The sequence below is a fragment of the Scomber japonicus genome, chromosome 3 (assembly GCF_027409825.1).
Source record: "Scomber japonicus isolate fScoJap1 chromosome 3, fScoJap1.pri, whole genome shotgun sequence".
NCBI classification, from domain to species: Eukaryota; Metazoa; Chordata; class Actinopteri; order Scombriformes; family Scombridae; genus Scomber; species Scomber japonicus.
In genome coordinates, this window is record NC_070580.1 from 36611194 (window position 1) to 36675508 (window position 64315).

The 64315-nt window shown below is 38.4% G+C and overlaps 4 protein-coding genes and 2 long non-coding RNA genes across 6 annotated transcripts in view; 3 read left to right on the plus strand and 3 right to left on the minus strand.

Annotated features, from left to right (window-relative positions):
- dynlrb1 (dynein, light chain, roadblock-type 1) overlaps nucleotides 1-3893 on the plus strand; it is a 5861-nt gene extending 1968 nt beyond the window's left edge. The window contains exons 2-4 of the mRNA XM_053315843.1: nucleotides 741-816; nucleotides 1760-1927; nucleotides 3332-3893. Coding sequence (XP_053171818.1) covers nucleotides 741-816; nucleotides 1760-1927; nucleotides 3332-3375 — 288 coding nt within the window. The 3' untranslated portion in view covers nucleotides 3376-3893. The remainder of the gene's footprint in view (nucleotides 1-740; nucleotides 817-1759; nucleotides 1928-3331) is intronic.
- Nucleotides 3894-18173: 14280 nt separating this feature from the next.
- LOC128355552 (uncharacterized) lies at nucleotides 18174-19583 on the minus strand. Its single transcript, XR_008321135.1, has 3 exons — nucleotides 19572-19583; nucleotides 19416-19497; nucleotides 18174-18288 (listed from the first exon to the last, which is right to left on the minus strand). It is a non-coding gene; the product is annotated as an uncharacterized LOC128355552 (long non-coding RNA).
- A 2359-nt stretch (nucleotides 19584-21942) lies between these two features.
- On the plus strand, nucleotides 21943-30036 carry map1lc3a (microtubule-associated protein 1 light chain 3 alpha). Its single transcript, XM_053315842.1, has 4 exons — nucleotides 21943-22127; nucleotides 26141-26196; nucleotides 26290-26396; nucleotides 29022-30036. Exons 1-4 carry the CDS (start codon nucleotides 22088-22090, stop codon nucleotides 29182-29184), a joined length of 366 nt encoding a protein of 121 aa, XP_053171817.1. The 5' UTR covers nucleotides 21943-22087; the 3' UTR covers nucleotides 29185-30036.
- Nucleotides 30037-34269: 4233 nt separating this feature from the next.
- eif6 (eukaryotic translation initiation factor 6) lies at nucleotides 34270-41427 on the minus strand. The gene is made up of 7 exons (XM_053315841.1): nucleotides 41382-41427; nucleotides 38637-38770; nucleotides 37228-37313; nucleotides 36694-36869; nucleotides 36046-36222; nucleotides 35773-35957; nucleotides 34270-35175 (listed from the first exon to the last, which is right to left on the minus strand). Exons 2-7 carry the CDS (start codon nucleotides 38741-38743, stop codon nucleotides 35166-35168), a joined length of 741 nt encoding a protein of 246 aa, XP_053171816.1. The 5' UTR covers nucleotides 38744-38770; nucleotides 41382-41427; the 3' UTR covers nucleotides 34270-35165.
- A 2530-nt stretch (nucleotides 41428-43957) lies between these two features.
- LOC128355551 (uncharacterized) lies at nucleotides 43958-50999 on the plus strand. Its single transcript, XR_008321134.1, has 3 exons — nucleotides 43958-44074; nucleotides 50186-50307; nucleotides 50488-50999. It is a non-coding gene; the product is annotated as an uncharacterized LOC128355551 (long non-coding RNA).
- Nucleotides 51000-64165: 13166 nt separating this feature from the next.
- mmp24 (matrix metallopeptidase 24) overlaps nucleotides 64166-64315 on the minus strand; it is a 69142-nt gene continuing 68992 nt past the window's right edge. The window contains exon 10 of the mRNA XM_053315840.1: nucleotides 64166-64315. This exon is cut by the window's right edge and continues 985 nt beyond it. The gene's annotated coding sequence lies outside the window, so the exon portion shown is untranslated.

Sequence of the window (64315 nt, forward strand, 5' to 3'; positions counted from 1 at the left end):
TCCCTACGGTGAAGCATGGTGGTGGCAGCATCAAGCTGTGTGGATGTTTTTCAGCAGCAGGAACTGGGAGACTAGTCAGGATCGAGGGAAAGATGAACGGAGCAAAGTACAGAGAGATCCTTGATGAAAACCTGCTCCAGAGCGCTCAGGACCTTAAGACTGGGGCTATGGTTTACCTTCCAACAGATCAACGACCCTAAGCACAGAGCCAAGACAACAAAGGAGTGGCTTCGGGACAAGTCTGTGAATGTCCTTGAGTGGCCCAGCCTGAGCCCAGACTTGAACCCGATTGAACATCTCTGGAAAGACCTGAAAATATCTGTGCAGCGACGCTCCTCATCTAACCTGACAGAGCTTGAGAGGATCTACAGAGAAGAATGGGAGAAATACCTCAAATACAGGTGTGCCAAGCTTGTAGCTTCATACCCAAGTAGACTTGAGGCTGTAATCGCTGCCAATGTGCCTCAACAAAGTACTGAGTAAAGGGAGTGAATACTTATGTACATGTGATATGCAAACATTTCTAAAAAACCTTTTTTGCTTTGTCATTATGAGGTATTGTGTGTAGATTGATGAGAAAAAAAGGTATTTAATCCATTTTGGAATAAGACTGTAACATAACCAAATGTGGGGAATGTGAAGGAGTGTGAATACGTTCCGGATGCACTGTAAGTAAAGGATCTGAGTACTTCTTCCATCTGCTAAATGTAATGATGCTCCTCCATGTTTGTGTCTCTCAGGCTGAAGTTGAGGAAACTCTGAAGAGAATCCAGAGTCAGAAGGGAGTTCAGGGAATCATCATTGTCAATTCAGAAGGTAAGACTCCTCAAAGTGATCTACGGACAATAACGAGGCGACCTCAGTGAGCAACTCTAAAGTATTTTAATGTTTTTCTCATCTATGCAGCATCTGGAGTTACAACCACGGTTTGAAAAGTTCTATACAAATAAATAATGATGAAGGCTCGTCACAGTTCCCAGAGTCCAGTTTTCAAATGTCTAATTTTGTGCAACAGTCCAAAACCTGAACATAATAAATTTACTATCATATTAAAAAAACAGAGAAAAGCAGCAACACATTGACAAGACTGAACCAGATAACGTTTGGCGTTTTTGGTTATTTAATTACTTTTTTTGCTTTGTGCGAATGGCAGGAAATATTTTAGTGATTTAAAAAACATAGAAGAAAAACACAGGGATGCCAGAGTTCATTACAGTGACTTTAAAGCTTTACGCTGGACAACTGCAAAACAAAGCCAGCTGTATTATGAAGGATTCATCCCACCTGGACACTGCCTGTTCTCCTCCCTCCCCTCAGGGAAAAGATACAGAGCCATCAAATGCAGAAACAGCTGATTAAGAAAACCCTGTCTGAATTCTATTGCCACATATGCACTACTCGCTTTCTGCTGTCTACCTTTTAAACTCTCATTTGTAGTATTTTAGTGTCCTTTTTCTTGTCTATTTATTGATTGTATGTTTTTGTATTTTTCTTGTATTTTTGTACAATGACAAATAGAAATCTATTCTGTTCTATCTTCTGATGTATTTTTACTCCACTGGACGCCACAGAAACAATATTTATGCACCGTTTACACACAGAAGGAAAACATAGGATGAAATAAAGAGGTTCTAGTGATTAGAAACACTGACGAATAATCCAGGTCTGTCAGTTTAGTTATTTGTTCCCTTGAACTTAATTTAAGTTAAATACGGGTTAGGGTTTATATCAATAACCGTTTCTCTTCGTCATCCCTCAGGAATCCCCATCAAGACGACTCTGGACAACTCCAGCACGGTTCAGTACGCAGGACTGATCCACCAGCTGGTGATGAAGGCCAGGAGCACCGTACGAGACATCGACCCTCAGAACGACCTCACCTTCCTGCGCATCCGCTCCAAGAAGAACGAGATCATGATCGCTCCAGGTGAGACGAGAAAAAAAAAGTCACTGATTCGAGGCTTTTTCTGCTGCTACACTTATAAAACCTGCCATGTAGTTTACAGCCTCTGCAGTCCAGTTTACCAGCATCTGGAAATAGTCGCAGCTCACAGTGAAGCTTTTACTGAACAGCTTAGGTATTAATAATCTGACAATACAGTAAGAATAGGCTGATTAATTAGTTTAGATTTTAATTCATTTATTATCTGTCTGCCCTCATAATGTGTGCTTTGTTAGAAGAAATGAAATTTAAAACATGTCTCCATATTGCTCAATAGTTTGTTCTGATTCTCACTCTTTGATCTTTAAATGTACTGTTTTTAATAAGAAGGCTGATTTTATGATGTTTTTGAGTAGTCTGCTTTGTGTACAGCTCTTTGCAGTTTAATATATTTTACATATTTTTTGTTTTGTCTATAGATGGCTCGTTACATCAACACAATTCTATCTGTATTTATTATTTATTTATTGTTCATACTAGACATTCCTTTTTTTTTTTGCAGTTTATAATGTAGTTTACATATTTTTATTCTAAGTCTGTTTTATATTATTTTTGATTACTTGACTTGTAGTACTTGTATTTTTTGTATTTTAGTTTTTATATTTTATTTGTTAAGCAACAAAACATCAGGGCAAATTCACTGTGTGCAAATCTATTTACACTTGACTAATTAATCTCTTCTTGAATTAACGATTGCAGTACACTTAATAACAATAACATAAATAAGAGAATAAGAGAAAAAACTTTATTAAAAGTTAGAGTAACAACTGGGTTTAAAAAGACAAAAAAAAGAAATAAAATTGATTAGAAGATTTTGAAAAAATATAGAATGATAGTAATAATGAAATAACAAAAAATAAAAGCGAATACAATTTTGAAACATCAAAACTAGAGCCCAACCGATATCTTGGTCAACTGATATTATCTGCTGAAATTGGCCTTTCACAGATATATCAGTATCGGTGTGATATGTACCAATGATTTTTATATTTATGTATATGTGTGTTTGTGTGTGTGTGTGTGTGTGTGTGTGTAAGTAAGCAGTATATTTGATCCTTTTTCTAAATTCAAGTTTAATATACATATATGTTGTTTTTATGTTTTTATTTATAGTTAGTTATGGTTACTATCATTTCATTCACAGAGGAGTTTACTGTTCCAGTGCACTAATGTCACTTTAAATAATAAAGCTCACTGTTAAACTGTAAAATATCACAGCCTTCATTACATCTCTTTGTCACAAGTGTTTGATAATTACATTTGGGGGAAAGACTATAAATCATTCTTATTCAAAAGCCAGGCAAAGATTGTTTATCAGTTGCTCATTGTGTGTGATTTAATATACTGTTTTTATATCTGAATTTAACTGTTTTGCCCTTTTCTTCACAGATAAGGATTATTTCTTGATCGTCATCCAGAACCCTTCAGACTGAACCAGAAGGAGCTGCTCCTCATTACTCTGTCTATTACATTTAAACAGCTGAATGTTTATTTTATGTCTTGTTAAATCATATTCAGGTTGTGTTTGCCAGAAGCTTTTTATGCACTCGCTGTACAAGGTAAAGCAAAAAGCAGAATTTGAAGGTGGATGAAACGTAACAATAAGATACAACAGTCAATCAGTCTGCAGGCAAATTCATTTCCCTCCATGTTGTATCATTCCAGTTGTGTCTCCTCGATGTTTCCTGTATGTTCTGTCACTGTGATTTACTGCAGAGGCTTCGATAACATACACGACACACAGAGAGAAGAGACCACAACATGTTTAAGTTCGAGGATGTTTTTTTTAGCTCCTTCTCATCAATAAAAGACCTGGTTTTGTTATTTATTGTTCAGTATTTGACTGGTGAGCAGAGAATTACACTACAAACATTTCTCTGCTCTGAAGCCACGTTTGAAGTTTCTGATGGTTATTTGTAACAAATTAAGAAATTAAAAAAAGTCAAAATGGTCTTGTTTTTTTTTCTCATTTATCTCAATATTAACAGTTTTCACTTTGGTGTTCTCCAGACTAATATATAGTTTTATCTAATGCAGCTATTAGCCAAAACAAATCCGCAACAATATTCACCACAACACATTGAAATCATTCAAATTCACAAAAAAATACACCAATATTTAACACATTTTATTTATGTTGTATCAGCGGGAGAGACACCTGACCACATGACAAGAAACGGATTTTCATCGTTGTGTGGCAGGATGTACATGCGCAGAATGCATGAAGTGATGACAAAAGTACACAAAAAATATATATATAAATATATATATATATATTTATCTTTTATCTTTATATATATATATATATATATATATATATATATATATATATATATATATATATATATATATATATATATATATATATATATATATATATATATATATGGCTCTGGATTACAAAAGCTTAGAGCTCCTCCTGGTGGCTGAAAGTGAAACTTGTTTTCAGCCACTGCAGTACCTGGATAATGTGACATTAAGCAAAGTGTGATAGAACTGACATTATGTTTGATTAGTAATTGGTTATATTTATTTGAACAGGGACAGAGCGTAATAAAACATTAACCCTGTATAAAACAAGCAGAGATGCACCGAGTTTTAACAAGTTGCTACTTTCCACCTGTAGTGTCTGAGCAGGTAGATGGAACATATCATTAATTAAAATAAACTTTTATAAATATGTCCCCCCATCAAACTCACACACTCACAAATTTTCACAAGTTCACACAAGTTTGCTGTGACAGCATCCAACATTTAGTTTGACATGAAAATGTTTAAAAGTCTGCATGTAATCAACTCTGTTGGAATGATTCTCCATTGATTTGTAGCAACAAAAGAAAAAGATGATTAACCAAATGAAGTCCTGGATTTCTTTTCTTTTTTTTCCCCCCACTCTTGTTATTGATTCACAAAGTCCTGCATTTAGGGATACTGCACTCTCCCTTTTCAAAGGAGGAGCAGCAGCATTTGAATGATTTAAAACAGTAGGCAGACATTTGTGTGCATTATCAACATTTCAAAATTTAAATTACTGTATTTGAGATGTGTGAAAAATATAGTAAACTGCACAAGAAGCCAATCAGGATTCCTCTAAAGTTATTAATTACAGTATGTACACATAAAATAAGCAGCTCTAATCCTAAATATCTGTAATATAACTAAAAATAAGCTTGCATTAGTTCAGACAGAACACAGTAAATTATAAATCAGTGGAGTCACACACCACCTGATATTCAACTGATCTAAACAATCAATCATGATGATGATTCAGTTCAAGCTGCCATCAGCACATTCTTCTCAAAGCTTCTGCTGCATGCTGTTACTGACGGTCTGTGCTGCTCACTTCTACCTGCTACCTACTTCTACCTACAGCCTCTCTCCTCCGTTTCACTGTTTACTTTCTGCTCCCATCAGGTGAGTCCAGCCTCTGGTGCAACTGCATCAGAACAAACATGACATTTAGTTGAGTTACATCTTATAACTTTAATTATGGATCTAATAATGTCCTGTTTTTCCTTTCATGAGGATCCAACCTGACTGGATTTTACTCCAGAGATTAATTAAACCATGTTTAAAACTGAATTATCTAAAATTTTATTCAGCAGAAAATACTTAAAAACATTTACTCAGCAAGTCATATTTTAAATATAAATTCACTTTACGGCTTCATGTTGTCAATATAAATGTGTTTGTTTACATTCATGAGGAGCCAAATGATCATAACTGTATTTTAGGGTAAATTCTCTCTCACCTCTATAACCTCTACAGGTTCATTCAGGTCAGTGGGGAAACACAGCTTCTTCCTGGATTGAATCCAATAAATAAAGAAGTTAATATGTGTGTGTGTATGTGTGTGTGTGTGTGTGTGTGTGTGTGTGTGTGTGTGTGTGTGTGTGTGTGTGTGTGTGTGTGTTTAACTAAAATACATTCATGATTTAAAATCTATGGAAGTGTTTTGACAAAGAATGTCTTTAATATTGTTTTACCATATCCACAGAATCAAGCGACGCAGAAGAATCAGAATCAGGACCTCCAGAATAATCCTCTTGATGAGATTCATTATACTCATGTAAGAAACTGGATCCCCTAAAAATTCAGACCAACAGAAAGGAGATAAACCACTTCAATAAGTGCCTTTTGTGCTGTGTGTGTGTGTGTGTGTGTGTGTGTGTGTGTGTGTAAGGGATGATGAAGGGTTGCATTAATTCAACATGTATTGAAAAAAGAGGCTGACAAGTCCAACAGCTGTATGTTTTCTAAATAATCTGTTTGACTCACATTTCACATGAATAACGATGTATTCAGATGTCTTCTTCCCCAGCTGGTTCTCAGCTGTACAGTAATACTCTCCAGAGTCAGAGGTCTGGATGGAGCTGAAGACAAGCTGTGGTTCTTCACTGAGAGGTTGAAGGTCTGGATTTACATTCTTCTTGTACCAGGTGTATTTAGCTGCTGGGTTAGCATCACTGCTGCAGGTCAGAGTCACTGAACTACCCTTAATGATTTCACCAGAGGGACTCACTGACACAGAGGGAAGCTTTGGACCATCTGGAGGAGATATATTAATATACATTAAAAATAAAATGAGGAACAGTTGCATTAGTTCAACATGTTGTATTGAAGCTGCTCAGTGAACTACATTGCCATGCTGTTTTAAAAACAGTTGACAAGAACAACAGCTTTAAGTTTCACTATAAATCTGTTTGACTCACATTTCACATGAATAACGATGTATTCAGATGTCTTCTTCCCCAGCTGGTTCTCAGCTGTACAGTAATACTCTCCAGAGTCAGAGGACTGGATGGAGCTGAAGACAAGCTGTGGTTCTTCACTGAGAGGTTGAAGGTCTGGATTTACATTCTTCTTGTACCAGGAGTAATTAGCTGCTGGGTTAGCATCACTGCTACAGTTCAGAGTCACTGAATTGCCCTCAATGATTTCACCAGAGGGACTCACTGACACAGAGGGAAGCTTTGGACCATCTGGAGGAGATATATTAATATAAATTAAAAATAAAATGAGGAAGGGTTGCATTAGTTCAACATGTTGTATTGAAGCTGCTCAGTGAACTACATTGTCATGCTGTTTTAAAAACAGTTGACAAGAACAACAGCTTTAAGTTTCACTATAAATCTGTTTGACTCACATTTCACATGAATAACGATGTATTCAGATGTGTTCTTCCCCAGCTGGTTCTCAGCTGTACAGTTATACTCTCCAGAGTCAGAGGACTGGATGGAGCTGAAGACAAGCTGTGGTTCTTCACTGAGAGGTTGAAGGTCTGGATTTACATTCTTCTTGTACCAGGTGTAATTAGCTGCTGGGTTAGCATCACTGCTACAGGTCAGAGTCACTGAACTACCCTCAATGATTTCACCAGAGGGACTCACTGACACAGAGGGAAGCTTTGGACCATCTGGAGGAGAAAACATAGTTGGTCAACAGCTTAATAACTGACTCAATGTAAGAAGCAAATGTTTGACACAAAGTGAGGAGTGAAAGTTGATTGCCTCGCTGCTCATATTAAAATCAACTGTCTGTTACCATGGATACATTTAGACATTGTGTTAGTGACATAGTTAGGTAAACTCACAGACTGAAGGAGAGCGGTAATTCTCATGTCCTGTCAAAGCACAGGAGATGCTGTAATCAGGATTAAACTGCCCTGACGTTTCTTCCTCCATGATTTTCTGTCCATTCTTGAACCAGATGTAAGGAATACGACCTGCTGGACTGCAGCTGCTGAGACATATCAGCTCAATATGAGACTGATGGACTGTTGTTGTGATCACCTGCACCTGGAGACCTGCATATGTGAGGAAGGAACCAAAATGTCATTTGTTGTCAGTAAAATACACAAATGTACAGTCAAAATAACCTTTGTAGATGTGCTGGGTGAAATAATTTGGGATCATCCAATCAAAAGTGTAAATCTAAGAAGATACTCTATAAATCTTTATCTTGTCTTCAGAGAAACAAAAACTTAAAAACATGTACTCCAAATGATAAAAATCCTTCAATCACAGCTGATATTAAATTAAATTCATCTCCATTAGTTCAGACAATCCCCCCATTCATTTGAAATCAGCTTGTTTAAATGTACTGGGTCAGTGTTTGTGTTCATCAGTACCTGTGAGAGTCGGAGTTGTGAGAGTCGGAGTTATGACAGTCAGAGTTGTGACAGTCAGAGTTGTGACGGTCAGAGATGTGACAGTCAGAGTTGTGACAGTCAGAGTTGTTCCAGGTAAACTGCTCCTCCATTCAAAGCTTTGTGTCTTGAATGTGAAGTGATACTGGGCTGAATCGCTCTCTCTCAGGTCAGAGATTCTCAGAGTGGAGCGTCCTCTCTCTGTTTTAAGGACCTGAACACGACCTGCATACTGGGGGTCTTTACTAAGGTCCTCAGGCTGGGAGGGATCCTGCCACTGACGACTACGATCAGGACTGAACCAGAATGATGATGTGATAGATTCATAACTGCTGTAATCGCAGGAAATGTCCACTGATGAGCCTCTGGAGGCACAGATACTTCTGTCAGTGTAAATCACTCTGTTGCAGGATTGACCATGGAAACCTGAAAGATACAATTCATTTTAAATAGAAACAATTACAAGAATAATAATGATAACTAGAAAATTCCAGGGAAATTTTGAGTGCCACGGGGCTACTGCCGGGACGAGTACAAGATTTATTTCCAGTGTTCAAAAGTCACCCTGATCATATAACACTAAGTAACTTTTACTGTGGCAGTATTAAGTACATCTTACTGTACAAACACACAAAGACACACACACCAGCCAGCATTTGAGCAGTAAGACTGTCAATATAATTCATATGTATATATATAGAGAGAGTATCAATACTAGCTCGGCCGCTACCTCAGTTAACTTGCAAAATAGACAGGAAGAATTAGCCAATCACAAAAAGGTAGATCAGATTCTGCCCAGCAACAGGTTGCCAAGGGCAGCTAAGGCCCTGCGGTTGCTACGGCGATTTCAGGATCTGCTTGGAAAAAAAGTCTCAAAGTTCTGAAGAATTTGGCTTCTGATAAGGCCCCGAACAATTGCAAACTGTGAGAAAACCGTAACTCCTGTCCAAAAACCGAAAACACCGTGAGAGACACAGAAGCCGGCAGATTCTGACAGTGTTTATTTTATTCAGATATTCTTTAAAATGAGCGAGTAAGCTCAGCGTGAACACAGAGTGAGATTCTTTTGAAAAAAGAAGACGATTACATTAGAGTCAGTGGGGAGAGAGACAGGTATTGCTGCCGGTCTCGGCCCCCTTGTTTAAATTTTGTGCAGACCCCGTCTGTCAAAGACACATTTTATGAATCCCAACACCTATGTCTACATTTTGACCAAAAATTATTTGTCTCCTTTTTACGGTTTGGCCGTGAGCTCGAGTTAAAAACAAAAATTAAGGTTATTTTTTACTGCTTCTCACACTCTAGCTAACTACCGCTTCCACTCTAACATTGAAGAAAAAGTGATTTCCACTCCTCATTTGACTGCTCATAGTTTGAAAAGTTTACATGTTCTGTAAAAACAGTTTGGTGTTTTTGAGAGAACATAAGTTTTCCTCCATTTTAGAGTTTGAATCACGTTTTTACCTGCACGTATGAGAGAGCTAGGTGACTCTGAAAAAAGGTGAAATTTTGTGGTTTAAAAAAAAAAATTCCCATTCATTTCCAATGGAGAAATCTCCCGGTTTTTTGGGAATAACTTTGGGAAAAATTGGAATTTCAACACCAAAAGTCATAGCACCCCTTTCCCGATCGAGCCGCATGTTTTGATGTATATATTGTCGGGGTTTTCTCAAAGCTGTGGGAGGAGTTACGCGCCGAAAAACGGCGGAAGAAGTTGAAGAATAACTAGAAAATTCCAGGGAAATTTTGAGTGCCACGGGGCTACTGCCGGGACGAGTACACGATTTATTTCCAGTGTTCAAAAGTCACCCTGATAATATAACACTAAGTAACTTTTACTGACGCAGTATTAACTACATCTTACTGGTCAGTATCAAGTGTAACAGTAGATGTAAGCAGAGAGTAGCACCAAAGTCCTTCTAAGGCAAGTCATCTCACTCGGCGGCAAAATTGGCCACGCCTCCGGGCAGCTATTTGGCCATAGGAAGACCAACCGGCTATCTAAATGAATAGGGAGAGAGCTGTATCTCCATTTTCCGAGGTCTAAGGGACATAAAAAACATATGTTTTGAAATCACGATGAAAATCAAACTATAATCGCTGAAAGGGTTTGATGGTTTGGTATCAAATTAACGTTTTAAAAGCCTTTTTCCTTACAGGCATCTTGGACTGCGCATGCGCAATACTTCACGACAGTCTTCATTTACGGCAGGCACTGACAGCAAGACGTCATCTTACGCTCACAGCAGAGACAGGAGTTTGCTCACAGTCAACTTTCCCAGATCATGCCACAATTTTGGATAAAGCATTACAAAATATATGTACACAAAGTAGTATAAACTGCTGATCATGTGTTTTAAAATGTCGCTGTTGAAAATGACTTCCAAGTGTAGCAAAAATGTGACCGCGTAGGACCAGCAAAATGATTGGAGCAACGGCATCAGAAGAGGCGGGACATGTGCAAACACCGGCCATCTTGGCGTTACGTAGTTTCCCTATGCATTTCAATGGGAGTGATATGTCTCCTCTTATTATAATGTCTCTGGTAGCACACAGAGCACAAGGCAGTAGGAACATGCACTAACTCTAAGCACTACAACACAGTGTACACACACACACACACACACACACACACACACACACACACACACACACACACACACCAGCCAGCATTTGAGCAGTAAGACTGTCAATATAATTCATATGTATATAGAGAGAGAGTATCAATACTAGCTCGGCCGCTACCTCAGTTAACTGGCAAAACAGACAGACAGGTAGAATTAGCCAATCACAAAAAGGTAGATCAGTTCAGCCAATCACAAAAAAGTAGGTCAGATTCTGCCCAGCGACAGGTTGCTAAGGTCAGCTAAGGCCCTGCGGTTGCTATGGCGATTTCAGGATCTGCCTTGAAAAACGTCTCAAAATTCTAAAGAATTTGGCTTCTGACAAGGTCCCGAACAATTGCAAATTGTGAGAAAACCGTAACTCCTGTCCAAAAACCCAAAACACCGTGAGAGACACAGAAGCCGGCAGATTCTGACAGTGTTTATTTTATTCAGATATTCCTTAAAATGAGCGAGTAAGCTCAGTGTGAACACAGAGTGAGATTCTTTTGTAAAAAGAAGAAAATTACATTAGAGTCAGTGGGGAGCGAGACAGGTATTGCCGCCAGTCTCGGCCCCCCCGTTTAAATTTTGTGCAGACCCCGTATGTCAACTTCACATTTTATGAATCCTAACAACTATGTCTACATTTTGAGCAAAAATTATTTGTCTCCTTTTTACGGTTTGGCCGTGAGCTCGAGTTAAAAATAAAAACTGAGGTCATTTTTTACTGCTTCTCACACTCTAGCTAACTGCCGCTTCCACTCTAACTTTGACGAAAAAGTGATTTCCACTCCTCGTTTGACTGCTCATAGTTTGAAAAGTTTACATTTTATGTAAAAATAGTTTGTATTTTTCCAGAGAGGACAAGTTTTCCTCCGTTTTAAAGTTTGAATCACGTTTCTACGTGCACGTATGAGAGAGCTAGGTGAATCCAAAAAAAGGTGAAATTTTGTGTTTTAAAAAAAAAATTCCCATTCATTTTCAATGGAGAAATATTCCCGGTTTTTTGGGAATAACTTTGGGAAACTTTGGAATTTCAACACCAAAAGTCATAGCACCTCTTTCCCGATCTAGCCGCACATTTTGATGTATATATTGTTGGGGTTTTCTCAAAGCTGCGGGAGGAGTTACGCGCCGAAAAACGGCGGAAGAAGAAAAAGAAGAAGAACTAGAAAATTCCAGGGAAATTTTGAGTGCCACGGGGCTACTGCCGGGACGAGTACACGATTTATTTTTTCCTTATGAATGTACTTTATTCTCAACTTAACATCGCTGAAAATATTAAGTAATGATTATGATCATATTTAAGCATAAATAATATTTATTTAAACTTATGAATTAAAGTCTACTTCATTTTTTCCACTGACAGGAACATCACTGTTATGAAATTATTAAGTAAATCTTCAAATCATTTAGAGAGTAGATTTTATTATACTTTTTATTTTAAATTATGAAATTATATTATGTACATTTTGTTCATCTTCTATTGATAAATGTTGAATCTTTTTATACACCACAAATCATATACAATAAAAAACAATAAAACTATTTATTGTGTCCTCCGTAAACATGAATTAATCCATTCAAATGAATTAGCTCAGTTAACTGGCAAAACAGACAGACAGGAAGAATTAGCCAATCACAAAAAGGTAGGTCAGTTCAGCCAATCACAAAAAAGTAGGTCAGATTCTGCCCAGCGACAGGTTGCCAAGGTCAGCTAAGGCCCTGCGGTTGCTACGGCGATTTCAGGATCTGCCTTGAAAAATGTCTCAAAATTCGAAAGAATTTGGCTTCTGACAAGGTCCCGAACAATTGCAAACTGTGAGAAAACCGTAACTCCTGTCCGAAAACCGAAAACACTGTGAGAGACACAGAAACCGGCAGATTCTGACAGTGTTTATTTTATTAAGATATTCCTTAAAATGAGCGAGTAAGCTCAGTGTGAACACAGAGTGAGATTCTTTTGTAAAAAGAAGACGATTACATTAGAGTCAGTGGGGAGTGAGACAGGGATTGCCGCTGGTCTCGCCCCCCCCGTTTAAATTTTGTGCAGACCCCGCCTGTCAAAGTCACATTTTATGAATCCCAACACCTATGTCTATATTTAGACCAAAAATTATTTGTCTCCTTTTCACGGTTTGGCCGTGAGCTCGAGTTAAAAATAAAAATGAAGGTTAATTATTACTGCTTCTTACACTCTAGCTAACTGCCGCTTCCACTCTAACTTTGACGAAAAAGTGATTTCCACTCCTCGTTTGACTGCTCATAGTTTGAAAAGTTTACATGTTATGTGAAAATAGTTTGGTATTTTTCCAGAGAGCACAAATTTTCCTCCGTTTTAAAGTTTGAATCACGTTTCTACGTGAACGTATGAGCGAGCTAGGTGACTCTGAAAAAAGGTGAAAAAAGGTGAAATTTTTGGGGTTTTTCAAAAAATTCCCATTCATTTCCAATGGAGAAATCTCCCGGTTTTTTGGGAATAACTTTGGGAAACTTTGGAATTTCAACACCAAAAGTCATAGCACCCCTCCCCCGATCGAGCCGCACGTTTTGATGTATATATTGTCGGGGTTTTCTCAAAGCTGTGGGAGGAGTTACGCGCCGAAAAACGGCGGAAGAAGATGTAAGAAGAACTAGAAAATTCCAGGGAAATTTTGAGTGCCACGGGGCTGCTGCCGGGACGAGTAAAAGATTTATTTGCACTGTTCAAAAGTCACCCTGATAATATAACACTAAGTAACTTTTACTGTGGCAGTATTAAGTACATCTTACTAGTCAGTATCAAGTGTAACAGTAGATGTAAGCAGAGAGTAGCACACAGAGCACAAGGCAGTAGCAACATGCACTAACTCTAAGCACTACAACACAGTGTGTACTCACACACACACACACACACACACACACACACACACACACACACACACAAGCCAGCATTTGAGCAGTAAGAGTGTCAATATAATTCATATGTATATATAGAGAGAGACTATCAATACTAGCTGGGCCGCTACCTCAGTTAACTGGTAAAACAGACAGACAGGTAGAATTAGCCAATCACAAAAAGGTAGGTCAGTTCAGCCAATCACAAAAAGGTAGATCAGATTCTGCCCAGCAACAGGTTGCTAAGGTTAGCTAAGGCCCTGCGGTTGCTACGGCGATTTGAGAATGTGCTTGGAAAATATTCTCAAAATTCTGAAGAATTTGGCTTCTGACAAGGTCCCGAACAATTGCAAACTGTGAGAAAAGTGTAACTCCTGTCCAAAAACCGAAAACACTATGAGAGACACAGAAGCCGGCAGATTCTGACAGTGTTTATTTTATTCAGATATTCCTTAAAATGAGCGAGTAAGCTCAGTGCGAACACAGAGTGAGATTCTTTTGAAAAAAAAAGAAAATTACATTAGGTTTAATGGGGAGCGAGACAGGTATTGCTTCCGGTCTCGGCCCCCCTATTTAAATTTAGTGCAGACCCCGCCTGTCAACTTCACATTTTATGAATCCCAATACCTATGTCTACATTTTGACAAAAAATGATTTGTCTCCTTTTCACGGTTTGGCCGTGAGCTCGAGTTAAAAATAAAAACTGAGGTCATGTTTTACTGCTTCTCACACTCTAGCTAACTGCCGCTTCCACTCTAACTTTGAAGAAAAAGTGATTCTTAAAAAAAGGTGAAATTTTGTGTTTTGAAAAAAAAAATCCCATTCATTTTCAATGGAGAAATATTCCCGTTTTTTTGGGAATAACTTTGGGAAACTTTGGAATTTCAACACCAAAAGTCATAGCACCTCTTTCCCGATCGAGCCGCACGTTTTGATGTATATATTGTCGGGTACTCTCTAGTTGCCTCGGAGCTAGAACCCGTGGCACTAATAAGTATGGAGAAGATTAGTAGTTGCCTCGGAGCTAGAACCCGTGGCACTAATAAACATACATAAATAAACAACAAAAACCTGGCATGCTACGCAGCTCGAAGACAGAGGCAGAGGAATTCCTTCGTGAGTCCCACAGCAACCCCAATAAACATCAGGGGCTGGATGAAAACCTAGATATCCCTAGACCAGGGAAGCCGCTGACCGGGCTGAATGGGAGAGAACCCACATGGCAGGAAATCCAGGACACTATCCGGAAAGCCAGAGCATCAGCGGCTCCGGGCCCAAATGGTATACCATACCAAGTATACAAGAAGTGCCCCAAATTTCTCCGGAGGCTGTGGAAGATCTTGAGGAAGATCTGGGCAAAAGGCTCAATCCCAACCAGTTCTTTGTTCCCAAAGAAGAGGGATCCCTCACAATCGAACAGTTCAGAACAATCTCCTTCCTGAGCGTGGAATGTAAAATCTTTTTCTCTGTGCTTGCAAGAAGACTGACCTCCTACATGATAAAAAAAACACTACATCAACACATCCATCCAGAAAGGAGGCATCCCTGGATTCTTCGCATGTATCGAACACACCTCTATGATCACCCAGTTGATCAAGGAGGCCAAGCATAGAAAAGGCGACCTCACAGTAGTCTGGCTAGATCTCGCAAATGCTTACAGGTCAGTTCCACACGACCTCATCCAACAAGGGCTCGACCACTACCACATTCCTGCAGCCATCAAGGACATGATCACCAACTATCTGAGAGAGGATCCACTCTGCAAGCTTAGACAGAGAGGGACGCTGGCACACATATTATCAGGGTGCAAAATAGCGCTATCCCAAGGACGGTAGGCGGTGCCATGATAAAGTCCTTCTGTCTCTTGCTGACAAACTGGAGCGGGAGAGGTGCAAAAAGAAACCGGTCTGCACAACCATAAAAAAACAATCATTTTCATTAAGGAGGGTGCCAGGCCCTCCAACAAGAAAACAAAAACAGGCCTGCTACAAATTCCTGGGAGATGGCGGTTGATGTTGGGAAAAGGCTGAAGTTCCCAGAGGTGGTGCACACAACCCTCCGACCAGACATCGTGCTGTGGTCGAGCAAGGACCAGAAGATGATCCTGGTCGAGTTGACGGTCCCATGGGAGGAGGGCTGTGACAAGGCCCACGAGAGTAAGGCCCTCAAGTACCAGTCTTTGGTCCAAGACTGTAGGGACTGCAGTGGAGGTAGGCTGCAGAGGCTTCCCTGCCAAGTTGGCATGGCAGTTGCTGACAGTACTTGGCCTCGACGGGAGAGGCAAAAAGCAAGCTGCTCGTAGGATGGGGGAGGAGGCCGAGCGAGCCTCTTGCTGGCTGTGGAGCAAAAGGGAGGAGGAAAGCTGGAGGTCAGGAGCAGATAGGCAGTGCTGGAGCGTGTAGTGGTTGAGGGCAGAAACACTCAATGAAGGTCGGACACCACCTGACAAAATCTGTTCCTGACCGAACGCTACAGTTACCAAAACATTGGTAACAAAAAAAGTGCACTCAGTAGTGTATGTCTCAAGTTTACAGATGTCTTTTCAGATTACTCATTGACTCTGAACATAAGTTAAAAGTAGTTAAAAGGTAACTTTTGATCAGTGTGAACAGACAGGTCAGTGCAGTGTCAGATGTGTTTGGGGAGAGCTCAGACCTGGTAGGATAACACCACATACATCATTAAAAAGGCCCACCAGCGCGTGGTACTCCTTAAGGAAGCTGAAGAGGGCGGGACTGAATGCCAGCATCCTCAGCTCTTTCTACAGGTGTGTAGTAGAGAGTGTGCTAACATCATGCACCACCGTGTGGTCTAGCAGCTGCACGGTGGCAGAAAAGCAAGCGCTGCAGCGGGTAGTCAACTCTGCTCAGAGGATAATCGGCTGCAGCCTACCATCCCTGGCAGGTATCTACACCAGCAGATGCAGGGACAGAGCTGCCCACATCATGCAAGACCCCACCCACCCGGCACATAAACTGTTTGTCCCCCTCCCCTGGGGCAGGAGGCTACGCAGCATCCGAGCAAAAACCTCAAGGCTGAGAAACAGCTTTGTCCCAGATGCTGTGAGACTATTAAACTGTTCGGACTCTGCCTCGATAAACGCACTTTATACTACCCGTCTGTGATGCACTTTAAACTACCAGTCACTTTAACTATGTTTTATTTGTATATGATGTTTTAGCCTGTTTTAGCTTGTTTTAAATTAGATTTAATCTATTTTAGTATCTGATACCTGAGTACTATATCTCGCTCACATGTCTGACATGATGACTGACAAATAAAGCACCTTAAATCTTGAATCTTGAAGAGGAAGGGAGCAGCTATGGAGAAAGCTTTGTCAACACTTAGATCGGTTTCATGCTTAATGCTGGTTCACCCAATAAAAGAAGTCTGTTATTAGTTATTTGTGGTGTCTATCAATGAAGACATGTGTGGTTACATTTTTTAGGTCATCCTCGATGTAGGTGAACAGGAAGTAGTTTGTGAATAAAAATCATGTTTGAAAATGGTTTCTCTTACTCTGAATAATTTAAAGATATATCTTTTAATAATTTCCATTGGAATAACTTTCTACACAACATTTACTCCCATCTCACAGATCAATAGTTTTTCAGACCAAAGCTTTAAATTATTTAAGCAGAATAAACAATATTCCATTCACTTTCTTTGTATTGACATGGCAGCACACAAGGTTCAAAACCAGGGCACATGAAACTGTAACTATTGTATGATTATAAAAAGTCAGAAAATATGTTTTAATGTATTTTGCAGTCAGCATAATCAGTAAGATATAAGAATGCAATATGTGAAAAACTTCATAGGGTTGTGGTTTGATTTCGATGTGCATGTTCATACAATGTATAGTTCAACAGGTTAAAAGCTGCTTATGTTAGTGGGAGAATGTGATTTATACTCACACACTGCAGGAGCAGGATGATGCTCAAACCCTCTTACAGCACATGAATAGCTGTCTTCAGGATAAAAGTACTCTTTATAAGTAGAATCTCTTTCACCTTGAATTTTCTGTCCATTCTTGTACCAGATGAAGGAAGAACCATCAGGTAGACAGCTGCTGTGACACTTCAGATCTGCCCAGGTAAAAGACCGAAATTTTTCTGATCTAATCACCTGCACTTGCAGATTTAGGTCTGAGAGGAAGAAAAGAGACGCATCATTTTTACATCACAAGTAACAAAAACAGAGACAAACAGTTCAAATGACAATTCATACAAGCAACCAACTACACTGGTGGATCATTTAAGAAACACCTAGGATACATGTGTACACAAAATGATCACAATTCATTAAATGTATGTCCATTAGTTGTTTAAATGTGCTGGGTCAGTGTTCATCAGTACCTGTGACAGTCAGAGTGACTCCAGGTGAACCAGTATATTTCCCTCCTGGTTGGTTTGTGATGAACATGAACTTGTACTCAGCTGAGTCTGTCTCTCTCAGGTCTGTGATTGTCAGAGTGCAGTCGTTCTTATCACAGTGATGCTGGACACGACCTGCGTACTCTGAGTCTGTTCTCAGATCCACAGCTGCATCATTACTCTCTTTAGTAAACCACAGTGTTTCATTAACTGCAGTATCACTGTTATTTATCATGGATGGGTATCTGTAGGTACACTTTATGTTCACTGTTGATCCTTTTAAGGCACAGATGTGAGTAGAAGTGTAAGTCACTCCCCAATCATCCTGAGCCTGAACCACTGTAACACAAAGCACATCAGAAACCACAATCAGAGTTATAACAAGTTAAGAATCAGTGAATAAGACAAAGTGGATGAGGGCATCAGTATGATCTTCAGTTCTTATAGTTCAAAGTTCCTCATTGTGCATCAATCTAACTAGAACTGAACTGAAGTACAGTATTTTATCAGTTGATAATATTTTGTCGTTTGTTGAGTATTTCAGTTTTAGTCCTTTTATTCTGTTTTTACTTAACAAACATAAAATGAGTAAATATTAAACTTTTTGAGAGGTGAAGCAACAGATGAGTGCTACACCAGTGCTGTTTTCACCTTACTAAGACCTTTTCTTTTCCCCCATGTTAATTGACCTTTTACAGACTTTATAACTGTTTTATGAATTTCATTGTTATTTCTGATGATTGCATGAATGTAGGAATAGAAAAGTCCAAAGATAATTACACATACTTTGAATTTACAGAACAAAAAACAGTTTTAGATGCTGTTTACAGTTCATCTCTGCACTGAGACGGATCATCGTACAGTCTGAAGATGCAGTGAAGGAACAAGAATGTGTTAAAGCTGTGAACTTTAATGTGGTTTTACTGAACAGGATGAGAACAATCTCAGTCATTAGATAGCCTGTGTTTGTCTTTATTAGTTTCCTCTCTGTTTGTTCTTTGGTCAAGTTGCTGCTCAGCTAAGTGTGAAAACGAGAAAGAAAAGCAGAACATGAAGTGTGAGAAACTACTGAGAGCGGCTAAAATAAAATAGGTGTCAATAAGTTTTCACAGGGAGGAGCAACTGTTAGTTGTAACAGCTTCAACAATTGTCCAGCTCAACAGTACAGAGTGTAGAGATGAACAGATTAAAAAGAGCATTGCTTCATCATAGAAACATGAATATATTCATATGCATGTATAAAAACATATGATTCTTACAATCTATGGAGGAAACATATCAGCCAGGCCTGACCCCCACCACTCATGACGCAGACACAGCCGTACATCTTAATATATTATTATTACAGTATTCAGCAGTGAGTACTGACATTATTTTATACCATTACCATTAAAGTTATTCATCACACTGCATCACACATACATCAAACCTAAGTGTCCTACAATGTAAATGTAGATATACAGTACCTGACACAGAGAGGAGGAAGACAACGAATCCACTGGCTGCTGCTGTTAAACTCATAGTTGCTTCTCTCGTCTCTCTGTGAGGCTTCAGAGACAATAAAACACATTAAATAATGTACACAACATGTAATAGTCATATCAGTAAACTGTTTAACTTACAACAGAGAAGAGCGTTGTCTGTTAAGAAGCTGGTCCTTTGTGGTCTGTAAGCAGAAGTCAGATATCAGGCTTAAATTAAAGGAGCTGATTTCCTTTGTCTTTCTTATTATTATGAATATGCATGAAGAGCCAAGTGACAGTAGAGGCGTATGTGACAACCAAGTTTTTTCTAAAGACAAACAGAAAATACAGGAACTATGTACACAACATTTAACATTAATTATTAAATATTATCATTAATTGAGGCTCCATTTAGGTTAAAGAGAGCCAGCTTCCTGCTATTGCTCCAGTGTAAGAGGAGGTCTGAACACTTTAGCCTATAGAAGTGTTTTCTTTTCTGTTTTCAATACTAAATACACAGTTCATGTATTTTCTGGATGTATTCTAATAAAGAGACTGAGTAATAATTATATATGGTCATTATAGCATTGCTAAAACAACAAGTCTAATGGAGACCTCAGACTTGTCAGAGAGAATCTGAAATTTCCACATCATGTTTATCAGCTGACACACATCAGAGTCCCTCATCACTTTGCTTATAGTCCACAGATATAAAGTACTGTGCACAAGTCTGAGGCCACCATTAGATTAGTTGTTTTAGCAATGCTATAATGACCATATATAATTATTACTCAGTCTCTTTATTAGAATACATCCAGAAAATACATGAACTGTGTATTTAGTATTAAAAAACAGAAAAGAAAACAGCTTCTATAGGCTAAAGTGTTCAGACCTCCTCTTACACTGGAGCAAAAGCAGGAACCTGGCTCTCTTTAACCTAAATGGAGCCTCAATTCAATTAATAATAATATTTAATAATTAATGTTAAATGTTGTGTACATAGTTCCTGTATTTTCTGTGTGTATGATGATGGCTTGAGACTTTTGCACAGTATTTATATGTGACATTTGGTGTGATGCATCTCTTACACCACCATGAGTTCAAAGAGATGTACTGCATCAGTATGGGAAGTAAGAAGTCACAGGCTGAGCACAGTGTTTATTGTATTAAGAATCAAAATTAAATTACATTAGAAAAATGATCCAGAGATCTATGTTTCCATCAGATCACAACATGTTTTACATCTACAGTCATCAACTCACTCACTCACGATCATTCTGACTGTAACACACCAGTTCTTCTGCTGTGTAAAGATGCACCGATGCTCTCTACAGTTCCTCTCTTTAACCTGTGAACTCTGATGTAGTTTGAACAGGAAAAGGATGAATATTAAGGGCACAGATAAAATAATCTTTCCTTGGTTCTATCAGGTAGATTGTGTACTGAGATGTCCTGTATTTAAATACGAGATAACCTGCTGTAACAACTAGAAGTAGCTTTTAATTAGACAGCCTGTCTACAATACAAACGAGAGAGGACTCGAAACACAATTTTTCAGAAGATAAGATTTGCTCTGGAGAAATGGGCGTTGAGTCGTAAAGGGGAAACAAACACGAGACTGTTATGATTGAAAAAAAATGATTCTTTCATTAATCCGTTTTTTTCTCAGTTCTTTTTTCTTATATTTTTCTCAAAATAATATTCACCATCTTTAAATATAATACCACATGTGCAGCGTAGCAGCACCAGGTAGAGCAGCAGGTTCTGAGGTTAGGTTAGAGTTTATGATCAGCCTGTTACACACAATAAACTATGTTAGAAAAACGTAATGTTAGAGTGATGGTTAGAGGAGGCAACGCTTACATACAGACTGCTTCTGTCTACACAATAATAATAATGATAATAACAATAATAATAATAGTAATAATAATAACAATAGTAGTAGTAGTAGTAGTAGTAGGCATGGACCGGTATGACATTCTGGCGGTATGATAACCATAAGCAAAAATATCACGGTTTCACGGTATGACGGTATTGTGATTACAGCTCTAAATGTTCCTAAAAGGAAGAAAAATAAAGACAGACATGTTAATTTAACCTGAATCTGTAATGACAATGTGAGGGGTCGTGATACTCTACGCTGCAGCTGCACCACCTGACGGATTTCTGACCAGCACTTCCTGTCTTTGACCAGCACTTCCTGTCTTTGACCAGACTATAAACAGCTCATACCTTACAGTAGGAACGGTATGACAGGAAATTTGACGATTTCGGTTATCGTGGCTGTTTCAAATCGCGGTATACCTTGAACACGGTTATCATCCCATGCCTAAGTAGTAGTAATAATATAATAATAATAATAATAATAATAATAATAATAATAATAATAATAATAATAATAATAATAATAGCGATGATAATAATAATAGTGATGATAATAAAATAATAAGTAATAAAGTAATAATAAAGTAAAAGGTGAACGGTCCCTTTAAATGCAGCCGGTGACGTCAGAGCTGGTGAGTTGCTTTGTTTGAGCCGTTAAAGCTTCAGACTGACGGAGACAACAACCGGGACGTCCAGGCTCCGTGAGACCCGCTGGACTGTTAAACATACACATTATATACATATATTATATATATTTAGGTAATAATAAGTGTGCAGGCAGGCTGACAGAGATGCCGTCCGACAGACCCTTCAAACAGAGGAGGACATTTGGTAAGAAAGCAGCGGCCTGTTAGCCGCCTAGCTCTGCCGCTGTTATTGTGGCTGTTTGTAATGTTTAACAAGCTGTTTGCATCTCGGCTTTATCCTAAAATTAATATAAACATAAAGTAGAAGCTGCTGAGCGTCAAGTTAGAATAATATTCCTTTTTTAGCAGCTTTTCAGCGTTGTTTTAGTGAGACTAACATGTAAATAACATCGTCACCGTGCAGCCAGCATCCTTTAACCTGTGTGTGTGTTATCAGTCTGTTAATGTTTAAATCAGCTTTAACCTGTGTGTGTTTTATCAGTCTGTTAATGTTAAATAAGCTTTAACCTGTGTGTGTTTTATCGGTCTGTTAATGTTAAATAAACCCATCTGGGTCAGTGTCACATTATCAGCTCTCCTTAAAGCTAGCGAGGCCCAGCGTTTACCCCACTGGGGCAGGAGACAGCTGGGGGGCAATAAGCAGTTAATGTTTCTGTGTGTTTACTCAAAGGAAAACAACATGTGCTGACACATTATCCCAGTACACGTGTTCAGTGGTTTAATGTTGTAATTTGAGGCGCAGAGACGGCCCCTGTGCTTGGGGCAGGGAGGAGCCCCGCATTGCATAATCTGACTGGATCAACAGCACAGTCACAGACGGAAAAACACTCCAAATACTGACATGTTTTAATCATTTAAAACTGTAATATCACTCTGGAAAAGTGCTCTGGAGCTGCAAATACTAGCCTGTTAATCGATTAGTTGACAAGTATTTGGATAATCAAATAATCGCTTTAGTCATGTTTTAAGAAAAGTCCAAATGATCTGCTTCAAACTTCTTAAATGTGAATATTTTCTGGTTTCTTTACTTGTATATAAAAGTAAACTGAATATATTTAGTCTGTGGACAAAATAAGACATTTGAGGACGTTGTGTTGGGCTCTGAGAGACATTGATTGACATGTTTCACCATTGACATTTTACCAACCAGTCGATAATAATAATAATAATAATAATTGATAAAGAAAAGTCATTAGTTGCCACCCTGAAGTAACCCTTACTTATGTAGAAGTACTACATGAGTATTGACTGCAAAAATGTACTTAAAGTATTAAAAGTTGCCAAATGCCCCTGTATACATTACAGTGATGTATTCATTACATGTATTTAAATAGCAGTTTAAATAACAGTTATTTGATTAATCGATTAGTAGATAAACAGAATATTAATTGGCAAGTTTTTTGATAATCTTATAATTGTTTGTCTTTTTTTTTTTTTTTAAAGCAAAATACCAAAATATGTTATAAACCTTTTAGATATGATGATTTTAATGCTCTTTATAAATCATGATAATGCACTTACACTTAACTACAGTGTTGAGAAATCTAAATACAGCTGTGACTGTGGGAAATAATCTTTTATTGACTAAACAATTAATTGGTTAATAAATATAAAGTGATTTCATACTGACCTAGTGACGTGTGCATGTTTTATAAACTGACCTTTATTGACTATTAAGGTTACAAAAAGTTAAATGAATCTGTGACTCATTTATGCAGCTGTAGTAAGTATATCTGATAATGTAGTGTAGTAAAATGTACAATATTTCACTCTTAAAGTGAAAGTATAAAATAACATCAGCTGGTAATAAGTCGTCACAGTTGACACCAGATCCAGTGAAACGCTGCGTTGTGACCAGTTCACCTGCTTTATGACACACATTACTGACGTCTTATAGAACAAAACAAGACCAAAGTGAACACATGATTAATCTGCATGTGAATATTTTCTGGTTTCTTGAGTTCTTTATGACCGTAAACCTCCATGACTGACTCTGGCCTAGATTATATAATAATAACAATAACAATAATAATAATAATAATAATAATGATGCATTTTATTTGAAGGCGCCTCACACTGTACAGTTTAGAACAGACAGAACAGAGTAAAGTGAGCTAGTGGTTCAACATCAGTTACACAACAGTAATGAATGTTAACTGTTACGGGTTTGAGACCCTAAACTACCTCACTAATAGATGGATGGATAGATAGATAGATAGATAGATAGATGGATAGATGGATGGATAGATGGATGGATGGATGGATGGATGGATAGATAGATAGATAGATAGATAGATAGATAGATAGATAGATAGATAGATAGATGGATGGATGGATGGATGGATGGATGGATGGATGGATAGATAGATGGATAGATGGATAGATGGATGGATGGATGGATGGATGGATAGATGGATGGATGGATAGATAGACAGATAGATAGATAGATGGATAGGTGGATGGATGGATGGATGGATGGATGGATAGATAGACAGATAGATGGATAGATAGATGGATAGATGGATGGATAGAATTTGGCCATTTTGACCAGCTTTTAAATTCATGGTAAAAAGAGAAGTAGAAGCAGATTAGAGGAGTTTTAATAATAATTGTCTAACCCTCAGTATCTGTTTATATTTATATTTTAATAAATAGTTATATTCCACCAACCAATCTCCAGGCCTGGGAAGAAAAAACTCCCCCAGACCTGAACAAAGGAGCCATTCACACTTCACCGTTTGTCCTCCACGGCGTCTGAGCTTTGAACCACTGTGGCTTGTTTGTCCTGAAATAGGGCAGTAGGTTATTCTGATCCTCCCAGAGGGCAGCGTGTGTGCTGGAGGACATTACATTCACTTCCAAATCACATGCAAATCTGTGAACTATGTAAATATGAATCCACAGAGACACAAAGACACATTCCCATCTGAAAGAGCTCTAAAAACTACAGATTTGTGTTTATGATAAAGAAAAAAGACAAATCTGAATTATTCTCATTAGAGATGAATCATTTAGCTGTTTGGTCCAGAAAATGTTTAAAACACAGTAAATCTCTGTTTCTAAAGGCTAACTGAACCATGAAACAGTCACAAAATGATTAAAATAATAATAACTTTATATTTATCATCACAAAGTTCTTTTCATAAAATGTTTCTATTTTATAAAAGTATATTAATTAGAGCTTTTCTTTCCTGTTAAATTCAGGATACTTTCACTTCTTCACGCCTGAAAATAACTAATAACTATTGATCATTTACATTGTCAATTAATCTGTTGATTGTTTTTGTCGATCACTGTTTCCAAAAACCCAAAGTGACATCTTCAAAATGTCTCCTTCTGTCCACAACAAACAAATATTCAGTTTATTATCACAGAGGACGAAAGAAACCAGAAAATATTCACATTAAGAAGCTGAAATCAGACAATTTGGACTTAAAATCATCATCAAACAATTGGCCGATTAATTTACATCTGCAGTGATTAGATGATTCATTGATGAATCCATTAAAAGAATATTATTCAACAACATATTATTATTATCTGGAGCTTAAATGCCGATGATTTGATGGTTTTATGTTGTTAATGAGATGATTTGTGTGTAATGATGTCATTTCCTGCTGTAGGTTCTCTGGTGAATTTAATAGACTGAACAATAAATCGATAAAGGAAGCAGCAGATTAATTTATAGTAAAAACCATCGTCAGTAGTAACTCCGGATCAATTTACTATCAAATGATTAATTGATGAAACCTGAAACCTGGAGGGAGGGAGGGAGTGGAGATCTTTAGTTACACACACACGTTAACATCCGTCATAATTTAAGAGAAGATGAGACGGAGAGGAGGAAGAAGAGGAGGAAGATGAGGAGGAAGAGGGTCAGAGAGTTCGAGGAAGACCGGTGAGTGTTTTCTCAGAGGCTGGTGGAGCAGTAACAGGATCATTAAAGAGTTTCCTCTGTGTCCAAACACAACGCAGACCACCACTACCGTTTTTAAATATTCATGTGAACGTGCAGTTTGTCACTTCCTGTGGATTTTCTGACAGGAAACACATCCAGAGCCAGACTGGGTTTATCATCAGGAGGGAAGCACATTTCTCTTAAACAAAGTGTCTTGAATTACGTTTGTCCTCCGTCCCCAAAGAGTTTTTTTTTGTTAAAGTTTAAATTATAATTATGAATCGTTTGTTTGTTCACAGCTGATCGGTGCAAAGAGGTTCAGCAGATCAGGGAGCAGCATCCCAACAAGATCCCTGTAAGATCCCTAATAAACATCATAAACATCATAAACATGTATATATGTTTCTGTATGTGTGACTTACTGTGTGTGTGTGTGTTTGTGTGGCAGGTGATCATTGAGAGGTATAAGGGAGAGAAGCAGCTGCCTGTTTTGGACAAGACCAAGTTCCTGGTACCCGACCACGTCAACATGAGCGAGCTGGTGAAGATCATCAGGTACACACACACACACACACACACACACACACACACACTCTGCAGTAGAGGGTTGAGTTCACTGAGTTGTATGTTTGGTATGTGTGTGTATATTTAAAGCTACGTGTGTTGCTGCTTATATTTTACGTACCAGCAGCTTCAGTTTGTTTACAGCTTCAAACCAAAGGGATGAAACGGAGAGGAGAGGAGAGGAATAACGAGGCAGGAAAGTAAGATGCGACCGTCCTGCAGTGCAGAAACACTGTGATGTATGTCTGTGAGGGTCGAACGCTGATGAAGCAGAAATATAAAGTCATTTGTTTCTGTGATTTAAAGCCTCAGATCCAGAGTGAGGCTGCATGCTGTGTTGCTCCTGTTTGGGGCCAAAAAACAACAAATTAAAAATGAACGGTGAGGTTTGAAAATGAGGATGTGAAGAGGAAACAGACTGGAGGTGAAACATGAGAGAAGAGAGTTAAATATGAGACGAGCTGAAACAAGAAGCGACCGTGAAAAAGATAAAGATAAACGGATGAGAAAACTGCTCCCATAAACAATTTACTCTTTTATAAACCACTTGTTGGGTCTTCTAACTGCTGCTTCCTGTAGTTTGATCTTTCACCTTACTGGGTGATTTTATTGTTATGAATGTGGTCAGGCTGTTAGGAGTGAATTTACACCTGCATTAACATGAACATGGTTTCTCTTCATGTCTATACACAGATTTCATATTAAAGGTTTAAATGTGGAGCAGGAGTCCTTAAAGACTAAAGGCCCATTTATGCTCAACGTTAAATACGGATCCAGATCCAGACGGACCCTTCTGTCCGTGCTCTGCGTTCATTTCTGCACGTTTCCATAAAGCTTACAGATACGGACCAAATGGAGCAGTACCACCGGAAACCACGGGGAGGCAGTGTTGCTGTCACTACTCGATACGTAGCGCTAATTAGACACCAAGAAGAAATAACAATGGAGGAACTTTTTGAGGAAAGATTGTGTGAGTTGGTTAGAAACTTTAAACATATCGTTTTTATCTTTTATGCAAGAGGAACATTATCAATATCTCCTCCACAGTCGCCATGTTTGTTTTTGACTCGGTGCTGCCCCCTGGTGGACGTATTGGTTAACATCCATGCCAACGTAAAGGACGCATGGAAGTATGAGAGCAGTGACGATAACATGGTTTAAAACGGACGGAAACATGTTCGTATGTCCGTTGTGCATAAATGGGCCTTTACTCCTGAAGTGTGTCACTACAATGTTCACTTGTGTCAATAAACCAGTTTAAAAAGGACTATCTTAAAGTAAAGTCCTCATATAAATGGACATATAAGCTTATATTTATGTAGCAGTTACAAAAAAAGTTCATGTTAAGGACCCAAAACCTGAAACAGAATAACATTAAGACAAGATGTGATACAAATATTTAAAGATCTTTTTAACAATGAGGAGAAAATACAAGTAAAGACTCAACAAAATAATCAGTTTTCACATGTTTAAAAATCACTCTAGATATCATATTATCTTCAGTCATAATACAGAAATGGATTAATTAGTATATACATATAAATAATGTTGAGATCAAGGCCCGGTTCAGTCAGTCTTTTTGTCCTGTGGAAACAAAGTGACTGTGACATTTTGTTCATGTAAAAACATTTGTTGAATGTCACACATTATTTTAAAATACTTTTATGTTAAATTTGAGAAACAGTGGAAGATAAACAGAGAACCAAGAGAGCACAAACTGTTTCTAAAAGGTCGGACATAATAAATTAAAATGTAGGATTTCATCTATTTAGTTCTGAAAGTGAAGAAGAGCTTAAAGGAAAGCTTCACAGTTCTTCTGGTGTTCTTTAAACCAGCAGACTTTATGTAAGACGAGGTGTGTCAGCTCTGCATGACAAAGTTCATGTACCAACAGGTGTGGGTCTACTGTGTCTTATAGCAGCAGTCAGGTGTCCTTATCAACCTCTCAGTAATCATTCCTCCTGTTCATACTGACTATTAAAAGATCTCCTTCTAATGTGCTTTCAATGGAAGTAATGGAGGACTAAACCCAGTGAGTCCACACAGTCATTATAAAGTCTCTGATCAGCTTCTATTGAGCTTCATCAGTGTGAGTTACTATAGTTATTATAGTTACTATGGTAACAGTGTGAGTTAGTCATATCAAGTGATATCTGACACATTTACAGTCTTTTTAGCATCAGATTCCCTCTTAGTGTTTCCTGTTTCTCTGTGGTGGAAGTATAGTGACTAAAAGACTTTGCTACTAAAAACACTGTAACGTTGAAACATAGAAGATGAAGATTTGACTCATTCAGACGCTGAAGTTTCATATTAGCTTCACATCAACTTTTAAATCCATGTTTCCACAGAAGGAGGACTGTGGGTTTAGTCCTCCATCACTTCCATTGTAAACATGATGAAGGATCTAATGGTCAGTATGAACAGGAGGAATCATTACAGGGAGATAAACACACTTCATGTTCATTTGGGCTTCTGAGTGTTGGTTTAAGACACTTGACATTTTGTGAACTCGTCCTTTAATGGTAGACATGAAGAAACAAAGATTGTAGCAGATTATATCTGAGCGTCTCATAACTCCTCTCTTTTCTCTTTCCTTTACTCTCGTCCCTTCAGGCGTCGGCTGCAGCTGAACCCCACGCAGGCCTTCTTCCTGCTGGTCAACCAGCACAGCATGGTGTCCGTGTCCACTTCCATCTCTGAGATCTACGAGCAGGAGAGGGACGAGGACGGCTTCCTCTACATGGTCTACGCCTCGCAGGAGACCTTCGGCTGCTAGGGAGGGAGAAGGGGAGGGCGAGGGAGGAGGGAGGACGGGGTAGAGGGTAGAGGAGGGGGATGAGGGGGAGGTGGGGGTGCTTGGGGGGGGGGGCAGACGTATACCGACCAGAAACCACCAAACTCCATGATCCTCTCCACTTTGTTGCTTTGCAGACTCACGTAGCCCCGTCAGTCAGTTAGTGTGTATGTGACAGACGCCCCCCCCCTAAAAAAACCTCTGTGTCATAGTCCAGCACCCTCTTCATATCGGTCAGTAAACGCAACACTAGCTATAAAAGCCAGAGGACATCCTGCGTCTCGCTCTGAGTGTTTCTGTTTTCCCTCTTATGATCCCACACACTGACTGAGGTCTCTTATTTTGAAGGGCTGGGACAAACCAACTATTGGTTGATTGATTGATCCTTAAAACTATACACACACACACACACACACACACACACGCACACGCACACACACAGTATGTAATAGTGAAGCTAAACTTGAAATCAGCCAGGATGTCACTCACAGCTCGGCTCAGATTGGCTGAAGAGTTTTAACCCTCTGACACGTACGCAGCACGTCAGTCATTTCCCGTCTCGTCATTTCGTCATCAGCAGCAGAACGAGCTAAAAACACACTCAGTCATTTATTGCTGTTTTAAAACATTTTTTTTAATCTCACATTTGTTGTTAGTTTTTTTTAATTACTGTCTTTTTGTTTGGAGATATTTAGTTGTAGTTGAGTTTGTGTTGTTTTAATCGTACATTTCCTGTCAGCCTGAAGCTCAGCTCGCCCCCGACTCGCTGCTGGCTACCGAGGAGCCGACCAATCAGGCGACACGTGACTGTAAACGCTTGTTAAAAAAAAATAATCCAATAGCATTTACAGTGATTTGACATGTGCAATACCGACCCCTCCACCACCCCCTACCTCTCCACCTGCAGGTTTCCACACTTTAAAGAGACACATGAGGAACAGCAGCATTGTGGGTAATGCAGTTCATCATATATCATAACACTTTAACCTATAACACCCACCACCACCACCACCACTACCTGCTGTCTTTGTTTGCCCCCGTAAGCACAAACACACATGTAGAGTCGAGTCTTCCTACACAACCTTCAACCCCCCCCCCTCATATTTAATCACATATACATTTAATGTCTCATAAACAACCAATCAGGTGAAGCAGATTTTAAAGGCCTATTCAGTAGATTTTTAGGCAGCTGTTTTATTTGAGTGGAGACACGAGGGGCGCCGCTCTCTCTCTCTCCGCTCCGACAGTCACGCGCTAGTTTAGAGAAGAAATAAAGTCAAACGCCAATATAGAGAGAGTATTAGGAAGTGAGTTATTATCTAAGCTGGAAACTTGACGCTGTTGGTTCAGAGCGGTGGCAACAGGAGGAGATTACAGGATGTTTTTTAAAAGTTTCTCTCTGGCAGTGAAATGCCACTAAAAATGATCCCATTCTGCATCCAGGAAGTAGTCAGATCCCAGCGATGCCTTCCTGGCTGCACTTTACGTGTCATCTCCTCCTGACCTCGTGTTGGAGAGCTTGTAAGAACGCCGCGTGTGTCATGGTAGCGTAGAGCCGAGCATTAGACGTATATATAAAAAAAAAATGTATTTAATGTAGGAACTGAATGAGCTTCTTTTGCACATAAATTAATACGAATATAAAAGAGTTGGCATTGAATTTTTTTAGGATTTTGACTGTATAACAATTCTTCTTCTTTTTGTATCTGCTCCTCTTCTCTATCTGTATGTCTGCCTTTGTTTAATAAGACTTTATAGACAAGAAAGGATGTGATGCACTACAAACCTTGCATGTTTTGACAATTTTTTTTAATAAATGTATATTGATTTTACGCAATATAGATATAATCGTATTGTTTTATTTAGAACAAAAAAAAGTCTTTTTAGATGTTTTCCCAAACCAAAAACTGAAAATATGTGTATGTGTATGTTTGAAACAAACAGAAAAAAAGTGTGCGTATAAACGATCATATAATCGAGCTGTATTACAAAGTGTGTTTTTTTTTCTTTAGGCTTTCTGACATTGTCACTGTTTGGAGGGGTGTACATAGATGCATTGCTACAACCTTATTCAAAGCATTTGCCAATAATAATTAAAAAAAAAGTTGCCTTTAAAACATGTTTCTGGTCTGTTATCTGTCTACATGGTGAGAGAGACGAGCTTTTAGACTTCCTGCTTTGTTAGAACGTGTTTTATATTTTTATACCTGACATTAACCTGAAGGAAACATTGATAGAAAATACTCCTGCATCCTGCATCACAATCATTAAGAAAGTAAAGCTATTAGCAAAAATATAACCCTTAAACAGACAGGAATGAGATGTAAAAAATATAAATTAATGTTACTAGTTCTCTCATTTGCACCTAAAGTAAAACACTTCCATAAATATCTTTTAATATATTTTGGATTTTTTGAGTTGTATCTCCATCAGGATATGTTGCTTCTATTAAGGTATAAAATGGTCATAATGGTAAAAACTATTTAATAAAGAGAAGTGATACATTCTTGCTTTCCCTTAGTTTAGAAACATACTGGTTTCTAAACTTATTTCATCATTTCTGTCAATGTATAGACCTTCCACAAGCTTCAATTCTACCAATTCAAGGCACATACAACTGAACAACCACCTAAACCATCCTAACAGGGTGTTAAAGAGTCTATCTCCTAGTCCACGTTGCCTGTTTAAGGGTTTTAAAGGGCCAAAAATTGGACCATTTCTTCTGTAAAATATGGATTATTTATTTTTCTCATGGTCTGTTAACCGGTGGATATAATCAGTGGCAGGCTGGGACAGTAAGGCATGCTGGGAAGTTGACTCTTCATGCAGACTATCACACCTCTAATGTTGTATTCTAACCTTATTTGTTGATATAACAGTCACAAGAAAGTTGGGATTAACTAATAAATTATCTATGTGAATACAGGGCTTTCAATTAAAACCCTACATTCAAATGTTATAGTAATGGATGAACCCTCAAAACTCAAGAGGAATACAACAGACACACAAAACAATAAGCCTACACCTTTAAAAGAAGATTGAAAAATTCTAGCTTGTGTTCAAATGACTAACTTTAATTTCAAGCAACCTGTGTTTGCTCTCTTCAGCTTTCTGCAGTGAAATGCTGTTATTCTGGACTGAGTAGAGGGGTGTGTGTGTGTGTGTGTTGTTGAAGGTAATTTGCCCTCCAGGTGAACATGTCACTTATTTTACAATATTTAGCTCCACCAGTGACTCCACCTTTCCTTCTCTTCTATCCCTCCATTTCTTTCCTTGAATAACAGGGCCGATTTAAGACACATAGTCCGATAAATTGATTTGATTTGGGCGTCTGGTAACTCACTATATTGTTGCTGGTGAAGTTGACAGCCCGCCAGTGAGTATAATCCATGAACCGAATATTCGCTGCATGCCGACATTCACAAGGTGCTAAATAGATAATGCGTCAAAAACTAATTTTCAATAATCATCGCCAACGATAAGTTTTAACTGCACATGCTTGTTTATTTAAATGAAAAACAGCCTTCATTTCTTTACAGAAACACGAACTAGTTTCTAGTTTTCGCTATTAGCGTCAGGTCCGTCTCCCTTAGTAACCGTCTCAACAGACAGCTTTCTGTCCGTGTGAAACTACGATAGCTCAACTCTGCTCCACGTATTTCACTCCTGACAACATTATCATTTACTTTCTGGAAGTTTTTAAACCAAGCTGGACTTTTGTGTGTCTTCGTCTGCATCATGTTCCCTCCTGTCAGCTAGCTAGCTAGCAGGCTAACTTACTACCGAGTCAAAGGTGGTTTACAGAAGCGTAGAGCTCCTCCTAGTGGCTGAAAGTGAACATTGCGCTCCAGTAGCTGTTAATGAAGCCTTCATACTAGACTACACAGCTCAACTCTTTATTAAAATGTTTAAATAAAAAAAAGAGACCACAACTCAAAGGCCAGCGTTAATCCCAGTGAACGGTTAATGGGTTTCGATGTCTCATCCCTGTTTCTGATCAGGGTTATTATAGTTGACTAAAACTAAAACAAGCAGTGAAAAAATTATTTAGTTAACTAAAATAAAAACAAAAAAGAGCTTTATAATAAACAAAAACTAAATAAAAACTGTTTAGCTAGCTAACTGTCAGTTAGTTTTCTTTTCATTTTCTCCATTTTGACTGTACTGTGTTTAGTTTGACTTGATAACGGCTAGTACCAGCAGGGAGAACACAAACACACTGTCAGCATTATTTCATCCTTTACAGCTTCTACTAATCGAGGCTTTCTTCCTAATACCTGAAACAGTAAAAATAAATAAAAACTAAACTAATACTACTTCATCACTTGTTAAATTCACTAAAACTAAGCTAAAAAAGCAAACTAAAAGAGTAACTAAAATTAAAAAAACAATGAATAACCCTGATTCTGATACACAAATGTGTTTTCAGTTTTTTGACTTTTTCTCTAATCTTTGATTTTTGCTGAAATATTGGATCATTTGAACATTTATTGAAATGAAAGCATGTGAGAAGTTTAGAGGGAAGAATCAGTATTTGGTGGAGCTGTTAACAACTCATAGACATCTGAAATGTGAGCCGACTACACACTGCTGACTGGTTTCATCTTTAACAATGTGTTGTATTTTAAAAGCTTGTTATATTATCCATTGTGTCAAATCTTCATCTGAAAAGTAACTAAAGCTGTTAAATAAATGTAGTGGAGTAGAAAGTACTAGTACCTCTAACTGTACTACAGTAAAGTACTAGTACCTCAACTGTACTTCAGTAAAGTACAAGTACCTCAAACTGTACTACAGTAAAGTACCTCAAACTTTTTACTTAACAGTCTTTCAGTAAATGTACTTGTTTATAGTTTAGTCTTTAACAATGTGTTTCATGAGCTCGTCATATTTTTAATGTAAACTCTGAAGCTGAAAATTAGCTACAACTTCCAAATAAATGTAGAAAGTTAAAGTAACGCACTACCTCAAAATTACACTCAAACTGTGTAAAACAAAATGTGAGTAAATTTACTACATTACTTAAGACTTATGTGTCTGATGAACCTCAAAAGAACACAAGATAAAAAGAGGGAGATTTATTTTATTTTACAGGACAGACATAACGTATTCAGAAATATCCTCCATGTGTTTTTTAGAGGAAAGCTTTGATCTGTTAGACTGAAGTAAAAATTATCCAGAGTCTTCAATGTTACACAATCTGAATCTCATTCAACAGTTTGAGGAAAAAAACAAAACATCCCTCTCTGCTTCAGACTTTTACACATGACAGACACTGAAATCACTCTACCTGTGTGTATATTTACTGTTACAGTTTAAAGTCTCACTCGTAAACCTTCGATAATGTTCCTAATAATATCAAAGCAGCCAGCGGTTGAAAAATGTAAAGATGTGAGTCTGTTTCAGGGATTCTCTCCCAGCTGGAGGAACCTAAAACATGTTTCCTGTCTGACTCTAAAGCGACTAAAGCAACAAACAGCTGAGATAGCGTCAGTCATCGAGAGCCACCGGAGCTTCTGGGAGTTTCACATCCAGAGCACGAAGACTCCTACAAATACAGTTTAGGTAACAGGCACAGAAACAGTTTTAATCATTTTTAGCACAGCTCTGGTCACTTTGTATAATATCCAAACTGAGAAAACCTTTTAAATCTAAATCTGCTGCTTTCCCTCCACATTAAACTCCTCAGCACCTCTCCTGGTCTGAGTCAGAGACCAGGAGGTGGATTCACAGCTGAAACTGTAACAGCTGTGAAGACAGATGATCCCAAACGTCACTGAGGTCACAAAACGAAAATTACTGAACCGAAAAGATTAAACCGAATGTTTAAAAAGAAAAAAAAAAAGGTAGAAAATGATTATTGTTGCAGGTGTGACTTCAGAGAGAGGAGGTGTTTGAAGTTGAGGTCCGACCAGGAGAACCAGCAGCAGAGCTCTTCAGCAGCAGGACACTGGTGTGATGGTTTAGGCCATGCTGAAACAAGAGGAGGAAAAGACAGTTTTAATGGCTTATTTCTGATGTAACTCATATTAAACATGATGAAAAGTGGCAGATGGAGATGTTCTTCAAAAAAAGCACCAATTCTGTCCACTAGAAAGCTGTGAAGCTGCAGGTTTTACAGGCAGAAGCACTCTGATGTACATTATTCACACAGCATCACTATAAACACTGAAAATACACCACTTTCTAAGTCTTGTTAGAAATTCTTAAAATTAAATTTCCTTCTCCCTCATTACTTCTTCACACTCAGTGAGGACATTATGGACGGTCATCACAAATTCAAACGGCAGTTTAAAGGGTTCAGACTTGGTTTTAAGGTTAAGGTTAGAACTGGTTATGGTTCAGGTAAGGGACTAGAGTGTCCTCACAAGGATATAAAGACAGGTGGGTCTGTCATCGCCCAGTTTTGGGGACAAATTTCAGACTTAAAACAAGTTGCTTATAGGATAAGTCTTCAGGAAATGAATAAGCCCATGTAATCCCCAAAAGTGACCAAGGACAACATCTGTGTGTGTGTGTGTGTGTGTGTGTGTGTGTGTGTGTGTGTCTGTGTGTCTGTGTGTGTCTCACCTGTCGATCAGTGAGTCTCTCATGCTGGTGGCGATGGCGGATGGTTGTGCCGTGTCGCTCAGTCTGAAGACGCTCTCGATGACGGACAGCTCGGTACTCGTGGTGTCCAGCCCGCAGAACGCACACCAATCGTTGACCACCATCCCCGCCGCGATGACCTCACTGCCACGGTTCACTGTGCCGGCCTGAACAGGAAGTTAACTTTAACGTCTAGATAACCGTCAACGTTGATCTCCTTGTGTGATATAACAGGTTAAAGTGTCTGTCACTCACCACCAGGGGGACCTGTAGCAGAGACGACAGCTCGTCCTGGTCTTCTATGGACGTCTTCGGGTGGACGAGGCCGCCCTGGTTACTGAACGCGCAGTATGAGCCGACCAGGACCTGCTCTGCTACCGTCTGACGGAAAACCTCCACCTTCAGAGTGTCTGCCAGCATCTCCTCTGTCTCCTGAGACGGAGAGAGGGACACAGAGACAGTTATAAGAGATGTGAGACTCAGACGTCCTCTTTAACTTTACTGATTATAATAGAAATGATCACATAAAGGAATCGATTGGTAAGTTAGTCATGCAGCAGGTTTACTTCAGAGGATCACATCAAAGTCTGTCAACAGCCTGATTATCGACCAATCAATGTTTATAATATAAAGATGATTAATGATTAATAAAAGTAAACTACAAACGTATGTATAGATCACTAGAATCACATTGTGTCCACTCTGGATTAAAACATAACTTCTGACTAACTGAGGGATATTTTCACATCACCAAATGAACAGTGATTCTACCTGTAGACGTATGAATAAGTATGACTGTCAGTTGAGCTGTAACGTGTGTGTGTGTGTGTGTGTGTGTGTGTGTGTGTGTGTGTGTGTGTGTGTGTGTGTGTGTGTGTGTGTGTGTGTGTGTGTGTGTCTCACCCTGTCCAGGTCGGGATGGACGAGCGCTACGTAGTCGTTGCAGGCGATGACGTTGCCGAGCGCTGACAGTCTCTCCTCGACTCTCTGGATCCTCACGGAGTCGGGCAGACAGTTCCTGATGTGCTGCAGCTCCTGGTCCGTCGTGTTGTTGGGCACCATCAGACCGTGACGGTTGCCTGGTTACGGGACAAACAGTGATGTCATCAGGTGTCTGCATTGATGATGTCTACTTCAGACTGTGATTATGTAACTTGTGTAAATATATTCACAACAGCAAATGATCAACTAAAACCAAACTTCAGTGTATTTAAAGCCACTTTAGTTCATATTTACACAACCTGAAACTTGTAGGTCACAAAACTACAGCTATATGTGAGACACTGTTTATATACCTTCATGTAAGCTCAACACCACCTTTACGTTTTTATTTGTTTTTTATTCACTGTCTGTGATATCGGAAAGCTTTTATCCTGTTTGAAATTCTGTTTTGTCAATAAAAAAAAGGCAAGACGTGTGTGTGTGTGTGATACTCACCTACACACATCCTCCCGATGATGCGACAGCCTGCGATGGAAGCGTGAACCACTGGGATAGTTTCTGACAATTCTCCTTCAAACACACTGTGAAATATTAGAGATGAACATAAAATATAAATAAATGCATTTTTATAAAACACATGTTATGACATGATTTACTTCTGTGTTCTGTGTTCTCATACTAACAATTTAAATTTGTATTATATTTTTTATTAAAAAGGACAGAATCTGTCTTAAACCAACAGTGAGGAGCTTAAAGTAACATGAAGTGTGTTTATGTGTGTGTAATGATTCCTCCTGTTCATACTGAGCATTAGATCCTTCATAATGTTTACAGGAAGTGATGGAGGACTAAATCCACAGTCCTCCTTCTGTGGAAACATGGATTTAAAAGTTGATGTGAAGCTAATATGAAGCTTCAGCGTCTGAATGAGTCAAATCTTCATCTTCTATGTTTCAGCGTTACAGTGTTTTTAGTAGCAAAGTCTTTTTGTTACTATACTTCCACCACAGAGAAACAGGAAACACTAAAAAGACTGTAAATGTGTCTCACATTTATAGTCTCAACTCACACTGATGAAGCTCAATAGAAGCTGATCAGAGACTTTATAATGACTGTGTGGACTCACTGTGGATTTTGTCCTCCATCACTTTACATTGAAAGCATAAACGCTGAGTCACAGTTTATCTGTCTACATAAACAAACATCTGCCAGTACGTGAACTTTGTCACGCAGGGCTGATAAACAACAAGCTGACACACCTCGTCTTACATAAAGTTAAAAGCAGAGATTACACTTGATGACATCAGCCAGTGAGACTCAGATCTCATCAGAATTTAACTTAAACGCTGCTACACTAAAAGACTGAAGCAAGCTAATGTAGCGGACAGCGGTGGAAGAACTATTCAGATCCTTTATTTAACCCTCCCGTTGTCCTCGAGGGAAGGAAGGGAGGGAGGGAGGGAGGGAGGAAAGAAAGGAAGGAAAGGAGGGAGGGATGGAAAGAAGGGAGGAAAGGGAGGGAGGGAGGAAAGAAGGAAGGAAGGAAAGAAGGAAAGGGAGGAGGGAAGAAGGGAGGAAAGAAGGAAGGAAAGGAGGGAGGGATGGAAAGGAAAGAAGGAAGGGAGGAAGAAGGAAGGAAAGAAGGAAGGAAAGGAGGGAGGGATGGAAAGGAAAGAAGGAAGGGAGGAAGGAAAGGAAGGAGGGAGGGAGGGAAGGAGAAAGGAAAAGAAGGAAGGGAGGAAAGAAGGACAGAGGAAAGAAGGAAGGTAGGGGAGAGGAAAGAAAGAGACAAGGAGGGAGGGACGAAGGAAGGAAAGGAAGGAAGGAGGAAAGGAAAGGAAGGGAAGGAAGGAAGGAAGAAGGGAAGGAAATAAAGTAAGTATAAAGTATCAGATTAACTTCACCTGTAGAAGTTCTCCGAGCCGCCGACGGCCACCAGGCAGTAAGAGTTGGTGAGTTTGGCGAAGCAGCCGATCTCATTGTTTTTCTCAAATGATGCTCTGACAGCCATGATGAAGGAAACCGATGAGCTCTGAAACTGTAAACACATGATATACTGAGCTCTATAACTGTCCACACATCACATACTGAGCTCTATAACTGTACACACATCACATACTGAGCTCTATAACTGTACACACATCACATACTGAGCTCTAATTTAACACACATCACACACTGAGCTCTATAACTGTACACACATCACATACTGAGCTCTATAACTGTACACACATCACATACTGAGCTCTAATTTAACACACATCACATACTGAGCTCTATAACTGTACACACATCACATACTGAGCTCTATAACTGTACACACATCACACACTGAGCTCTATAACTGTACACACATCACATACTGAGCTCTATAACTGTACACACATCACATACTGAGCTCTAATTTAACACACATCACATGCTGAGCTCTATAACTGTACACACATCACACACTGAGCTCTATAACTGTACATACATCACATACTGAGCTCTAATTTAACACACATCACATACTGAGCTCTAATTTAACACACATCACATACTGAGCTCTATAACTGTACACACATCACACACTGAACTCTAATTTAACACACATCACATACTGAGCTCTAATTTAACACACATCACACAATGAGCTCTATAACTGTACACACATCACATACTGAGCTCTATAACTATACACACATCACATACTGAGCTCTATAACTGTAAACACATCAAATACTGAGCTCTATAACTATACACACATCACATACTGAGCTCTATAACTGTAAACACATCAAATACTGAGCTCTAATTTAACACACATCATATACTGAGCTCTATAACTATACACACATCACATACTGAGCTCTATAACTGTACACACATCACATACTGAGCTCTAATTTAACACACATCACATACTGAGCTCTAATTTAACACATCACATACTGAGCTCTAATTTAACACATCACACACTGAGCTCTATAACTGTACACACATCACATACTGAGCTCTAACTGTACACACATCACATACTGAGCTCTATAACTGTCCACACATCACATACTGAGCTCTAATTTAACACACATCACATACTGAGCTCTAATTTAACACATCACACACTGAGCTCTAATTTAAAACACATCACATACTGAGCTCTAATTTAACACACATCACATGCTGAGCTCTATAACTGTACACACATGATATACTGAGCTCTAATTTAACACACATCACACACTGAGCTCTATAACTGTACACACATCACATACTGAGCTCTATAACTGTACACACATCACATACTGAGCTCTATAACTGCACACACATCACATACTGAGCTCTAATTTAACACATCACATACTGAGCTCTAATTTAACACACATCACATACTGAGCTCTAACTATCCACACATCACATACTGATCTCTAATTTAAAACACATCACATACTGAGCTCTATAACTGTTCACACATCACATACTGAGCTCTAATTTAAAACACATCACATACTGAGCTCTAATTTAACACATTACATACTGAGCTCTAATTTAACACACATCACGTACTGAGCTCTATAACTGTACACACATCACATACTGAGCTCTATAACTGTACACACATCACACACTGAGCTCTATAACTGTACACACATCACACACTGAGCTCTAATTTAACACACATCACATACTGAGCTCTATAACTGTTAACACATCACATACTGAGCTCTGATTTAACACACATCACATACTGAGCTCTAATTTAAAACACATCACATACTGAGCTCTATAACTGTACACACATCACATACTGAGCTCTAATTTAACACACATCACACACTGAGCTCTATAACTATCCACGCATCACATACTGAGCTCTATAACTGTACACACATCACATACTGAGCTCTATAACTGTACACACATCATATACTGAGCTCTAATTTAACACACATCACATACTGAGCTCTATAACTATCCACGCATCACATACTGAGCTCTATAACTGTACACACATCACATACTGAGCTCTAATTTAACACACATCACATACTGAGCTCTAATTTAACACACATCACATACTGAGCTCTATAACTGTACACACATCACATACTGAGCTCTATAACTGTACACACATCACATACTGAGCTCTATAACTGTACACACATCACATACTGAGCTCTATAACTGTACACACATCATATACTGAGCTCTAATTTAACACACATCACATACTGAGCTCTAATTTAACACACATCACACACTGAGCTCTATAACTGTACACACATCACATACTGAGCTCTATAACTGTACACACATCATATACGGAGCTCTAATTTAACACACATCACATACTGAGCTCTATAACTGTACACACATCATATACTGATCTCTAACTATCCACACATCACATACTGAGCTCTAATTTAACACACATTATATACAGAACTTGTTATTAGTTGAACATCTGTGACAGTGCAGCCGGACTAAGTTATCAGAGCTAACAGGCTAACTGAGCTCGCGCGTGTTTTATAAGTTAATGTTTAGCAGAAAGCAGCAAACTCGTCACAAACACTCAAACATTGTTAACAGGTATCTTAAGTTCAGCACACAGCACAGTCTGGTCTTACATTACTGCGTATGTTCAGTGTAAAGTGGAGTAAAGTTACCTGAGAAAGAGTCGTGGCCTCCCAACATGCGCGTTCAGTGATTCCTGTGAACCCCACGTGTTAACTTCCGCTTCAGGGTCAACGTGGTGACGTAGGACGCACCATCATCCATTAAAAAGGGTCTCATTACAGAGAAATACTCATAATAAAATAAAATAAAATAAAATACATGACTTTTGGTACACCATTACTCAGTTCAACCGTGCAACATGTATGTATATATATTTATTTTTCCACGTTAAAATTCATATAATATTAATATAAATATAATGTTACTATTTTTATTCTATATTTTTTCTCTACTGTTGTTTGTTTTATTGTTTGTGTACTTCTTTCTATTGATGCTCTTTCTGCTTTTTTACTGTCCACTTACTGCTGCAATACTGTAAATTCCCCCACTGTGGGACTAATCTTATCTTATCTTAATAATATAATATAATATAATATAATATAATATAAGAGAGACCAACCTAAAGTATTAGTTTAAGTTTATTAGTCTCTACCTTCAATGAAAGTCAAGGTGTCTTATGAGATATTACATTTGACAATACTACTATTACTACTACTACTACTACTACTACTAATAATAATAATAATAAATATAATAATAGTATTCCTGTATTTTCCAATAAAAAGTGTCATGTTTCACGATAGCATAATAACAATCTTCTGATTCTGACACGTTTCTATTCTACTAAATATATAATGTAATTATGTTAAATTATTTTATAATATAAGAAAATCAAGTTATGCTGTGTAACATTTGGGTCTTGTTTTCTTTTATTCTGCTCCAGCCTATGTATTTTATTTATTATTATGATTATATCTTATTCTAGTCTATTCTATTATAATCTATTCTAATGTTCCTACTTGTCTTTACAGCCTCAGATTTGTCTCCATTGGATATTTTTATGCTGCTTCCTCATTTCAGCTGCTGTGTGTGTGACTCATTGAGAAGAAGGAAACCACTTGTATGAACCGTCTCCCTCCTCCGGTAAAGCTGCATAGCAACCGCAGACACCGTCCTCTCCTCCCTCCAGTCTCCTCGTGCAACTCCGGTATCAACGATCTCAGCCAATCACGTCGCTCTCTCCGTGTGACGTCTTGTTTGTTGACAACTGCCATTAGCTCGCCACCTGTGTGACGTCACTGCATCAGGTTGGTGGGGGGGGGGTAGGGGTTGGGGGGGCAACCAAAACGACCCAAAGCATCCAGAAAGAGGAAGAGGTCTCACTCCTGCATGTTTTTATCTGACTCAAATTCAACCTCCAGTGCGGTTAGATTAGTAAAATAGTAAAATATGTGAAAGTATGAAACATTTTCACTATATATGGACTTCCTTACAGTCAGGGAGAAATACCCATGTCATGATATTCATGTGTAAAGCTCTACTGATGCAACTCTCTCATTTAAATTTATAAATACCGTAAACAATCTAGTAACTAGTTAACCTCAGATATCCCTCATGTCTGCTCTGATGTTGGTAGAACTGGTTGTAATGTAATAAACTCCAAACTACCATCAAGCTACAGTCAATAAATCAACCATATTTTATTCATACAGCAGCTTTCATTCAGGTTAATGTAGTTCAAAGTGTTTCACAGTTGATTGACAAGCTGATAATAAAACAGAACAAGTGACAACACAAAGAAAAAGAACATAAACAAAGAAGAAATTAAAAGACAAAAACTGAGACCAATGCACACAGACGAAAATAAGGATGATAAAAATGTTAATAACATTGAAATAAAATCAGTAAATAAATAAATAAAAACATGAAATATTAAATAAATACGCAAAATAAGAGAGAATAAGAGAAAATGTTGCTAAAGGTTGGAGGTAAAAATAGATTAAAACGACAAAAAAAGGTAAAATGAAATAAAAGAGATAAAGTTTAATAAAAGCTGGACTTAAACTAGGTTAAACAGATTAACAGACAAAAGAAACAGAAAATAATAAGAAATAACTTATAAAATGATAATGAAAAAATAACAAAATATAAAGTAGAACAAAATTAAAACGTCAAAACAAATAAAATAAAATAATGGTTGCAATCTTCAACTTCACCACTAGGTGTCACTAAATCCCGCCAAATCATAATTCAGTTTAACTTGTTTAAAAAAAAGCAAGTAGTTTATTTATATAATCACCTTTCTCAGATATCAGTAATAAAGTGCTTCATAGTCAAACTAATAAAAACAAAAACACCAAGAAAATATACAAAGTGAACAGATATAAGAGATAAAACATAAAATATCACAACAAAAACACTCACGGGATAATTTACTGTTTTAAAACTGCAGTAATATTCTGTTTAGAAACTACACTTTTGGTAAGTATAAGAGTTATTTTAGTTTACCTTTACTCTGTTGAATAAGATCACACGTAACGCACATGAACAGCTGATTAGAAATAAAAACAAGATGCACAGAGACAGCCAACATACAGATGGCGCTGTTTACTCTGCATTACTTTATGTTTGTGGATGTGACATAATAGTTTAGCTGTTGAGAGTAACATCCTGTATTTATTACACAGAGTGATCCCTCTTCTCATGTCTAAAGGATCTCTGCAGTCAGCTGATCCGCACACACGTCGCGGGATCGATACTCTGCCTGGAAACACCGTAAACTAACCGGAACCAGCGGCTCACACACACGGACGGTCTCACAGGCTACGTGGGGGTCGATTAGGTGGGATACAATTAATTTCTGTTTTCCGACAGCAGATAACGCGCGCACACACACACACACACACACACACACACACACATACACACACACACACACACACACACACACACATACACACACGCACACCGTTGTTTACATGTCAGCTCTTCAGGTTTGCAGTCTGTGGTCCACGTGAGGCCAACATGTCACACAAAAACTCACAATACAACCATTTACACAATAATCTTATTTTACTGTTATTATATTTATTTACAAAACAAGGATCAGTTTGACACTATTACTATCATCATCATCATCATCATCATTATTATGATTATTATTTTTATATTATAAAGATTCAAATATTACAAGTGGTGGAACACATACTCAGATACTTAGAAGTAAAAGTACCAACACAGCATGTTCCTGTTGTAGCTGATATATTATTATATATGACATCATTAGATTATTAATAGTGAAGCATCAGTGTTAGAGCAGCATGTTACTGTTGTAGCTGCTGGAGGTGGAGCTAGTTTATACTACTTTATATACAGTTAGCTAGTTTATACTACTTTATATACAGTTAGCTAGTTTATACTACTTTATATACAGTTAGCTAGTTTATACTACTTTATATACAGTTAGCTAGTTTACACTACTTTATATACAGTTAGCTAGTTTATACTACTTTATATACAGTTAGCTAGTTTATACTACTTTATATACAGTTAGCTAGTTTATACTACTTTATATACAGTTAGCTAGTTTATACTACTTTATATACAGTTAGCTAGTTTATACTACTTTATATACAGTTAGCTAGTTTATACTACTTTATATACAGTTAGCTAGTTAACACTACTTTATATACAGTTAGCTAGTTTATACTACTTTACATACAGTTAGCTAGTTTATACTACTTTATATACAGTTAGCTAGTTTATACTACTTTATATACAGTTAGCTAGTTTATACTACTTTATATACAGTTAGCTAGTTAACACTACTTTATATACAGTTAGCTAGTTTATACTACTTTACATACAGTTAGCTAGTTTATACTACTTTATATACAGTTAGCTAGTTTATACTACTTTATATACAGTTAGCTAGTTTATACTACTTTATATACAGTTAGCTAGTTAACACTACTTTATATACAGTTAGCTAGTTTATACTACTTTACATACAGTTAGCTAGTTTATACTACTTTATATACAGTTAGCTAGTTTACACTACTTTATATACAGTTAGCTAGTTTATACTACTTTATATACAGTTAGCTAGTTTATACTACTTTATATACAGTTAGCTAGTTTATACTACTTTATATACAGTTAGCTAGTTTATACTACTTTATATACAGTTAGCTAGTTTATACTACTTTATATACAGTTAGCTAGTTTATACTACTTTATATACAGTTAGCTAGTTTATACTACTTTATATACAGTTAGCTAGTTAACACTACTTTATATACAGTTAGCTAGTTTAGTCCAGTGGTTCCCAACCTAGGGGTGGGGCCCCTCCAAAGGGTCAGCAGATAAATGTGAGGGCTGGTGAGATGATTAATGGGAAAGAAGAAAAAACAAAGTTCAGATACACAAATGTGTTTTCAGTCTTTGGACTTTGTCTCTAATCTTGGATTTTTGCTGAAATTTTGGATAATTTGAACATTTATTGAAATTAAGTACAAGTACTTCAAATTATACTTAAAGGTTGAATATGTAGAATATTTATTAAAAGCTATATATTTTTTAAAATAATACAGCCACGGGGCTGTAGTCTGGCACAGGGTGAAATGGAGTTGTAAACAAGCAGAGCCGTGTTGGACTTACTAAAACCAGCGTTTTTTGCTCTCAAGTACAACTTTTCATCACAAAACTTCGAAGGTAAGACAGAATATCTGTTAATCGTTGTAAATAAGTGGTTGTTTACCTTTGTATTCTTTGGCTGCTGGTTCACTGAGTGTTTAGCACAATAATAGTGGTACTGTTGAACTCGCCAGGGTCTTAGCTTTCATATGAGATGCTATTTGTTTGTGTACCATGAAGTATCAAAACGGTAGCAATGGAAATGTGGAGAGTGGGTTGACTTTCTGACGCTATTCGGATTTTGATATTTGATCATTAATATGCTTGGTGTTTGAGTTGTGTTTGGTGTGTTAAAATGACTTATGTGTGCTTGTAGCAGAGTTTCTCCTATTTAATTTGATGTGCAGTATGACTGTATTGCTACATAATTAGGGGGTCAGTTAGCCGCCGAGCTAGCCTCCTGTTTTCAAAATAAAAGCACCAACTCTATCGTTATGGTTTTCTCAATAATAAAAGGCAACGGGTGTTTTATTTTGTGAAAATGACCGGAAGTGCGTTACTCGCTACGGCTAACTTGAGTGGCTCCGAATTCGCAGGAACAAAACTTTAAGCAGGTGTTATTTGGACAAATTAGCGTCACATTGTGGATGTAAAGGGATACTTTCTCGCCTAAAAAGGTTAGACATGTGGATAAAGTGGTATATTTACAGAGTTAGAGCTAAAATAAAATCCGCTTCAGCCTGCTGATTTCAGCTAGGGTAGGAACGAAATGCATTATGGGTTATCGTGTAGTTTACTGACTGGTCTGCTCACGCCGATCAGGCTACAGAAACAAGCAATCATTTTGAGTTGGGAGCTAGCTAGCTAATCGAGTACACACCACTCAAAGAAAGACTTCCAGTTGAAGACTGGCTAACATTAAATACTGTTGTAAAAGTCGTTACCCTGTATGATTCATCACTTGACATGGCACAGGCTGATCGATTAACACACTCGGCAACCCGACTGCTGGAATTATGTTTGGTTGTTGCGACTACGATCTCGAGACACTAGATGGCGGTGTTCTGCTCATACTCATATCCTTGAGTAAATGTATTTAGTTACTTTCTTTAAATGCAGATTAAAGGTTTCCTCTGATTTAACGTCCAGCCATCGTTCATCTGAAACACAGTCCAGATTTAATGTTGCGTTTTCATTAAAGTAGAAAGAAGAATAAAGCAAGCTCACTCTGTTTAATCAGATCAATAATGCAGCTAAACTGTAATTAATCTGCTGGTGAGACGTTATTTATCTTAATAATTAGCAGATGAACTCCATTCATCCCAAAACTGGGAGCACTCACAGATTCCTACAATGAAAAACACTCAGACAGTTTATTAGATACACACAGATATAATAATAACAGTATAACACAAACACTGAAACACATGATATCTTTATGAAGGTTATAATGTTTAATTTCTATTGATGAATTAGAGTAGATTAAATACAGGATGAGCCTAAAATAAATAACATAGCACCTCTTTAAAACAGATTAAAACTTTCTGAACTTTAAAGCTGCAACAAGAACCATTTCAGAAGTTTAAGGCTGAAACTGAACTATTTTATTATTAATCTTTGATTATTTTTCTGATCTGATTTGAAATGTCAGAAATTTGTGAAAATGTCCGTTAGAGTCAAAGGTCTTAAACATCAAAGATATTCAGTTTACATCATGTATGACGGAGAAAAGCATTAAATCACATCTGATCATTTAAAACAGCAAATGCAGGAAAACAGCTGCCTGTTCATTTCCTATCAATCAACTTATTGATTAATTGACTCATCTTATGCGACTTGCTGGATATTTGCTGTTTGCAGATTATCAAATGTGACAGTTTCAAACTGTTTATCACAATAAACTGAATAATTTGGGTTTTTGGACTGTTGACCGGACTAAATAAGACATTTATAGACGTGACCATGAGCTTAATAGATAAACTGTCCTGGTTGTTGTGTGAGTGTAACCCTCCAACCCTTTAAACATGAAGTCAAACTGAGACACACAGACAGAAATCAGAGGCAGAGCTGAAGCTCACATGCAGGTTTTTGTGTAAAATTCAGTTTAGTTTGGACTGAAGAGGGCAGCAGCAGAGACGAGGAGGCGACGAGTCAAAACAAAACCGTTTCTCTGAGAAAGAGAGAGGGCGTCTATATTTAGCCCGGCTTTCTCTCCAGCTGTGACTGCTGCTGCACTGACAGACAGCTGGGGAGAGGAGGGGGGGGGGGGAGGAGGAGGAGGAAGAGAGGAGGAGAGGAGAGGAGAGGAGAGGAGAGGAGGAGAGGAGAGGAGAGGAGAGGAGAGGAGAGGAGAGGAGAGGAGGAGGAAGGGAATCATGATTGAGATGCTCTTGTTCATGAATGAATGTGTAAAGATCAGCTTCATATTGTCTCTGCTATTAACTGCTTGCTTCAGACTTTACGTTTTATTTGGCAAGAAGAACAAACGTTTGCTCAGAGATGCTTTTTAAACCAAATAATTGCAGTTTTGCACCATAAATCCAATAAATCCCTTCTCATCTTCTCTACTCTGAGCTCTGCTGCGGTAGTTTTTATGTGCGTCCAGCAGAAGGTCCTGCTCTGAGGTTTAAATCCTGGTCCGGAGTTAAAGGTTAGGCCTGTAATCAACTTTTATGTGAAAATTATCACAAGTTATTGCTTCGTAGTTCGGCCAGAAACCCGAACGCCATCACACATCTGTGAGGTCGTTCATTCCTCATGTTTAAGAGGCGTGCTGGCTGATTTTACTGCTGCTCGTTGCTTGTTGACGGCTCATCGACGCGTTGGTTACGGTCTGCGTTTGTCTCTGTGCTGTGAATACAATCAGTCTGTGTTAGTGTGAAAATATTCAGCAGCATTTTGTTCCTGTTTATTGTACAACGGCTGACAGAGACGACTCAGTTACCTAACGAGGGTTTGAACAGAGGACTGAAACTCTACTTTATACTGAGGAGAAACCTTCATATTAACCTTATATAGAGGAATTAACAGGGAGGGTTTGTTGAATCGTTTGAACACTCTTATCTAGAAGTAGAATGAGTTTCACTTTTACCGTAACTCTGTTCAGACATCTAATCTCCTGATGAGTTTCTCACTTTAATTCTACTCTATCTACTATCTCGGGGCATTTCTCACACAGAGCACATCTAGTCCAGACTCTTTATTTCACAGAGATCCACCAGTCCTCCTGTGATCAAACACTTGGCGACGGTTAACCAGCTCTCAGCGTTTCTCTGACAAATTGTTGCATGATGAAAGTTTCCAAAGAGAACGACTGGCTGGTAAAACAAAGTCTGATCTCTGAGTGCTCCAACAGGAGAAAACATACATAAATACAACATGACACCACTGAAGTATTCATTATGAAAATATACTAATGCCAGTGTGTACAGGTGGGTTTCTGACTGACTTTAAATATTAAACATGTTTGTTCCAGTTTCTCTAATGTGAAGACTTCCAGCTTCACTTCTTTATATTCACACACATCTGGAAGCTTGTGATGACATTTATCTTCATTTTCTGACATTTTCTACTTTATACAGTGAATCAGTAGTGAAAATAATCTCTAGTTGCATCTCTAATGGGCAACTTGGTTGGTTTTTGCCCTGAGAACCCCCCCCCCCCCCCCCTCCTCCACAGACCTTTCTGGTAACGTGTAATTTCCCAGCATGCATTACAGACCACCGGGAAAGCTTTCAGCGATGGTGTAAAGTGTTGAGCAGAGTAAGATGATCCCATCAGCTGCCTCCGCTAAACTGATTGTGTTGTGTTTGATTGGATTGGCGTCCTGGACAGATCATTCTGGGAGGGATTAGAGATGTCCGAGCCGATAACCAGGAGAGGCTGTGATCTCTCTCTCTCTATCTTCATCTCTCTTCCTCTCCCTCTTTCTATCTCTATCTTCATCTCTCTCCCTCTCTCTATCTCTGCCCTCTCTCTCACTCTCTCCATTTGATTCCCTGAAACACTCAAACCTCCCAGCTGACAGATATCTGACTTTTTCATCTGTGAAGCTTCATCTGTGCTTCAGGTCCCAGCGTGATTAACCGCCTTTGGAGCTCAAAGATTTCACATAAAATATGATAAAATAACAACTAGTCAGCTCTGACATATGAGTCTGAACCTTTCTTTCAGTCTATAGAGTTCCACTGTTTACTCACTGTGTTTTATTGGTATAATAATTCACATTTAATTAAACAGTGACTGGATTATTAAACTACTGTCCATTTAAGATGTTTAAACATTGTCATTTTAATACACACCTGTGTTTTTGTCCCAGGCTTACGAGTGTGGTGATGGGAGGAGATCAGAGCCATGAGAGGAAGGCTGAGGAGGAAGAGGAGGAGACGTCAGGAGAGAAACCGCAAGAGTCAGAAAGCAGCTCAGGATCTGCTGCTGAAGGTAAAACAGCATCACTATAATACTGCAGTACTTTTAAAATCTTGTATAATTTGAACAGTTTTACTTTGAAATCAACTTATTTCTCTGAAAGTGACTTTATGAAGATATCTAAAGAAAGTGTTTCTGTTCACGCTGTAAAAGACATTTCATGCTGCTGCATTAATGTGTTTGTACCTGCAGACGCTGCAGAGCTGCCTCAGTGCCGGATGGGCAACCGGACGGTGGACAACATGTGTTTCATGATTTCGTGCACTAACTGGTACTGAAGTGATCCTGCAACACAGAGGATCAGAAGTTAATGTGAGAAAGACTGAGAGAGAAGCTGGAGAGTATGGCGTTTGAACTGTGGGTCAGATGCTGCATTCAAGAACCCACCGAAAATCCCAGCGTCACATTCTGCTCCTGAGAGGACGAGTTTGAAGCTTCCTGCAGAGTGAATATGAAGTTAGAGGATGAGTGAAGCTCTCTGTAAGGCTGACTCATGCTTGTGTGCTTTGACCTTTGACCTGCTGTTCTTCCTGTATTATACCCTGACAGGAGCGGACTGCATTCGTTTTCACTTAAAGTTAAAATAGTGTGTTTCTGTAACAACCCTGGATGTTTTAGGGGCACATGTAGGTGTTTAGAGTGAAAAAATGATTGTTATTTTAAGAGGACGAAATGTTTTATTTTCTTCTTTTTTTCTGTATCACCTCGAGTATTTCACAGAAAAGCGTTGGGAGGTTTCCCAAATTATTCCTATTATTAACACATAATCACTGCAGTGTGTCCCGCTGACACATTTGGACGGCTGAAGCTTCATATTAGCTTTTAAATACATTTCTGTGCAGAAGGAGGACTGTGGATTTAGTCCTCCATCACTTCCATTGTAAACATGATGAAGGATCTAATGCTCAGTATGAACAGGAGGAATCATTACACACACATAAACACACACTGACTGTGACCCTGTGCTTTAAAACTGCTGTAAATAAAGGAGATCATAATCAAGATGACTGGCAGCTTTTATTGTCTATTAAAACACTCTCTGTAACAAACATGATGTTTCTACTTGTCTACTGATGTAACAACCAGAAGTAGAGTTTAAACTAGATATTGTCTCTATAAGACTCTGTTAGATAGTTTAAACTCTACTTCTGGTTGTTACATCAGCACAATCTTAAAGGTGTGACTTCAGATGTAACCTCCTTTGTAATCATCAACATTTCCATCAGTAACTGTAGTTTAATGACACAATTACTTCAACTAGTTACTCTCTAACACGACTAATAACAGGCTGAAGAATAAAAACACTTCATGTGATGACAGAGTCTCTGTTGATGTTGTATTTGTCTCTTTATCGTCCGGTGAGTAGATGAACACAAACCAGAAGCATCCAACAGGAACCTTTAACTTTGGTAAATGTTGACGTATTGATCCATTGAGGTCAGAGTTATTGCTAAACATAAGTCTGTGAAACGCGACCTAATGATCCATTAGTCCAAAATAAAAGAAATGAAATGTTCTCCCAAAAAACAAAAATGACAAAATTTAAATTAGCATGAAATGAAAACGATGCGTCAGTGTGTACAGAGGCTGTCTGTCCGCTCTCATTATCGGACAGCTGGTTGAACATATTGCATATCACCACAGGAGGCACATATATATCCCTAAAGGGGTATTTCAGCAAAATACCACAAGGCAGATTTATTACGCACATCTGGTAGATTTATACTGCACATAATCTCACAGATGCTCCTAAAACTGTTAATGGTCTTTCAGAAATTCATTTAGTGTGAGCTGCACTCATCAACTGTGTAACACTGAACACATTTAGAAACTCACTCTGGACATCTGAGCATCTGCAGGTTCCTTAAAAGTCAAAGTGCTGAATTCAGTTTCCTCAAGAAGTTGTTTAAATAAGTTTGAATATTTTACATTTTGATGTTCATGCAGAAAACAGTAACACTACTGCAGCGACAGTCAGGAAGTGTTCAGACTTTAGAGAAAACTTGAAGATGAGATCCAGACAGGTAAATAAAAATCCTGAGTCTGAACTGTGTGTGTGTGTCGTCCTGTGGCGTGGACACATTAGCAGGGTAAAAAAAAAAACAACCAAAACATTATATGGAAATGAATTGATTGCAGATTATGGTGGGCCTTTTGAAACACTGCAATAACAAGAGAGGTCAGTAGTAGGCAATAGTACTCAACCTCACTACAATATGATGCTAACACATTAGCATGTAGCATTTAGGATTACTGCTGATATCAAGTTTTGCTGCTAAGCTTTATCCTTGACAGGTTACAAGATGACCTACAATCACAAGGTGACATATTATGAAAGGTATGTGAAATTCAGTCAGGCATTGGAAGAATAAGATTTGATTTGCAACCATTCAATTGAGAGATTATGAAAAAGGACATCGATTCACTTCTGAAACAGAATATGCATCATTTACACTAGAGGTCAACCGATACCGACTTTTTTGACATCAGCCTTAGCCGATGTACTGCCGATTTTTTTGAGCCGATTTTGCTTTTTCTCCCACCAGATTAGGAGCAGTGCTCACACACATACCGCTGTGATGGCTGCTCCGTCCCACTCCCAGTCAGAGTGAGAGATGCCGGTACATCAGCTGTGGTTGTTGCTCCGCTAACCGCGTTGTGTGTGTGTGAGAGCGCGAACAGCTGCACTGTGAGCGGGTCTGATTCATGTCGTGGTTGCACTTTTTTCCCGCTAGTTACGTATACTAGCTTTCTGGAGCATAAAGTGCAGAAGCAAGCACCTGCTTCTCTTAAAGGTTGAATATGGAGAATGAGCAGAACACCGCCATCTAGTGTCTCGAGATCGTAGTCGCAACAACCAAAAATAATTCCAGCAGTCGGGTTGCCAGGTTCATTCCCGAGTGTCAATCGATCAGCCTGTGCCATGTCAAGTGATGAATCATACAGGGTAACGACTAATTTCGACCAATTCATTTTACAACAGTATTTAACGTTAGCCAGTCTTCAACTGGAAGTCTTTCTTTGAGTGGTGTGTAATCGATTAGCTAGCTAGCGCCCAACTCAAAATGATTGCTTGTTTCTGTAGCCTGATCGGCGTGAGAAGACCAGTCAGTAAACTACACGATAACCCATAATGCATTTCGTTGAAATCAGCCGGCTGAAGCGGATTTTATTTTAGCTCTAACTCTGTAAATATACCACTTTATCCACATGTCTAACCTTTTTAGGCGAGAAAGTAGCCCTTTAGATCCACAATGTGACGCTAATTTGTCCAAATAGCATCTGCTTTAAGTTTTGTTCCTGCGAATTCGGAGCCACTCAAGTTAGCCGTAGCGAGTAACGTACTTCCGGCCATTTTCACAAAATAAAACACCCGTTGCCTTTTATTATTAAGAAAACCATAACGATAGCGTTGGTGCTTTTATTTTGAAAACAGGAGGCTAGCTCAGCGGCTAACTCGGTTATTATTATTTAAAAAAATATATAGCTTTTAATAAATAGTCTACATATTCAACCTTTAACTTTTTACACCAAAGGCTTACCGTCTTTTCCGACCTCTTCTATCCACGCTGCCCAGCGCCATTTATTTTGTAATCCTTTATCAACTAGGAGGGCATCTTCCCCAGGATTCATCCTACTCTCCTTCGACATGACGTAGTCATTACCCGATGGCATATATGCAGCATACGACTCGGTTGAAACCATAGACTGTATAGCAGAAATATACATTGGCTACTCATGTTTATCACATATAAAATATATCAATGTATTACTAGTTTTAAACAGGACTGAGGCAGGAGACGTCATCTTCTGAAATGAACATATTTACATATCCAGATATTATGTATTTTAAATGAGGGAGAAAGAAGAGATGTAGGTAAATTTAAGAGTCTGAAAATCATATGTGCAAAAATCCCATCAGATATATAATCATTAGCAGGGCTTAAAGTATTCCGGCACCGTGCTGGATTTCCGGCGTGCGGCGTAGAAGTATTATATTTTTTAAAAAGACCGTCTTGATATCATCACCATCACTTTCGAGTGTATGAGTTCGTCTGCCAATGATAAATCTCAAACTAGCATTATTAGCCAATCGGAAGTAGAATGGGGCGAGTCTTGGAAAATGTGTTTCAACCATAGACTGTATGGTAACTTAGAACTGCATTCTATCAAAAGGCCACCAGGGGGCGACCGTCTCTATACAAGTCAATGGAGAATTCACCAACTTCTTACTTGATTTCTAACCTCAGTAAACGTTTTCAAAATGTGTTTATGGTCTCAATCGCTAGTTTAAAGCCTTCTTCAATGCAGTATGATGTTCATTTGGGACATTTTGGCCTCCCCGATTTTATATGTGACGATAAAGCAGGGTATGCATTAGGGCGTGGCTACATCCTGATTGACCAATGTCCTCGAGATCCAGCCCTCGCAACCATAGCAACCTCCCCCGCTCCGCCTCATGCCCATATAAGTAGAATCCGTGTTTTTATTTTTCCCGGCATGCACCTGAAATCTACAAGATGGCTTGGAAACTATTGGCTTCCGAGCAGCAGTCCACAAACCAATGGGTGACGTCATTGATGTTACGTCCAGTCTATGGTATATATGAGTGAACAGAAAACTCTTGGGGACTTACTTAAATACATGTGTATAAAACATTTATGAGAAAATATTTGCAACTGCAAACTTTCCTCGAGCTGAGAAGTGTATTTAAAAACCCATGACGTCATCACATTGTAGAGTCTGTGGGCTGAAGCAGTACTGAGCACGTGCAGTGAGATGTATAACAAGGGGTTTAACTTTTTTTGGTGTAAATGCCAGCCGAGCAGGTGTTATAGGACTGAATAGGTGTCATTTATGATCCGCTAACCAGCTCTTATGATACATCCATGGCTAGCAAACATCATGTGACCACGCTGCTCTTCACTACACCGACCCCCAAACAAACACACATCTCATTCACAATAATCAACACCTGTGAGACAATGAAGTTTTCACTTTTATTGACATTTCATTAACAGAACATGGTGTGATTGGTATATAATTGGCGTGTGACAGTAAAACCAAACCAAACATAGAAAAAAATCTGTTCCAGTTATGTTAGCATTTAAAATAACATTGTAACTTTGTCTCGTTAGAAATTAAACCGGAGTTATAGAATATCTTCAAGTCAACGTAAACATGCCTATCCGATATAAGCATTGTCATAAAAATGATATAACATTATGTGCAAAGGATCATGACTTTCATCTTAAATAAGACACAGAAATAAAAATACAAAAAAATTTCAAAAGCTTTTGTCGGTCTTATTTACACGAGCTGATATCTGACTGGACACGATGACTCTATTAAAAAAAATGGTGCATCATTTTGCATGTAAAGAAGTGAGCCAAGGTCAGATTTTTTTCATTTTGATTTTATAATCAACCCATTTAGTCAAAAAACCCAAAAACCAAACAAAAATCATCATGTATTTACAGAAAACTTCTCCTTTTTTCATAAGAAAAACTAACTGAATTGAATCTCTCTTAAAGCTATATCTGATAAAATCTCCCTAGAAGTAGTAGTAGTAGTAGTTTGTGATATTATCCAAAGAACTTCAATATATCTTCAAAAAGTCTTCCAAGACTACCTTTGATATGTTTTTATTCACCTACGTATATTATTAACCTTTTTTTTTTTTTTTTAAGAAAAGAGAACGTTAGAAACGAAAGGCAACAACAGGCAACTTAAAGGAAGACTTAGAAAGCTGAAGCCACACTCCAAACTCAGCAACGTTTGCCAGAGACGAGGTTGATTTTAAATCGATTGATATTTAAAGTTGTGAAAAGTGTTTTTTCTGGAAGTAAATATGTTTTAAACTCAATGTGATGGCTAAAAGAAGCAGTTTTACCTCAGCAACAGGACATGAGGCAAACGGTCCAAGCTAACACCTGTTGATGGTTTGAAAGCAGTTTTGCGTTGCTAGGCTACCTTTTTTTATTAATGCCATTCGAGGTGTGGGATATGGCTTACCAAGGCAGCTAGAGGCACATAAACTGATACCTAAACACGTTCATGTGGCTACATTCATTTTTGTTTTACAGGTTTCATCGTTCTTAAAGGAGACGTATCAAGCTTGTGAATTTCTGTGGTTTATAATCTGTTCTGATGTAGGATAATAAACACCGTCATAGTTCCAAAAACTGAGGTGAATGTACGTTAAGATGTTGCCTGTAAGAGGGGTCGGAGGGTGGGGGGCTTAAAGAGACAGCGGTTGAACTGAGGCGCTGCGTAAAGGACCAGTAGAAGATAAATAAGGAGTTTTTAACTGGAGATCATGTAAATATATTCCAGTAGAGACAGAATATAAATATAGAAGCTGAAGATGTGAAGAGCATGTCGGCTTTATGTCTGAACTACTGGATGTTCGTAGTCTGTCGAGGTCGCCTCTGGAGCTGGAGTGTGCCAATTATACACCGTCCTTTTTCTCTATAATTCATCCTTTCAACTTTTACAATTATGTGTCATTTTTAGGATATTATGGGAAAATATGAGACCTGTGAAATAAAGGTTTTCTCAGACGTAGCATCTCTGGCAAGTGTCACTGTTTGGGAGCGGCGAGGTCCGATAACTAAGTCTACCTTTAAAGGCATCTCACTGTTGTCTGAAGCCACCAGAACATCACCAGACCTGGGACAAAACGACATGGAGCTCTCACTGGAGGTCAGCTGTGACGCTTCTTTTCTGAAGGAGCTGTGACGCTAAACTCGACTAAACTTGTCTGTATTCTTTTTAATAGTTATTTTTCTGTGGTTTGCTGAACTGGTCTGCCTGGCACACCCAAGCTCCTTCCTTCCTCTTTTAAAGGTAATGTTTTCACGATGGATGCAGAGATGAAAGAGGAGGAAATGTGACTTGTTGTGGCGAGTGTGGACTGTCTCCACCCAGCTGGCACTCCCAGGCAGACAAATCCAACGACACCAAAGTGTAAAAGATGTCAGTTCATCCCAGGTCTGCATACAATATCCATAAAAGAGGCAAATATTCAGAGGACCCTTTGCCCTCCGTGACAAGTTGAATAAATACGAAGAGCAGCGGACAGACGGTGTCCAACATATCATTTAAAAATCTCATGTACATATATTTTGTCTTCATGTGTGTTCCATAAGTAATATGAATAATGCAATCACTATGTTTTCTTCAAGTACCCTTCTTCCATTTCCACAAACAGACATCTGCTGAAATACACTTTACTTTTGTAAACTGCTATTCTTCTGTAAATCTCAGTAAATATATACAAGGTTCAGACTTTTCTCCCAGACAGATAAACTTGGGGGGGAGGGGGGGGCATACTGTAAGCTTTAAATATTTTAAATATATCAAAGTAAAGATGTTTTTTTTACAGGTAAAACATGATGGAAAAGAACGATTTACCTGCTCACCCCCCCCCTTAAATTTCTATTTCAACAGATCGCCGTCCGTCATTAAGCTCGGCAGGCTGCTCAATGAGCTGAATCTAACTCACTGCTTCTCTCATTAAACCTCCACTACGTGTCCACAGTTATAAAACCACTGCAACCAGGACCAGTATTTATCAAACTTATCAGAATTACACTCAACCAACACAGATGTAACAAGTTGTTGGCCGAGTGTGAACAACAGACACTTACCAAGTGAATTACTGCTTCTTACATGAAGGACCGACTCTACATCTGTAACATTGTACAATTTGATTTAAAAAAAAAAAAAAAAAAATCCATTCAGTTCATTTCATGTCTGTGAAATCTTTAAATCTCTAAATAAGAGAATATGTGAATGAACAACAAATATCTAGAATGATTATGATATAAATTGGTGTGATATGATGTAAAATTGTAAAACATTCTGCATTTTTTAGAAAAGGTGCCTAAGAGAAATATTATAATCAGGAGAATTTAGTTCCACACTGACGAGTTAAGATGATTAGAAAGTGATTGCAAATCAAGTCACGGCAGATTTGTTCTTGTTGTTTTTCACCCTTGATATATATATATTTTTTTTAACTGGTGTAACATCCCATCAAATGTTCAAATGCCTCTTCAGCTAATGTGCTATGCATCATTACAAATGATAATTAGTCCAATCAGTCAGAAAACAGAAGTCTGTCTCTGATAAACCATCTAATGAAACTTTGCTACTAAAATCTATTTAATAACTGTTAATCATTTATTCATTCGCTGATTTATTTCACCAAATCTGAAATATTATTATTGGCTTGTTCAACCTTCTCGTTGTTCTTCACCAGTCTGTAGATGTGCAGATGAATTGTTTGTGTTTTATTTAAGCTGACGTACAAATAACCTTTTTAAACCGGTTTGTTTTATTGACTTTCAACAAAAAATAAAGTCTGTTTCTGTGCTGAAAGTCTGCAGCTCTCTGACATTTAACGGCATTTTGAAGAAAGAAAAGGTTCAATAAACATCTTTTTAAAGTAAAAGTGAAGTATTTCCACTTTTATTGTAAGTTCTTTCAGTAGTTTGATAAACACGGGTCCTGATGAAGATGACGTGAGAACAGGACTCATTCAAAGCAACATCAGGGCGGCCGGAGCCTTGATAAAAAACAGTTGCAGGTTGCTTGAACGCTCCCTAAAAGCGCTGCATAAATCAGCAGGAGGGACTGCATGAGAAGTGCTCTTCTTCTCTTTCCCCATCAACATCTGCTGCTGAGGTGCCCTGAAGCAAGGCACTTAATCCCCGATCAGTGCATCAGTGCAGCGCCTCAGTGGCTTGCAAACAGAAGGATATGAAGGACTGCACTGAGAGACCTGCAGTAAGTACCTGATAGCAGCACTGACGTTAGCCGTGGTTCTGTATGGGAGTTATTTCCAGCACTCCACCTCTGCCACTTACATTATGAATGAGCACCAGGAACAAACAATGACAATGAGCGCGAGTGAAATTACATGTGGGTGCGTTGAGGTGGGATGGAAACCCCTCATTAGCTCGATGAAATGTTTCCCCCGCCCCCTCCCCTCAGGGAGAGTCGCACTGAGAGAAAGCTACGACTCTCCCTTTCCATCATCTCTTGTGTTAAATTACAGCTGATGACAAACCTGCACTGCTTCACAACTCGCCCGGAGCTCTACTATTTACAAAGTGCACCAACGTCGAGACAACACAGCCGACAACCACCTTCACAGGACATTGATCACATGACACCTACCCTCTGTTTTTACCTACTAGTGCACAAAAGCAGAAAAAACTGATTTCCAAATCAATAAAGGTTTCAGCTTCAGCGGAGATGTACATGAACACACATCAGATGGAAACCTTCACCTGCAGAATGTTTCATCCTCCAAGAAAAATAAGGAAGACAATCAATAAATTAAAGCAGAACACAGTGGTTCAAGATAAACAGTCAGAAAACTGGAGCATCTCTTCACTAGTAATGGCCGCAGTACAGCGTGACATTATCAGCAGAATAACTCCACGAGAACGTTAGTGTTGCCTCAAGTAAACATAAAGGCTAAATCCCTTTTCCTGTCAGATTACATGAACTCATTTTCTAATGATCTGATTCCATAATGAGTCATATATTCAGTGTTTTGCAGCTCTTTTTAGTTAAGCACATTGTAGTTGACTTAACTCCAAAAATATTAAACATTGTCATTATTTCAGCTTTAACTGAACTACTTCCTCAATAAAAGACCATGTTCACATCACCTATACAAACGTCATATTCATGTTAAGCTTGTGGTACCACTTTACAACGAGTCTACCCTTATAAAGGCTTTGTGAATGGTTTATAATTGGCTTGTTAATTAGGTATGAACCCTTTCTACATCATTAATAAGGTGTTGTCACTGGCAAAAAAGGGTAACAGGGACCAGTTGCTTGCCAAATAGTGATCCCATATTTATTTACTGGATTGTATTATTGTATTGGATTCTTAGCTTTGTCTCCATCAGGCAGCATCCTTGGTTTCTATTGTTTGTTGAGTGGATTCTCTTCATGTTCGTCCAGTTATGAACATTTATTTATGAGTTACAAACATATCACCATGCTCCAAGAGGTGGTAAATTAACTTAATAACTAGTTGCATGTTTGTGTGTGACTTTATGAGCAGTTATAAAAATCTGTAACTCATAAATTAAAGCTCATAATGAGATGAGATAGATGGGGAACAATCTGCTGACTGACAAATATCTGCTTGCCTATTGAACCCAGATGGATAAAAATGTAGTAGTCTAGCCGACCTTCATCTTGCCAAATAGTGACCCTGCATTGATGTATTGGAAATGAATGGTTTATAAAGTGTTTACAACCTAATTAATAACTTGCTCACAACTATTTATAAATCCTTTATAATGGTAGTCTTATTGTAAAGTGATACTGCCGAGGTTTAACTTCACTTCAGTTTTGCTCCGGTGTACATTTCTCTTTGACTCGAGCAGCTCTGTCCAGATCATCAAACACAAGTGACACAAAGACAAAGACAAGTTTAGTCCAAATAGGCAATTTTTCTTTGGATAGACATTCATGTTTCCACAGACGCACACAGACTCGCCCTCCCTGCAGACTGTGTACACACTGAAAGGTAAAAAAAAAAAAGGAGCAAAATCTCTTGTTCTGTGTTTATTGAACACCCTCCAGGAACAAATATGCGCTTTCCACGGAGTCAAAATAGCGCTGTAAGGATATTGAACGACATCGATTTGTGCTGAATGCTGCGTGTGCTGAATTGCTCTCGACAGCGGCGAGTAATTGCGAGGATATGGGCTGAGAACACATTCAATTACTGCAGGACAGAGCGCGGCGAATAAAGTACAAAGCTGAGCGAATGAGAACAAGGGAGGCAGAGAGGGACATAAAGAGGCTGACATTATGTACACTTTCAAATGTATGGAGTCTCTCGTAGCCTTGAAAATGATGTGGAAAGGAAGCGCTGCTGCAATATTAATGTGTGTGTGTGTGTATATATATATGGATGGTACAGTTAAAAACTCTCAACAACTTTTCAGGAACAAGATTAAACAGTAAAGTTTTTTACCTGATGGCAGCATTTTTTAAAAGAACATCTGATGAGTTTTTAAACAACTTAAAAAAAATCAGCAGTCTGGATAAACAGTGACTCAGTCAGGATGTCCCAGCTTGCCCTACAGCAGTGGTTCCCAGCCTGAGTGGCCTTAAAGTGAACCATTATGAGTCACGCTGGAGTTAATGACATTTAAATGAGCAGCTTGTGTATTTAAATAAAGCGTGCTGTATAGTTAGAAGTGCCGTGCTGCTGTTTCAGAGGATAAAGTGTGTCCTGTTTTAAAAGGACAGACTTGGTGCATGTGTCGCTCCCTCTGCATGCTCAAATAGCAGCTGACTAAAACTCCCAAAAACCTCAAAATCTAAGAAAATGCTAAGCAGTTGCGTAACATGCCATCAGAAAACTACCAAAGAGGTCAAAAGTGATGAGAGAAGAACATATCAGTTTGATCAGCCACTTTCATGCACCTCTTAATATTTCACTCTATATTAATCTGATGTTAATTAATCTCATGTAAGCTGCGAGGTCAGACCTGAAACATTTCTGTAAGACACAAATCTGAATCGAATGCCGTCAGTTTAACAGACATAAATAAATCTAACGCTCTATCTTCATTTCTTCTTCGCAAAGAAAATAAAACCAGTTTAATAAACTATGAAGTACTGCATAAATCGAGGTTGATGAGGAGTTTCTTCTCAGATCAGTCTATAAAAACTCTTTCCACCAAGCTGTGCGACCGGAGCAAAATGAGGTTAAGAACAACTGGAACAACCACAGTAATAATCTGAGCAGCACTCTCTCCCCATTATCGCTCTCTAATAAATGACCAAACCGATGTCGTGCCAGAAAACAGCTCTCTCTGTAAATGTCCTGTCATGTCTGAATGAAGCCGTGGGGAACATTTCCGTAAAAGTCACCTCTCTCCGAATGACAAAAAGCTGTCACTTCAACAGACCGATGAAGCCAGCAGCGTAATGTAAAACGCGTTTGAAAAGGGCTTTAATTTGGGTCTTTTTGAAAAGTGGAAACCATTCCTGACATCCAGTCGATCAGAATCAAATGTATTTTATATCTGGCCTTTTTTTTTTTTTTTTTTTAGCATTTTGTCTTTAAAAACCTGTGTTTGAATAATCCATACATCAGCTCATTTTCCAGCTAAAGGCAAGTCTCAACACAAGCAGTTATGGATTTGTTGAAAATGATAGGCTATTTAGATTCAGGGCCAAAGACAAAGAGACATTTTGGCACTTTTGAGAAAACGACGAATTACAACAATCAAACAATAAAAGCACTTAATAAATGATAAAGAAAGCAGCTGCATTCTAATATACGTGATTCTGAATGTGGACAAGCAAACTGGATAGAAAACAAGAAAAGAAAGTAGAAAAGATTGAGTGAGTGAACCGAGTAAGGAGAGGCCAGACAGACGAGGAGAAGAGACGAAGGAGGACAGTCAGATTAAAGCGAGGGATGTGGAGGGCGAGTGGCCCCTATTAAAGCTTTGTGAACAGAAGTACTTCATTAAGCTCAGTCGATGTCGCTGCACCACAGCCAGCATACTAATATACACCCACATATACTACAGGTCAAAAGTTTTTATTGAAATTTAAGCAGCTCAAGTCTGGTGAAGAACTTTAAAAAAGGTACAAAGGTAATCCGTAAAGCTGCCAGAGGTTAAAAAACAAGAGATTAGTTTAGTTGGATAATCGATTTATCATTTTTTAAGAAAGAAAATGTCCAAATTTTCTGATTCCAGCTTCACAAATATAAATCTTTTCTGGTTCTTTAGTCGTCTGACAGTAAACTGAATACATTTGAGTTAGACATCTGAGGCTCTGGATGACTAACATGTTGGACCATTTTCTGACACTTTATGTAACAATTGACTGATCAATAAAATAGCCAACAGATAAATTAATAAAGACAGTAATCGTTAGTGTCAGCCCTAAAACCAACTGGAGCTGATTATTACTGTCTGTATAAAACCATGGAGGAGGAAGCTAATGGTGTGCAGCTCTGTTGTTGGATCCAGAGCTGATGACTGGTTGTATTTAGCAGAGCCATGCAGCTCACTCTGGTCTACATCTAGCTGCTCAGGGATTCATCCTACAGCAAGATAATAGACAACACACTGGGCTTAAGATCATGCAACCAGCACAGTTATCGAGCTGGTTTAGGATGAATGGGACAGAGCGGTTAAAGCAACGCAGCTTTGAACTGCAACCCATTCCAGGAACTTCTGCAATAGTGTTGGGAAGAACTTTCTGATAATATTTGATTTCTACTGTAAGACCTATATCTACAAAGTGTGGCTGCTTTGATGAGTTTAAAACATAATCTTAAATCGATTGTTCATTGAGGTATTAAACTGCATAGATTTCAATAAAAACTGAAGATTGAGGCGTTCTAAAAGTTTTGACCAGTAGTGTGCATCCCTCCCTCCATCTCACTATCTTCACACCGAGCTTTATTCTGCCTCCTCGTCCTCCTTGTTACTTTCTGTTTCCTCCCTCTCTGTCGCTCTGAGTCTCCCTCCTCGGTGGAGCGTGGAGAGACAAAAACCCCACAAAAACAGGGATAAAGACAAAACCTGAGGGAACAAAACTAGTTCAGCTCTGGTTGTCTTAGTGCAGCTTGTTAAACGTGAGCAAACGTGTTAGGCCTGTGGAAACACAGATAAGGCTGACGTTAATCTATTCTATCAGTATATGCCGATGACACGATAATGTTCCCCTGAAACCCACGGGTCAAAGATGCATGTTTTGTTTGACTAGGTGAGGGGAGGTTTCAGTCGATAAAGGTCTGAGTTAATGCTGATGAGGATGTTCTTGTTGTGTATAGTGAGAAAAGAGAGTAAAAGGTCCTCTTTGACAGTTTTAAATCTCCACACAACTGAAAATAATTTAAACAAAATTCAGCGATCTGCAGAGAGATCATTGGTTTTCTTTTTGTTATGGCCTTTCTACCTACATTTTATCTTCAAGTTTGATTTTAAATTATTTCTTTTCTTTTTTTTTCC

Bases quoted from the DNA above. Each gene is read 5' to 3' on its own strand.
- map1lc3a (XM_053315842.1), top strand. From the start codon at position 22,088: ATGCCGTCCGACAGACCCTTCAAACAGAGGAGGACATTTG. The intron at 22,128-26,140 runs GTAAGAAAGCAG...GTTTGTTCACAG, and splicing joins CAAACAGAGGAGGACATTTG to CTGATCGGTGCAAAGAGGTT. The intron at 26,397-29,021 runs GTACACACACAC...TCGTCCCTTCAG, and splicing joins GAGCTGGTGAAGATCATCAG to GCGTCGGCTGCAGCTGAACC.
- eif6 (XM_053315841.1), bottom strand. From the start codon at position 38,743: ATGGCTGTCAGAGCATCATTTGAGAAAAACAATGAGATCGGCTGCTTC. The intron at 36,223-36,693 runs GTGAGACACACA...TCTCCGTCTCAG, and splicing joins TCCATCCCGACCTGGACAGG to GAGACAGAGGAGATGCTGGC. The intron at 35,958-36,045 runs GTGAGTGACAGA...CTTCCTGTTCAG, and splicing joins TGCTACAGGTCCCCCTGGTG to GCCGGCACAGTGAACCGTGG.